The sequence below is a fragment of the Hetaerina americana genome, unplaced genomic scaffold (genome assembly GCF_022747635.1).
Source record: "Hetaerina americana unplaced genomic scaffold, ioHetAmer1.1.p SCAF_8, whole genome shotgun sequence".
NCBI lineage: Eukaryota > Metazoa > Arthropoda > Insecta > Odonata > Calopterygidae > Hetaerina > Hetaerina americana.
Window position 1 is genome coordinate 30,862,723 of NW_027287427.1, and position 72,089 is coordinate 30,934,811.

General features: G+C 38.3%; 1 long non-coding RNA gene across 1 annotated transcript; it reads left to right on the top strand.

The window, feature by feature from the left end:
- The first annotated feature begins 1,251 nt into the window (after nt 1-1,251).
- On the top strand, nt 1,252-31,375 carry LOC139697723 (uncharacterized). The gene is made up of 2 exons (XR_011702813.1): nt 1,252-1,606; nt 31,121-31,375. It is a non-coding gene; the product is annotated as an uncharacterized lncRNA (long non-coding RNA).
- Nucleotides 31,376-72,089: the final 40,714 nt, after the last annotated feature.

Consider the following 72,089-nt stretch of genomic DNA (forward strand, 5'->3'; position numbering starts at 1 on the left):
ATACTTAATTAAAATATCCATTTCATTTTATTCAATGAAATAATAACAAGACCTTATTGAATCACAACTTTCAGGATAGGCAAATTATTTGGCATACACAGGGTATCACATGAAACAATTGACCTGAAATTCCATTACATAAATTGTTACAAGGATGAGGAAAGAAAACTCATCTATGATCAGGTTTTTAAATAGAATGTACATATCATAATACTCCAATCATAATGACAAAATACATACTTGAAAAAAAGCACACCTCTGAGTAGAATAAACACGTCAATTGAACTAATTAAAATGCACAAAAACTTGTATGGAAAATGACATTACTAAGAATAACTTGGCAGGTCATTAAAGTTAATCAGTTTACAATATGGAAAACGTCAGTCTTTTGGGTATAATTAAACTTAAGAATTACAAAATCATTGCATTACGTGGAAGTATTAATGTGCCTTTAATTTGCACATAACGCAGAACTCTTACATTGACTACCTATTACAAATGTACAACTTACTGAACAGTCAGAAAGAAAATGTTCGCTTAGTTAATCCTATCGAATGCTTCCCTCGATTATTGTGCAAAAATGCAGTCCCTTTTATTAGAAATTATTCATATAGTTAAAAGAAATATATTTTTCCAAGCAAAAATAAAAAGGCAAACTTTAAGATGCTCGTTGGCGACATAATACACATTAACATATGCCTGGAAGATACCTACCCAGGATAATTTTGCCGTGCATAACATAATCATATATATTTACTTTCGAATCACACCTCATCTTTTGACCCAACATAAGATACAGTCTTCCCCGTCATTTTTATTTGATCTAGTATTGCACTATGTGGTAAGTCGGAGTGAACAAAAACCTGCTGGCTGGCAAGGTTTATTTCCACTTTGTCAACACCTTGACCTTAAAGTAAACAGTATCACATTAAATTATAGGTTACTAGACAATGAAAAAGTTCATTTGTAAAAATTTAAGTTAGCTTATAAACCTTTTAATTTTCCTAGAACTCTTTCAACTGCACCAGAACACCCCTCGCACGTCATTGCTACATTAAACTCGTGAACCTAAAAAACGAACAAAATGTAGACAACCAGAAATTTCTCAATAGAGAACCGAATACATCACAAAACTCATAAAATCATTTCATCTCAATCTTCAAGTACACTTTGATGATCATTACTCACTCCTGGCCCATCGTTGAACTTACGTACCTGACGTGGCATCTTGGATACTATATCTGTAACGATTAAAATCACTTAGAAATCTTCTAGCATATGTAAAATGGATCAAAGAAATTACTTTCCGAATGAAATATAGCAAAAGGTCACGTTAATCTGCAGTTCGCAATAACTCAACTAGCGGCTTTGGCGACCTAGCGAAGTTAGCTCTCAAATTGTGATATGATATATCGATTTAAACGATTCATGAGTTTTGGCGATTCGATGGCAAGAATTTGAAATCATAAAAGTGCTCAGCAGACAAGAAATTTCTTTTTAGTGAATGAAGAAATTCATATTCCCCCTATTTTAAGCGTCATATTCTACAGTTTGTTATCTTGAATGTTGAGTAGTTTTCTCCGAAATACTGGAAATACTTACTATGGTGAGTTAATAACAATGTTCACTTTATAAATTACATTTTAGGACTACTGAATGGACTTAACTGAACTTGGCCCACGACGAGCTAGCCCACGACTATCCACCGGCCGTTGGAGCTCTGGATTTTTCAGTCATACCAACGTAAATATTTATGCAAGACATAACTATGTAAATCCCCTAAACCATTGCAATAATCCGACTACAACGGACACACTAAAATCAGTGATACTCCCTGTAACCACTTGCAATTGTAAGACCGGGATGAATTATGTAGTAAACGATATAGGGCCCTAGAAAGAACTCTACACTGAAGTTAGCCCAAGCGGGAAGTCGTCTTTCATAGCAAAAACTATGAGGTCCTAACGAAAACGTTTTCGACAATATCTGCTGAACTAGAAAAGTAATTTTCCTGAAAATCACCAAAAACACTCGGCAATCCCTGCTCTATCACGGCAAAGGCATAAAACCCACATCCATAGGCTAATGTAGCATCCAGGGCCCAGTGCAGTCCAAAGGGTCGCCCTTTCATACCAAAAACAAGAAATTACTTAACAATATCTACTAAACTAGAACATTTATTTCTCTAAATTTCACAATACACATTAGGCTACACATGTACTTCAAGCAGTCTTTCGCTTACCCCATGCTCCTGGCCTAGTTTAGTAACCAGGGCCATATTACCTCACCTCGGTCGTCATCTCACACGAAAAAACACAAAGTACTTCACAATATCTCCTAAACTAGAACATTTTTTTCTCCAAATTTCACAATACACATTAGGCTACACATGTACTTCAAGCAGTCTTTCGCTTACCCCATGCTCCTGGCCTAGTTTAGTAACCAGGGCCATATAACCTCACCTCGGTCGTAATCTCACACGAAAAAACAAAAAGTACTTCACAATATCTCCTAAACTAGAACATTTTTTTCTCTAATTTTCACCATACACCCTAGGCAACACATGTACTTTAAGCAGTCTTTCGCTTACCCCATGCTCCTGGCCTAGTTTAGTAACCAGGGCCCAATAACCTCACATCGGTCGTCATCTCACACGAGAAAACACAAAGTACTTCACAATATCTCCTAAACTAGAACATTTTTTTCTCTAATTTTCACAATACACATTAGGCTACACATGTACTTTAAGCAGTCTTTCGCTTACCCCATGCTCCTGGCCTAGTTTAGTAACCAGGGCCATATAACCTCACCTCGGTCGTAATCTCACACTAAAAAACAAAAAGTACTTCACAATATCTCCTAAACTAGAACATTTTTTTCTCTAATATTCACAATACACCATAGGCTACACATGTTCTTTCAGCAGTCTTTCGCTTACCCCATGCTCCTGGGCTACTTTAGTAACCAGGGCCCAATTACCTCACCCCGGTCGTCATCTCACACGTGAAAACACAAAGTACTTCAGAATATCTCCTAAACTAGAACATTTTTTTCTCTAATTTTCACCATACACCCTAGGCTACACCAATGCTTCAAGCAGTCTTTCGCTTACCCCATGCTCCTGGCCTAGTTTAGTAGCCAGGGCCGATTAAAAGTGACTACGACACGACACTGAACTTGGCCCACGGCAAAGGGTTATCTCAGCTGATTTTCTAAGAATTTAAAAATATCTCCTTTACTAGAACATTTTTTTCTCTAATTTTCACCATACACCCTAAGCTAAACATGTACTTCAAGCAGTCTTTCGCTTACCCCAGGCTCCTCGCCTAGTTTAGTAACCAGGGCCCAATTACCTCACCTCAGTCGTCATCTCACACGAAAAAACAAAAAGTACTTCACAATATCTCCTAAACTAGAACATTTTTTTCTCTAATATTCACAATACACCATAGGCTACACATGTTCTTTCAGCAGTCTTTCGCTTACCCCATGCTCCTGGGCTACTTTAGTAACCAGGGCCCAATTACCTCACCCCGGTCGTCATCTCACACGTGAAAACACAAAGTACTTCAGAATATCTCCTAAACTAGAACATTTTTTTCTCTAATTTTCACCATACACCCTAGGCTACACCAATGCTTCAAGCAGTCTTTCGCTTACCCCATGCTCCTGGCCTAGTTTAGTAGCCAGGGCCGATTAAAAGTGACTACGACACGACACTGAACTTGGCCCACGGCAAAGGGTTATCTCAGCTGATTTTCTAAGAATTTAAAAATATCTCCTTAACTAGAACATTTTTTTCTCTAATTTTCACCATACACCCTAAGCTAAACATGTACTTCAAGCAGTCTTTCGCTTACCCCATGCTCCTGGCCTAGTTTAGTAACCAGGGCCCAATTACCTCACCTCAGTCGTCATCTCACACGAAAAAACACAAAGTACTTCACAATATCTCCTAAACTAGAACATTTTTTTCTCCAAATTTCACAATACACATTAGGCTACACATGTACTTCAAGCAGTCTTTCGCTTACCCCATGCTCCTGCCCTAGTTTAGTAACAAGGGCCCAATAACCTCACATCGGTCGTCATCTCACACGAGAAAACACAAAGTACTTCACAATATCTCCTAAACTAGAACATTTTTTTCTCTAATTTTCACAATACACATTAGGCTACACATGTACTTTCAGCAGTCTTTCGCTTACCCCATGCTCCTGGCCTAGTTTAGTAGCCAGGGCCGATTAAAAGTGACTACGACACGACACTGAACTTGGCCCACGGCAAAGGGTTATCTCGGCTGATTTTCTAAGAATTTCAAAATATCTCCTTAAGTGGAACATTTTTTTCTCTAATTTTCACCATACACCCTGAGCTACACAAGTACTTCAAGCAGTCTTTCGCTTACGCCATGCTCCTGGCCTAGTTTAGTAACCAGGGCCAATAACCTCACCTCGGTCGTCATCTCTTACGAAAAAACACGAAGTACTTCGGAATATCTCCTAAACTAGAACATTTTTTTCTATAACTTTCACAATACACCCTAGGCTATACATGTACTTTCAGCAGTCTTTCGCTTACCCCATGCTCCTGGCCTAGTTTAGTAGCCAGGGCCGATTAAAAGTGACTACGACACGACACTGAACTTGGCCCACGGCAAAGGGTTATCTCAGCTGATTTTCTAAGAATTTCAAAATATCTCCTTAACTAGAACATTTTTTTCTCTAATTTTCACCATACACCCTAAGCTACACATGTAATTCAAAGCAGTCTTTCGCTTACCCCATGCTCCTGGCCTAGTTTAGTAACCAGGGCCCAATAACCTCACATCGGTCGTCATCTCACACGAGAAAACACAAAGTACTTCACAATATCTCCTAAACTAGAACATTTTTTTCTCCAAATTTCACAATACACATTAGGCTACACATGTACTTCAAGCAGTCTTTCGCTTACCCCATGCTCCTGGCCTAGTTTAGTAACCAGGGCCATATAACCTCACCTCGGTCGTAATCTCACACGAAAAAACAAAAAGTACTTCACAATATCTCCTAAACTAGAACATTTTTTTCTCTAATTTTCACCATACACCCTAGGCAACACATGTACTTTAAGCAGTCTTTCGCTTACCCCATGCTCCTGGCCTAGTTTAGTAACCAGGGCCCAATAACCTCACATCGGTCGTCATCTCACACGAGAAAACACAAAGTACTTCACAATATCTCCTAAACTAGAACATTTTTTTCTCTAATTTTCACAATACACATTAGGCTACACATGTACTTTAAGCAGTCTTTCGCTTACCCCATGCTCCTGGCCTAGTTTAGTAACCAGGGCCATATAACCTCACCTCGGTCGTAATCTCACACTAAAAAACAAAAAGTACTTCACAATATCTCCTAAACTAGAACATTTTTTTCTCTAATATTCACAATACACCATAGGCTACACATGTTCTTTCAGCAGTCTTTCGCTTACCCCATGCTCCTGGGCTACTTTAGTAACCAAGGCCCAATTACCTCACCCCGGTCGTCATCTCACACGTGAAAACACAAAGTACTTCAGAATATCTCCTAAACTAGAACATTTTTTTCTCTAATTTTCACCATACACCCTAGGCTACACCAATGCTTCAAGCAGTCTTTCGCTTACCCCATGCTCCTGGCCTAGTTTAGTAGCCAGGGCCGATTAAAAGTGACTACGACACGACACTGAACTTGGCCCACGGCAAAGGGTTATCTCAGCTGATTTTCTAAGAATTTAAAAATATCTCCTTAACTAGAACATTTTTTTCTCTAATTTTCACCATACACCCTAAGCTACACATGTAATTCAAAGCAGTCTTTCGCTTACCCCATGCTCCTGGCTTAGTTTAGTAACCAGGGCCCAATTACCTCACCCCGGTCGTCATCTCACACGTGAAAACACAAAGTACTTCAGAATATCTCCTAAACTAGAACATTTTTTTCTCTAATTTTCACCATACACCCTAGGCTACACAAGTACTTCAAGCAGTCTTTCGCTTACCCCATGCTCCTGGCCTAGTTTAGTAGCCAGGGCCGATTAAAAGTGACTACGACACGACACTGAACTTGGCCCACGGCAAAGGGTTATCTCAGCTGATTTTCTAAGAATTTCAAAATATCTCCTTAACTAGAACATTTTTTTCTCTAATTTTCACCATACACCCTAAGCTACACATGTAAATCAAAGCAGTCTTTCGCTTACCACATGCTCCTGGCCTAGTTTAGTAACCAGGGCCCAATAACCTCACATCGGTCGTCATCTCACACGAGAAAACACAAAGTACTTCACAATATCTCCTAAACTAGAACATTTTTTTCTCTAATTTTCACAATACACATTAGGCTACACATGTACTTCAAGCAGTCTTTCGCTTACCCCATGCTCCTGGCCTAGTTTAGTAGCCAGGGCCGATTAAAAGTGACTACGACACGACACTGAACTTGGCCCACGGCAAAGGGTTATCTCAGCTGATTTTCTAAGAATTTCAAAATATCTCCTTAACTAGAACATTTTTTTCTCTAATTTTCACCATACACCCTAAGCTAAACATGTACTTCAAGCAGTCTTTCGCTTACCCCATGCTCCTGGCCTAGTTTAGTAACCAGGGCCCAATTACCTCACCCCGGTCGTCATCTCACACGTGAAAACACAAAGTACTTCAGAATATCTCCTAAACTAGAACATTTTTTTCTCTAATTTTCACCATACACCCTAGGCTACACCAATGCTTCAAGCAGTCTTTCGCTTACCCCATGCTCCTGGCCTAGTTTAGTAGCCAGGGCCGATTAAAAGTGACTACGACACGACACTGAACTTGGCCCACGGCAAAGGGTTATCTCAGCTGATTTTCTAAGAATTTAAAAATATCTCCTTTACTAGAACATTTTTTTCTCTAATTTTCACCATACACCCTAAGCTACACATGTAATTCAAAGCAGTCTTTCGCTTACCCCATGCTCCTGGCTTAGTTTAGTAACCAGGGCCCAATTACCTCACCTCAGTCGTCATCTCACACGAAAAAACACAAAGTACTTCACAATATCTCCTAAACTAGAACATTTTTTTCTCTAATATTCACAATACACCATAGGCTACACATGTTCTTTCAGCAGTCTTTCGCTTACCCCATGCTCCTGGGCTACTTTAGTAACCAGGGCCCAATTACCTCACCCCGGTCGTCATCTCACACGTGAAAACACAAAGTACTTCAGAATATCTCCTAAACTAGAACATTTTTTTCTCTAATTTTCACCATACACCCTAGGCTACACAAGTACTTCAAGCAGTCTTTCGCTTACCCCATGCTCCTGGCCTAGTTTAGTAGCCAGGGCCGATTAAAAGTGACTACGACACGACACTGAACTTGGCCCACGGCAAAGGGTTATCTCAGCTGATTTTCTAAGAATTTAAAAATATCTCCTTAACTAGAACATTTTTTTCTCTAATTTTCACCATACACCCTAAGCTAAACATGTACTTCAAGCAGTCTTTCGCTTACCCCATGCTCCTCGCCTAGTTTAGTAACCAGGGCCCAATAACCTCACATCGGTCGTCATCTCACACGAGAAAACACAAAGTACTTCCCAATATCTCCTAAACTAGAACATTGTTTTCTCTAATTTTCACCATACACCCTAGGCTATACATGTACTTTCAGCAGTCTTTCGCTTACCCCATGCTCCTGGCCTAGTTTAGTAGCCAGGGCCGATTAAAAGTGACTACGACACGACACTGAACTTGGCCCACGGCAAAGGGTTATCTCAGCTGATTTTCTAAGAATTTCAAAATATCTCCTTAACTAGAACATTTTTTTCTCTAATTTTCACCATACACCCTAAGCTACACATGTAAATCAAAGCAGTCTTTCGCTTACCCCATGCTCCTGGCCTAGTTTAGTAACCAGGGCCCAATAACCTCACATCGGTCGTCATCTCACACGAGAAAACACAAAGTACTTCACAATATCTCCTAAGCTAGAACATTTTTTTCTCCAAATTTCACAATACACATTAGGCTACACATGTACTTCAAGCAGTCTTTCGCTTACCCCATGCTCCTGGCCTAGTTTAGTAGCCAGGGCCGATTAAAAGTGACTACGACACGACACTGAACTTGGCCCACGGCAAAGGGTTATCTCAGCTGATTTTCTAAGAATTTCAAAATATCTCCTTAACTAGAACATTTTTTTCTCTAATTTTCACCATACACCCTAAGCTAAACATGTACTTCAAGCAGTCTTTCGCTTACCCCATGCTCCTCGCCTAGTTTAGTAACCAGGGCCCAATAACCTCACATCGGTCGTCATCTCACACGAGAAAACACAAAGTACTTCCCAATATCTCCTAAACTAGAACATTGTTTTCTCTAATTTTCACCATACACCCTAGGCTATACATGTACTTTCAGCAGTCTTTCGCTTACCCCATGCTCCTGGCCTAGTTTAGTAGCCAGGGCCGATTAAAAGTGACTACGACACGACACTGAACTTGGCCCACGGCAAAGGGTTATCTCAGCTGATTTTCTAAGAATTTCAAAATATCTCCTTAACTAGAACATTTTTTTCCTAATTTTCACCATACACCCTAAGCTACACATGTAAATCAAAGCAGTCTTTCGCTTACCCCATGCTCCTGGCCTAGTTTAGTAACCAGGGCCCAATAACCTCACATCGGTCGTCATCTCACACGAGAAAACACAAAGTACTTCACAATATCTCCTAAACTAGAACATTTTTTTCTCTAATTTTCACAATACACATTAGGCTACACATGTACTTCAAGCAGTCTTTCGCTTACCCCATGCTCCTGGCCTAGTTTAGTAGCCAGGGCCGATTAAAAGTGACTACGACACGACACTGAACTTGGCCCACGGCAAAGGGTTATCTCAGCTGATTTTCTAAGAATTTAAAAATATCTCCTTTACTAGAACATTTTTTTCTCTAATTTTCACCATACACCCTAAGCTAAACATGTACTTCAAGCAGTCTTTCGCTTACCCCATGCTCCTGGCCTAGTTTAGTAACCAGGGCCCAATTACCTCACCTCAGTCGTCATCTCACACGAAAAAACACAAAGTACTTCACAATATCTCCTAAACTAGAACATATTTTTCTCCAAATTTCACAATACATATTAGGCTACACATGTACTTCAAGCAGTCTTTCGCTTACCCCATGCTCCTGCCCTAGTTTAGTAACAAGGGCCCAATAACCTCACATCGGTCGTCATCTCACACGAGAAAACACAAAGTACTTCACAATATCTCCTAAACTAGAACATTTTTTTCTCTAATTTTCACAATACACATTAGGCTACACATGTACTTTCAGCAGTCTTTCGCTTACCCCATGCTCCTGGCCTAGTTTAGTAGCCAGGGCCGATTAAAAGTGACTACGACACGACACTGAACTTGGCCCACGGCAAAGGGTTATCTCGGCTGATTTTCTAAGAATTTCAAAATATCTCCTTAAGTGGAACATTTTTTTCTCTAATTTTCACCATACACCCTGAGCTACACAAGTACTTCAAGCAGTCTTTCGCTTACGCCATGCTCCTGGCCTAGTTTAGTAACCAGGGCCCAATAACCTCACCTCGGTCGTCATCTCTTACGAAAAAACACGAAGTACTTCGGAATATCTCCTAAACTAGAACATTTTTTTCTATAACTTTCACAATACACCCTAGGCTATACATGTACTTTCAGCAGTCTTTCGCTTACCCCATGCTCCTGGCCTAGTTTAGTAGCCAGGGCCGATTAAAAGTGACTACGACACGACACTGAACTTGGCCCACGGCAAAGGGTTATCTCAGCTGATTTTCTAAGAATTTCAAAATATCTCCTTAACTAGAACATTTTTTTCTCTAATTTTCACCATACACCCTAAGCTACACATGTAAATCAAAGCAGTCTTTCGCTTACCCCATGCTCCTGGCCTAGTTTAGTAGCCAGGGCCGATTAAAAGTGACTACGACACGACACTGAACTTGGCCCATGGAGATATTTTTTTTTATAGTTTGTTCTTTTATGCACTCAATATTATCTGAAATACGACCGTTTTTTTCTTCTTTTCAGTGTCACATAGTAGACCAATGTTTTAATGGAAACACACCAAGTCAGCAATCTGTTTCCTAATTCATTACTTACAGGTTCTTTTTCATTTTAGCACCATATTCCGGTCACAGATTCCTCACTTTCACACTTCCTCCTGATTCTTCACTTCTCTCCATTTTCTTTCTCTGATGTCTTGAGCTGCGAAGATGGGATTGAATGAAAAGGTCTTAGAAGGTATGTATGGATAACCTTTTTTTGTATTATTAGTAGTGTTCATTTATACATCACGGTTTTAGTTTATCTGCAAGTTATTCCACATCACCCGAAGAGGTTACTCGCTAGATGCGTTTCTCTTTGTGCTTGGAGAAGAAACGAGCGAAAAAGAGATCCCCGGGAGGCATATGAGAAACCGCTCGCTCTTTCCCTTAATTAAAAAGGGAGCATCTCCCGAAACCTACGGTAAAACAGAGGAATTTTATCAACATTTTTTTTCGTTTTTTAGCGTTACGAAATCCTTTAACATTTTAGTGGCATGAAATTGCCGTGTTTTAAATAAGCATATTTAATTTTCCCAAGTCATTCCGTCACCCGCTTCTTCAGATAGACGGAATTGACCGCAGATCCTATATCATCATTGCCGCCTCCCTTTTCCTATTTTTTAATTATTCCTACGCTATCTCTTGAGATGCTTTCCGTCCCCCGCTTCTTCAGATAGACGGAATGCACTTCAGTTACTATAAAATCATTGCTATTTCTCTTTTCCTATTTTTATTGGTTCCTACGCTATCTTTTCTGAGGCTTTCCGTCCCCCGCTTCTTCAGATAGACGGAAAGCACCTCAGTGCTTGTGATAGTAGGTTAACGTATAAACTATTGGTTAACCTTTGTATTGGAGGAAATTCAACCAAATATAATCGCCGGTCAACTTGTAAGATGCGTTCAAAGCTAAGACGATGTACAACCAAGGGATAGCCACAAGGCCAATTAATTAGCTGTTTGCCATATCTAGTGATTGAATATCTAATGTTATCCATTTAGTGCACAGTATACACGACCAAGCCATATTTTCGTAATCGGAAGCGGTGGCAGTTTTATCTACGCAATAAAGGTGATACCATCGGGAACACACATCGCACGCGACCCACGTTGTACTTCCTCGGATTTTACCCCGATCGCACAAAGGGCATATTTCGTTAACTTTACGGAGGGATTGTAATATATTTGTTTTTATTTGGTTCCGGTACTCGTCGGCATCAAACTTTTGTTCTGTTCCCATATTTTTCGCTATCTGATTAATGAAATAACACGTATGCACCCCACAGTTATAGCCATCTCTCTGTTTGCCGAATGGCACTCTTATTGCTCTCAGTTTACTTGGACATATTTTTTCCTTACTTAACGTATTCCGCTTCTTTAAGAAAGTCGTGAATAAATTGTAATGCCTGGCATAATCCATATCCGTGCTGCCCAATGGATCGAAATAACTGAATAAAAACTGCCGGAAGTTTACCACGAATAGGCACCAGTGATTTTGATCTTTATTGAACGGCATTAATATAATTTTCCCTTTGAATTTAAGCTTGGCGACTAAACTCTCGGACGTGAAGTTCCCTCGTAGGGCATAACTAGAATTTTCGCAAGGGATATAAATAATATCCCTTTCGTTTTTTTCAAGAACTACGGTGGCGAAGATATCTATAATGAAATTACAAAGCCATTGCTTTGGGGACAGCGATAGGAAGTCTTCCAAGTACACGCGGGTATCTTTGCCTACGTATCCTAAAACGTATGACCTTCCTAATTCCGAACAGTTATCGAAGTAACTATTGTCAGAAACTATGCCATTTTCATGGAAAGTAAGAGGCCGATGATTTATGGCTACCCTGTCACCCTTCTTAACCCAATAACTGGAATCACTTGCCTCCTCCATTGGTCCCCCATTATCTACAAAGATTTCGGGCTGCTTCACGGTCTCCACTTTGAAATCAGTAATCCCTTCTCCAGTAAAAGAAGTTACCCTTAATTTTCCTGTTCTTCGTTTCCGTTTTCCCCAAGGCTCCTCCGCCATAAAATTATCGATACTTTCAAATTTACTGGCCTTGCGGCGTTTACTTTGTGCGGGGGGGATTTGTAAAAAAACTTCCTTTGTTCGAGAGAAGACATGGGGTTGGATTGCCCTCAAAAATCTACCGCACGGCAAATGTAAATTATAATCCAGAATCGTGTTTTTCACGATTCCGAACCACCTTTCCACGCTTGCGTTACTATATCGTGGTCCAAATGAAGATAATTCATCTCTGCCCTTCAAAATATTCGACCAAAGAGGTACAAACGGTAGGAAATGCTTCAAAAAAGTAGATAAAAATTTAGGGCTGAAAAAGGGATTTGGATCCCCACAGCACTCAACGCTTGCATTTTCCGCAATGGCAGTGAAAAGGAGATAAAAAGGACTACTGTTATATAGGCTGCTTTTACGGACCCGAGGAATGGAAAAATCTTTCCTGATAACGGTTGAAGGAGTCACTGAGCTCTGCGTAACCATCTCTTGGATTTCACACACAGCTGCATCCACCGCCTCGCCACGCCTCTCGCATTTCAATATAATGGAGAAATTTTTAAAAATATTTTCCAAGACGCTCATGGAATTTGACGTAACCATTAAGCCAATTACAGCTGCCAAGAATTTCCTGATTTTTTTTTTGGAATAAGCCTTCGCAAGATGTCGCGCCACTAAATGCATGAAATGAGCGCAGCAGATGAATACGGGAACTTCAATTTTGGCATCCGTCTTACCAATCAACATAGCATAACAATCATACAAATACTGAGAGAGGGTGCAACGTGACCAAACCAAAATTACAGCATTAATAATGGCAAAACTGAAATCACACACGATGCCATTAAATAAAGGTGAATTTACTTTTGTGACGGAGCTAGCGAAATGACGGAACTGAAATAGAAAGTTGGCTATCGCATTGACATTGTGCCTATCGCTAATTAGCTCCAAAATGGGAACAATTACATTTCCTATATTAACAACTCCTGCGTAGTAAAGAACGCGTTTTTGAAAACCAGGAAGGCGTTTCACGACAGACCCCGTTGCATCTAGGTGGAGATATGGTCGGCTTCCTTTCGACAAGGAAGCCACGAGGCGAACTTGCTTCGTTGAAAAACAGTATACTGTTAAAGGGAGTCCTAAGAATTGAATGTATCTCTCCTCATCATTTTTTTCTGCCATAAACATTTGAATTAAATCATGTACGGGATTACTGCTGAAATCCTTTTCGGCTTTGCTCTCCATACGCGCGCGTTGTAGAACATTTAGAGAATACAAGCCTTGCAAATTCCCACTTTCCAAAGAACCCTCTTCTGAAGATAAAACCGCTCTACTTCGGAAAACAGATGGCTTCTCTTTCTTTAGAATTACTTTTGCAGCATCTCTATCTGATCCACGAAGAGGACGACAAAATTTTTCGGTGCCATGTTTCTCTTGGCCCTTGCTGAAAACTCTTAAGAACACCTCACTACTATCATTTATACTTGGATCGTCTACCATTATATTAAAGACCTTGCACTCATTATGCTTGCAATACGCCCGAATCACAATACTACCGTTGCCTCCTCGGACGCGATAGTCTCGGACAAGAAGAACACAGCGCGAATTAATCGCAAAGAACTTTCTACTTAGCACATTAGTCCATTTCCCTTTAACAAATTTTCCTTGCACAAATATTTCCTCCCACTCCTGACGGGAAAAATGAAACTGCCCTTCAAATACCCCTCCCGGTATCCAATTGCTCCCTATTCTCATGCTTTTCCCCGCTGTAACTGAACTTTCGTCTTCCATTTGCATGCGTGAATCTTGGGGAATCGCAAGCACTTCCTTATTATTATCCATAGTGGAACCTCGTTTGATAAACTTTTCCATATTCCACCCACTTCTTATGGCAAGCCCTTTCAATCTTTTATATCGCTTGATTATCTGTCTACGGCAAACTAATTGAGAGGATGGACGTCTTACTACCTGGCTACTGCGCAATGGACACCCTTGTTTGAATAAAATCCTCACTTGTTTATTCCTTCGCCAAAAGTAGTACACCGTACGCCTTCTCGTCTTGTCGTTACCCCCAAGGAATTCGGAGGCGGCATCCCCAAAAATTGTACTTTCCATGTAACCAGCAGTCTCCAAAGTAATGAAATCCAACCCCCGCGAAATAAAAAAATCACTCACAGCACTTGGACTAAGGGCACACTTCTTCGGAGACGTCATTTCCACCATGAAAAGTGAACTAATTAGGAGAAAGTGACAAGATTAATACGAAAAAACATGCACAGGAAAGGGAAAAGAAAAAATTGACAAGAAAAAGTGATTATGAGGATAAAAATCGGTGACTGCTGATGCATATAAGCAGAACTATTCGATTTCACAAATAATCAATTTCTCTAAGAAACACAAATGAAGGGATAGAATCAACTTATCAACAAGATATACAGCAGATGATGGCGCACTCTCTCTGTTAGACGAAGCAGCAGTTGGTAGAAACAGCTATGTTCCTCGTCCGTATGCGAAAGAGCAATGAAGCATGTCCGCACAGGGCCATGTGATTCGAGTCACCCTGAAAAATCTGTGAATCCCGTTTTCCAGGAATACCCAAACCACCTACTGCCAGAAGCAATTTGTTTTACTCCTCTAAGGCCCGTTATTCTGCGGCTAACCCTTCCCTCCTCCCTCGACCCTTTTCTCTCCTGCAAGGGTGAAAGCGATGCATTTTCTCAAGCATAGTTAACGCTCAGCAAAAGCTTTTGCGGTATATTCGAATCGATTTCTCAAGACGTTAGCAAGGGTGCCAGAATTCCAAAAGGAACGCATAATATTAAGTTAAGTTCCGTTCATAACATATGTTCATTCTTAGTTTTCTGTACCAATGTATTTCCACGTAATGGGGATAATATGCTTTTCCAATGTCACCGTTAGTGAAGATAAATAAAAATAAGTAACCTGAGGATAGCCATTTTCCATTGCAAGTTACTACGAATTTCATGTTAACGCGCAAACAGGTTATTGACATGATATTCAGTAGCTCTATTTCCCAATATTGATGACAGAGTTTTCGTTATGGTTATCACATTTTGCAGGCTCCTCTCTCAAGTATTTCCTCATAACCCTTTCTTGGTTAAGTTAGATATGTCTTCGTCATTTGCCAGGGTTTTTGTGCTAGCGCATAGTTGTTTACCTTTTGAGGATAAAGCCACCCATTAATAGGGTAACAATTCCTTTCGGAAACTAGTGGCAAAGTGAGATATATTGTCATTTTAGAAAGAAGAGCAGACGTTGGCAAACCTAATTGGGTCTTTAGATTGACAATGCTTTTACTCATTTATAATAATGATAGGTTACATTATACCCTGCAAGGCACCGCTAGGGTGTGGGACAGGGGGTGACTACTCACGTTATTCTGATCGTTTATCGTCCGTGAGAAAAATGACATTGAAAAATACGAAAAGCATTATAACCATGGAATGGTTATTTTTGTTAGATGTTTGTACGCTGCTAGCTTACTATAAATGGATTTTATACGAATGCAAACGCTTCCCTAGGCGTTAAGGCGCTATATCCTCAGGGTTACGGATATCTCTGTGAACCAAAACATCATCGGCCGATTAACTACGGAATTAATGTCCTTCGTTTCCTCGGTGAAACCTGAACGAGGGATATGTGGAAAGCTAACAAAAAAATTGGAATTTAATAGGAGAGTCCTCGGTTAATGCGATGAAAAGGTGAAAGAGAAATGTGATCTTTCGCTGGTTAGGTCTCATTCAAAAAATGCTGCAAGAGTATAGAATCCTCACGAGGTTGGATTTATTGTCGACTTGGATCGCGTGCAGCGTGGGTAGGGATTAGATTTGTAAGACATTGTAATGACAAACCGAGTAGAGCATGAAAATTATTACAGCTGCTAAGCTCGGAATCACTCACGGAATGGAGTTAAATTACAGATTAAATCGCTCGCAGGAATTGAAATGACGTCTCTTCAAGGAATATGTTGAAAATGTTTTATTACTGTCATCGTACTACGGCAGAAAAGATCAAGTGAATTGCATCAGAGAGGTTAAACGTAGAACAGATAGAACTAAGGTGCAAATTTCCCACGAAGAAAAGGGATCCCAATGATGTTGTCCGGCGGCGGTAGGGATAAAAATATTCGGGTCAAAAATAAATATACTAAATATTGCCAAGAAAAACCGAGGTCATCAGTCAAACATGCACAATCCCAATACACAGCTCGACACAAATGTCAGTTTGATTGTGCAGATTACCCAGAAAAAGAAGGCTCAGGGAACCGTTATAAATAGAAGGCCTTGTTTAAGCAGTGGAATCTGTCCACTGTAGGGCCATTCCGAGTCTTCATCAAACAATACTGTCGTTCTGCCCCCTAATAGTCGTGGTGATTATGTGTTCTATATCCTTGCCTGAAATTGATGTCACGTAGATTGTCCTGTAATTGCTGCGTACTTTCCTCTATCGACTAAATCCGGCGTTGTGTTACCTACTTCACAATCTTTGTGTAACTTGGCTCCAAATATTTGATAAAAATTAATGTTGACTAAGTTTTCCTAGAAATAGCCTTAACATTTTCTGCTGAAATCAGCGAGCGCTTTAGGAAAAGCTGCTTTTGCCATGGAATAACTTTCTACATTTACATAATACCCCGCAAGCCGCCGCATCATGCACAATCGCACAATCATGCAAAAATCCCTTCATCCAACACTCATGCAAACACATATACCACAAACCAAAAAAAACTGCGCCCCAGGATGCAGCACGAAAGCCACCCAGCAACACGCAAGCTTTGATTGTATTTTGGTAAGAACTTACCGTGGTGACTAATGAGGACACTTTACCGGTAATGAATAGTTTTGCGTTGGACACCATTTGTTGCCATTGTCATAACAGTATAAGTGGAATGCCCTGTGAACTAGAAGCCCCAGCCACACGCACTTGAAGGGTTATTGTGACCACGTATACGACGAACGACTGCTTGAGTCTTGAGTGCGACGGTGCATATACCTCTGTTATTTTATTGCAGTGGTTGAATCTAACAATACCATTTGATGCCGTCATCATTCACTTTGCTGCAAGGAAACTCATATGCCCCGTGAGCTTGAAGTACTTATGATGGAATCCGGATAAGATCCGTTTCTTTCTTATTTAAAGGAAGACAATTTCCGTGTCTTGGCGGCGTCTGACTGATTATCAAGAAAAACACGTCAAGTAATTGTTACATATGAATAAAAAAGTTACAATATTTTCTCAGTTTTTCTCAGTAATCAAGTGTATGCGTCACATAAAGGTATTCATAAGGCAACATAGTATCAATTTTTTCCCACTAAAGCTTAATGACTTCTCCAGTTAAAAATATAAGTGCGACAGCGTTGTTTTTCAGTTCCAGTTTAAAGGTTTTTATTTCCGTAAAGCACAGTTTTACAAGAATTGATAAAATATACATTGAAATATAATAAAAACAATACGGAAACCCCGTTTAAGGGGGTGCTTTCTTGCTCCTATCTACGGTGTTGAAGTACAAGTGGGGTTGGCAGTCGGCACCATGAAAGGAAATGCGCAAACAGACGACACCGGTTTTTCCCGGGAAAGCATATTTCGTCGGCCTTAAACGACGAGATTAGGAATCTTTCCCTTCGTTCTCGCCTTAGGAGTTTTATGGAGGGGGTGTGTGCCAAGGAGGACCTTTGGAGGCATTGGGAACCTTTGGGGATTCCTTTGTTTCCCTCTCCCGGCCCTACGTGCTTAAAAAGGATACAGAACATCATTTCATTTCAAGGAAAGCTTATGTTTACAATGAACACCATTAAATGTCCACAAAGGTGGGAAAAAGGGAGGGCCACCGTCATGCAGGGACAAGGGAAATGGGGAAAGCGAGGGGAAAGTGGAAATCCCAAGCTGGTCGGAAAAAACCCAAGTAAGAACGCAACGTAAAGAGCAAATACAGAATGAAAAGACTTCGATAAACCATAGGTTTTCACATATCAACTAACCTCATGTCCGATTACTCGTTGCCTGCTACCGTGCCGTCTTAATTGCTATACTTTCACCTAAAAGAGTATCTGCCCCCCCCCCCCCCGGCACGCGGCCTAGCGATGACGAGTATGGTACTAAAATATGTAAAAAAATATCTATCCAAAATTTTCACTAGCTCTTTCAAAGTGATGTAAAAATCTTATTTGGAACACTATATTCTCTCGATGGAACGATAAATATTGTGAACAAAGATTGCAACTTTGTGACGCCAGATTGACCCAGGAGGAGACCGAGCGGATTCTTCATGAATAACTCCTTACTATCGGGATGAGTTATTTCATACTAAGACATTTCCCATACCTTGACCTTGCATGACGGCGACATACGGAACATAAGTCTGCTGTTCTCTGTTTGAATGGAAGTGCGTTGGCATGGCTAAATCCAGTTTGAGCATGTGGAAAGTGGAGGATGGTTACATATAAAGTTAAAAAACAATATTAGTGCCCTGCAAGCCACCGCTAGGGTGTGCGGCTGGAGGTTAATACACAGCAGATCTATTTTGACCAGATTTTTTCTCCTACTCCCGCGGTCGGGCAAGGCAATTGTGATCCCTTATCGCACCTGGAAAAACTGACACACGAAATTTTTTCTTCCCAATACATAATCCGTCTTTTTTGGTGGACATGATTTCGCCTACCGTTGGAAGATGGGGTTATTATACATTTTGTAATAATATTATTTTAATAGCACATAATTAATGTCATTATTAATCATACATCATTGTTCTAATAATACATGATTGAAAATATTTCATCGGGTCCAGGGAATATATTGCGCTTAATGTGTTTCCAGATAAATTTGTATTCTCCTTATTTAGTTAGATTTGTAAAACGTTGTTTTGATACTGTATCCAAAATATTAGAGCAGCTAGGCTCGGAATCACTCGCGGAGCGAAGGTGAAATAAAAGATTAAACCTTTCGCAGGATTGAAACGACGTCTCTTCAAGGAATGATGTTGAAAATGTTTTATTCGCCAAATCGCACTACGGTAGGAGATATCATGCAAATAAAATTACAGAGATTAAGTGTAGAACAGATAGATTTAAGTTGACATTTTTTCCACGAACGATAGGGGATCATAATGACATTGTTCGACCGCGGTAAGGGTAAAAATATCCGGGTCAACATTATCCTGGTGTGTTTTCACCCCCTGCCAAGCACTCTGGCCGTGGCTTGCTGGGTATATATTAATAAATAAAAAATGTATTATCTGAAATGTACGCATTGAATGGAGGTTATCTTTTCTGATTCTCGGCGTACGAAGGGAGGTCACATATGCTGTTGCATCTGATGCAGTTGAATTCACTTCAGCTTATCCTCCGGGGAAATGTTACGGGACCTCTTTTATTCCTACTCAGTAAGATACGTTTATTTGCCGACGATGTAGTGGTTTACCGTGATATCCGCGATCCTGAGGACACAGCAGCATTTTCAGATTACCATAATGCTATACAATGCTGGTGCGACCCTTGGAAATTAAAATTAAACTTCAAAATATGCGTCATGATAAATTTTTAGAAAAATTCCAATTCCCACACGAACGACTACTGCATTGGAAACACCGACATGGGATGAGTAAATTGAATTAAATGCCTAGGCGTTACCCTGACTCACGACCTCTCGTGGCACATACGGGAAATTTGTGGATAAGCTAACAAAAAGTTAGGATTTATCCGAAGAGTACTGGGTATATGTGATGAAAAGGTGAAAGAGAAATGTTATCTTTCGCTGGTTAGGCCTCGTTTAGAATATGCTGCTAGTATATGGAATCTACATGTACTTAATACCCCGCAAGCCGCCGCAAGGGCGTGTGGCGGGGGTGTTAGGACACCACCCGTAATTTAGAAAAGAAAAAAAAACCGCATGCAAAAACCACAAAATCATACATCCACAAAAATGGCATACATTCATGCAAGAACACTTACACCCCACACACCTGCAAACACTCAAACTACAAACTAACATACGCATGCACCTGAAAGTATACCTAACATCTTTGCAATGTTTAATTTTGTTCCGACTTGTAAATTCAATGTTTTTAATATTTCTAAATTGTCTTCGGTTTCTTACTATTATGATTTCTGATTTTTCGGGGAAAGAATGAGTATTTGTACCTATCTGTCTTGGAATCTATCTCCCTTATTTTATCTTTGTGTTCTGATCTACCTAAGTAGTGTGGGGCCATTATGATTCCTTCAGTGTCATAGTTAAACTCGTTTGTTCTGAACCTTTATAAAAGTCTAAGCCTCGCTTGTTCTCTTCGTAACTCAAGTGGTTCCCAGCCTAATTCCCCTAAGAGACCTGTCACGCTTGTTCTTATCATAACAATTTTGAACGAATCTAGCGGATTTTCTCTGGACTTCATCTAATTCTTTTTGCCAAATTTTCTCCCAAGGATCCCAAACCCTTTCAGCATATTCCTAATGAGGGTCTAACCAGAGCCAAATAACACCTCCCTTTAACTTTTTTATTTTTTAATTACATTTCCCCACCACCCGTGTTATGAAGCCAATTTCTTTAAAGCCGATCCGCATATTGTCCCGATATGTGCTCCCCATGAAAGGCGTTAATGAATCATCAAAAAGGAATCCTGACGAAGTTGGATTGATTGCGAAAATAGATCGCGTTCATCGCTGAGGAGCTAGATTTGTACAATGATAAACTTCTACATCTACATCTACATAATACCCCGCAAGCCGCCGCAAGGGCGTGTGGCGGGGGGTGTTAGTTCACCAACCGTAAAAAGGAACAATACCACATGCAAAACAACAACGTGGAAAATTACACCCACAGCAGCGCACACAATCATGCAAAAATCCCTTCATCCAACACTCATGCAAACACATATACCGCAAAACAACAACTTAGTAGCGTATCCAAAATATTAGAGGAACCAGGCTGGGAATCACTCACATAGCGAAAATTAAATTACATATTCAATCTCTTGGATAAATTGGAAGGATGTCTCTGTATCAGTGAGGTTGAACATTTATTATCACCCCCATCATACTACGGTAGGAGGCATCTTGTCAATAAAGTTAGAATGAATAAGTGTAGAATAGATGGATTCAAGATGCTATTTTTTCACGACCGATAGGGGATCAGAATAACATTGCCGCGCCGCAGTAGGGGCCATATTCTTCTCAAAATTAGTCTGGTGTGTATTCACCCTCAGCCAAACACCCCAGCGGTGGCTTGTAGGGTCCTGAAATAACTGCGCGTCCTTTTCATCTCCCTTCATGCTTTCCAGCATGCTTAATGTCTTCCTTCCTCTACAACTCTCATCCAGGGGTTACATTTCTAAAACGTTTTTTTATTGATTACAATCCATCATGGATCACGAAGAGGTAGATCTTGTGAGACACAACTACCTCTTTTCGCCCAACTCGTTTTCATGTCTGGCAATAATAACACTCACGTTGCTGCGATGTTTACAAACGAAGTTTATTATAAACTTGAGATCCACATTTGCTGACGATGCAGTGATATACGAGTGCCAATAGCATAGGGAAATATCCAGTAATGAAGATAGGGAATAATTAAGAATCATTCAATCATTAGGAACTATGGGGAATCAAAGGGAACCTGGGAATCATTCCATTCAAAAGTGGTGCCAGGATAACAAATGAATAAATGTCTTTCGATAAATTCTTGGAGCGAAAGAATTTCTCCCGAAAACTCACTAAACAGGGAAACGACGTAGCAAGCTTAGAAACGGTAAAAACTTCGTTGTAACGATAACTAAGGATACGTCCTGGGTGAAAGACAATCGTTAAAGTTGCAAAATAAAAGTTAGGATTCATCTAAAGGATGCTTGGGCATTATAATGACAGGGTTAAAGAGCTTTCTCATTCCACATTATTTTGGCCCAACCTAAAAAATACCGCAGGTGTATGGCATCCTCACGACATTGCCTTAATTTTGGAACAAGCTCCAGTGCAACGTAGAGCAGCTAGGTTAGTGAAAACCCGCAACGAACAAGGTAGCAACGTCGACACACTATTAGAATAATTAGCATGAGAGCCACTACTTCACCGTTGGTTGAATTACAGGTGCAATGGTAGATCACGTAAAATCAGGGAAAAAGATTGTAGATGGAATGTAGATGGATGGATTTAAAGTGTCTTTTTTTCCTTGGACCAATGAAGATAAAAATAGATATGATCGCAAGCGCGTAGACAAATACCATTGGCTGTGCATATATTTCCCTGACTACCTGAATGTTTTTGTATTTAATAGACCCATCTTCATTAATATTCTCCCGCATGATTTTATTATACGTATCCTGTAATTGAATATTTATCCATGTAAGTCCCTTCTTTCGCGTGATGAACTTGTTCCAGTGCACGATAAAACAAATCTTTGTGTTCAGGTGTGACCATCGGGAATGTTCTTATGCGGCTGATGACGTCACACCCGCCACCGTACGTCCTCGCGGTGGCTAGCGGGGAATGCTTTGCATGCGTACACTTGTGTTTAGATGATAACGAAATTTTCAGGAAATCGGAAGATTGGTGTCATTAAAGGAACAACGTTGGCATGACGACTGCTGCAAAAGCTTTGTCTTTTCCAATTAATTGAAGAATGGCACTGGAATCACCTCCGGGAAAACCGATACGCGATGGAAGAATTCGTGCCCGAGTACGCACCAACCTTGAACCCAAAGGCATGCTCCCCGCTGAGACGGGGTTCGCCTCGAGAGCGATGGCTATTGTTGATGTCCTCGGCAGTATTTCCCCTTTCACTTGATTATTGACGCAGTGGGACCTCTCCTATTTGGGTTTAACCAGGATTTACCCTTAACCGATGGTCGACCAACACCCTTCGCCTCCCAATTCGTTTTCGTCCGTCGTTCAAGCCAATAGGGATTGTCCACCCATGAATCCTCTCCACGAATAAAGAAACACGTGACATTTTTTATCTAGGCGCGTCCGTCAACTTTCAAAGAGATGTGAACATTTTTCTTCAGTTACAACAATGATTCCCGTGGTTAGTGACCTGCACATTTCATCTTCTCACGTACTTTATGCAATCGTAAAAATGTGTCCCCGTTATACGAATTACATTTTTTTGTGTCATCAAATTTTCCACTTTCTACATTTAAGGTACTTTCTATGTTGTTTCCTTCGTTTCAGAATGAGAGACCAAAAGTGTTCGGGGCGGAGATGTTGGGTGACTCCTTCTTTGTTAGGGTCGCCTCAAACATTGGGTATAGGCTGCAAGATGGTCCGTTGGATTTTATGAGGATTACTCTTTCATACGGTAGTTTTGCTTATTTCTAATATCATTTACTTCGTGGTTTTATAGTTCATCCTGCCCGTATTGGAATGTGTGTCTCAGGACAGACAACCGAGGAGTTGAAGAGGAGGACCCAAATTGTTAACGCGATAAACGAAGAAGTCATTGTATTGATTGGTTGCAATGACTTCACTAAGGTATTATGTTCACCCATTTAAACTTGAGAGACGATAACATTAATTAATATGCCCACCATTGCTGACTGATTTAATTACAGGGGACTAAGTTTCACTCATTAAGGGGTAGCTACTGCTCCTTAGTGAGAACTTTATGGAACAGGGGATGCAGAATAACACTGTTAACCGTGATACCAGCACCAAGGTTTTGGCATTGTTCCAAATATAGGGCACTTCTGGAGGCATTAAACAAAGCAATTTTGAATTGGCGAAAAAGTAAGTTCACAAAATGTCCTTACATATTTCTTTTTCGACGGTCGCGGTAGTCCTAGGGGTTGAGCGTTTCACTACAGAGTAGAAGGCCCGGGTTCCATTCTCGGGCGAGTCTATGGACACCAGCAGCTCCACCCAAGCTAGAGTAATTTTTCGGGTAGCAGGTCTTCCTGGGAAAACATAACCGGCCAGCACAAGGAAAGGAACTGGCCCTCCTACCCCAATGTGGGGATTTCACACGCCGTCAAGCTTAGTAATGGGTGACTACCATCACCTACCAAACCGACCTTCGGGTTGATTACTGTGTTTATGTCTTTTTTATTCCTTTTTCACACAGATAAAAAATATATCTTCTGCTACTTTCATTATTAGGGGGGATAAGGGTGATTGACGCGGCAAGCTTATTCGTCAATGCCAACGGAACGATAAAAACACAATATTTTGAGAGGTAATCGATATTCTTAAATATTCTTCCGTAAAATTTGAATAAGAAGTTCAACACTCACAATATTTCTTTCAGGTGGATAGGGCACCCAAACAGGAAGCGGTTAGACGGAATTCATTTGAACATCAAAGGTATGAATATATTGTTGAAAAAAATTAAACAAAAGTTAATCCCTTAAATCAGAGCGGGAGATGCTCCCTTTTTAATTAAGGGAAAGAGCGAGCGGTTTCTCATATGCCTCCCGGGGATCTCTTTTTCGCTCGTTTCTTCTCCAAGCACAAAGAGAAACGCATCTAGCGAGTAACCTCTTCGGGTGATGTGGAATAACTTGCAGATAAACTAAAACCGTGATGTATAAATGAACACTACCAATAATATAAAAAAAAGGTTATCCATACATACCTTCTAAGACCTTTTCATTCAATCCCATCTTCGCAGCTCAAGACATCAGAGAAAGAAAATGGAGAGGAGTGAAGAATCAGGAGGAAGTGTGAAAGTGAGGAATCTGTGACCGGAATATGGTGCTAAATTGAAAAAGAACCTGTAAGTAATGAATTAGAAAACAGATTGCTGACTTGGTGTGTTTCCATTACAACATTGGTCTACTATGTGACACTGAAAAGAAGAAAAAAACGGTCGTATTTCAGATAATATTGAGTGCATAAAAGAACAAACTATAAAAAAACCTATCTCCATGGGCCAAGTTCAGTGTCGTGTCGTTGTCACTTATGTTGGGCCCTGGTTATTATACGAAGCCAGGAGCATGGGGTAAATGAAAGACTACCGAAAGTACATGTGTAGCCTAGGGGGTATTGTGAATATTAGAGAAAAAAATGTTCTTGTTTAAGAGATATTGTGAAGTACTTTGTGTTTTCTCGTGTGAGATGACGACCGATGTGAGGTAATTGGGCCCTGGTTACTAAACTAGGCCAGCAGCATGGGGTAAGCGAAAGAATGCTGAAATTACATGTGTAGCCTAATGTGTATGGTGAAAATTAGAGAAAAAAATGTTCTAGTTTAGGAGATATTCTGAAGTACTTTGTGTTTTTTCGTGTGAGATGACGACTGAGGTGAGATAATTGGGCCCTGGTTACTAAACTAGGCCAGGAGCATGGGGTAAGCGAAAGACTACTTAAAGTACATGTGTAGCTCAGGGTGTATGGTGAAAATTAGAGAAAAAAATGTTCTAGTTTAGGAGATATTATGAAGTACTTTGTGTTTTTTCGTGTGAGATGACGACTGAGGTGAGATAATTGGGCCCTGGTTACTAAACTAGGCCAGGAGCATGGGGTAGGCGAAATACTGCTGAAAGTACATGTGTAGCCTATGGTGTATTGTGAAAATTAGAGAAAAAAATGTTCTATTTTAGGAGATATTTTGAAATTCTTAGAAAATCAGCTGAGATAACCCTTTGCCGTGGGCCAAGTTCAGTGTCGTGTCGTAGTCACTTTTAATCGGCCCTGGCTACTAAACTAGGCCAGGAGCATGGGGTAAGCGAAAGACTGCTTGAAGTACATGTGTAGCTCAGGGTGTATGGTGAAAATTAGAGAAAAAAATGTTCTAGTTTAGGAGATATTGTGAAGTACTTTGTGTTTTTTCGTGTGAGATGACGACTGAGGTGAGGTTATATGGCCCTGGTTACTAAACTAGGCCAGGAGCATGGGGTAAGCGAAAGACTGCTTGAAGTACATGTGTAGCCTAATGTGTATTGTGAAATTTGGAGAAAAAAATGTTCTAGTTTAGGAGATATTGTGAAGTACTTTGTGTTTTCTCGTGTGAGATGACGACTGAGGTGAGGTAATTGGGCCCTGGTTACTAAACTAGGCCAGGAGCATGGGGTAGGCGAAATACTGCTGAAAGTACATGTGTAGCCTATGGTGTATTGTGAAAATTAGAGAAAAAAATGTTCTATTTTAGGAGATATTTTGAAATTCTTAGAAAATCAGCTGAGATAACCCTTTGCCGTGGGCCAAGTTCAGTGTCGTGTCGTAGTCACTTTTAATCGGCCCTGGCTACTAAACTAGGCCAGGAGCATGGGGTAAGCGAAAGACTGCTGAATGTACATGTATAGCTTAGGCTGTATTGTGAAAATTAGAGAAAAAAATGTTCTAGTTTAGGAGATATTGTGAAGTACTTTGTGTTTTCTCGTGTGAGATGACGACTGAGGTGAGGTAATTGGGCCCTGGTTACTAAACTAGGCCAGGAGCATGGGGTAGGCGAAATACTGCTGAAAGTACATGTGTAGCCTATGGTGTATTGTGAAAATTAGAGAAAAAAATGTTCTATTTTAGGAGATATTTTGAAATTCTTAGAAAATCAGCTGAGATAACCCTTTGCCGTGGGCCAAGTTCAGTGTCGTGCCGTAGTCACTTTTAATCGGCCCTGATTACTAAACTAGGCCAGGAGCATGGGGTAAGCGAAAGACTGCTGAAAGTACATGTATAGCCTAGGGTGTATTGTGAAAATTAGAGAAAAAAATGTTCTAATTTAGGAGATATTGTGAAGTACTTTGTGTTTTTTCGTGTGAGATGACGATCGAGGTGAGATAATTGGGCCCTGGTTACTAAACTAGGCCAGGAGCATGGGGTAAGCGAAAGACTGCTTGAAGTACATGTGTAGCTCAGGGTGTATGGTGAAAATTAGAGAAAAAAATGTTCTAGTTTAGGAGATATTGTGAAGTACTTTGTGTTTTTTCGTGTGAGATGACGACTGAGGTGAGATAATTGGGCCCTGGTTACTAAACTAGGCCAGGAGCATGGGGTAAGCGAAAGACTGCTTGAAGTACATGTGTAGCTCAGGGTGTATGGTGAAAATTAGAGAAAAAAATGTTCTAGTTTAGGAGATATTGTGAAGTACTTTGTGTTTTTTCGTGTGAGATGACGACTGAGGTGAGGTTATATGGCCCTGGTTACTAAACTAGGCCAGGAGCATGGGGTAAGCGAAAGACTGCTTGAAGTACATGTGTAGCCTAATGTGTATTGTGAAATTTGGAGAAAAAAATGTTCTAGTTTAGGAGATATTGTGAAGTACTTTGTGTTTTCTCGTGTGAGATGACGACTGAGGTGAGGTAATTGGGCCCTGGTTACTAAACTAGGCCAGGAGCATGGGGTAGGCGAAATACTGCTGAAAGTACATGTGTAGCCTATGGTGTATTGTGAAAATTAGAGAAAAAAATGTTCTATTTTAGGAGATATTTTGAAATTCTTAGAAAATCAGCTGAGATAACCCTTTGCCGTGGGCCAAGTTCAGTGTCGTGTCGTAGTCACTTTTAATCGGCCCTGGCTACTAAACTAGGCCAGGAGCATGGGGTAAGCGAAAGACTGATGAATGTACATGTATAGCTTAGGCTGTATTGTGAAAATTAGAGAAAAAAATGTTCTAGTTTAGGAGATATTGTGAAGTACTTTGTGTTTTCTCGTGTGAGATGACGACCGATGTGAGGTTATTGGGCCCTGGTTACTAAACTAGGCCAGGAGCATGGGGTAAGCGAAAGACTGCTTGAAGTACATGTGTAGCCTAATGTGTATTGTGAAATTTGGAGAAAAAAATGTTCTAGTTTAGGAGATATTGTGAAGTACTTTGTGTTTTCTCGTGTGAGATGACGACTGAGGTGAGGTAATTGGGCCCTGGTTACTAAACTAGGCCAGGAGCATGGGGTAGGCGAAATACTGCTGAAAGTACATGTGTAGCCTATGGTGTATTGTGAAAATTAGAGAAAAAAATGTTCTATTTTAGGAGATATTTTGAAATTCTTAGAAAATCAGCTGAGATAACCCTTTGCCGTGGGCCAAGTTCAGTGTCGTGTCGTAGTCACTTTTAATCGGCCCTGGCTACTAAACTAGGCCAGGAGCATGGGGTAAGCGAAAGACTGATGAATGTACATGTATAGCTTAGGCTGTATTGTGAAAATTAGAGAAAAAAATGTTCTAGTTTAGGAGATATTGTGAAGTACTTTGTGTTTTCTCGTGTGAGATGACGACCGATGTGAGGTTATTGGGCCCTGGTTACTAAACTAGGCCAGGAGCATGGGGTAAGCGAAAGACTGCTTGAAGTACATGTGTAGCTCAGGGTGTATGGTGAAAATTAGAGAAAAAAATGTTCTAGTTTAGGAGATATTGTGAAGTACTTTGTGTTTTTTCGTGTGAGATGACGACTGAGGTGAGGTAATTGGGCCCTGGTTACTAAACTAGGCCAGGAGCATGGGGTAAGCGAAAGACTGCTTGAAGTACATGTTTAGCTTAGGGTGTATGGTGAAAATTAGAGAAAAAAATGTTCTAGTAAAGGAGATATTTTTAAATTCTTAGAAAATCAGCTGAGATAACCCTTTGCCGTGGGCCAAGTTCAGTGTCGTGTCGTAGTCACTTTTAATCGGCCCTGGCTACTAAACTAGGCCAGGAGCATGGGGTAAGCGAAAGACTGCTTGAAGTACATGTGTAGCCTAATGTGTATTGTGAAAATTAGAGAAAAAAATGTTCTAGTTTAGGAGATATTGTGAAGTACTTTGTGTTTTTTCGTGTGAGATGACGATCGAGGTGAGATAATTGGGCCCTGGTTACTAAACTAGGCCAGGAGCATGGGGTAAGCGAAAGACTGCTTGAAGTACATGTGTAGCTCAGGGTGTATGGTGAAAATTAGAGAAAAAAATGTTCTAGTTTAGGAGATATTGTGAAGTACTTTGTGTTTTTTCGTGTGAGATGACGACTGAGGTGAGATAATTGGGCCCTGGTTACTAAACTAGGCCAGGAGCATGGGGTAAGCGAAAGACTGCTTGAAGTACATTTGTAGCTCAGGGTGTATGGTGAAAATTAGAGAAAAAAATGTTCTAGTTTAGGAGATATTGTGAAGTACTTTGTGTTTTTTCGTGTGAGATGACGACTGAGGTGAGGTAATTGGGCCCTGGTTACTAAACTAGGCCAGGAGCATGGGGTAAGCGAAATACTGCTGAAAGTACATGTGTAGCCTATGGTGTATTGTGAAAATTAGAGAAAAAAATGTTCCAGTTTAGGAGATATTTTGAAATTCTTAGAAAATCAGCTGAGATAACCCTTTGCCGTGGGCCAAGTTCAGTGTCGTGCCGTAGTCACTTTTAATCGGCCCTGGCTACTAAACTAGGCCAGGAGCATGGGGTAAGCGAAAGACTGCTGAAAGTACATGTATAGCCTAGGGTGTATTGTGAAAATTAGAGAAAAAAATGTTCTAGTTTAGGAGATATTGTGAAGTACTTTGTGTTTTTTCGTGTGAGATGACGATCGAGGTGAGATAATTGGGCCCTGGTTACTAAACTAGGCCAGGAGCATGGGGTAAGCGAAAGACTGCTTGAAGTACATGTGTAGCTCAGGGTGTATGGTGAAAATTAGAGAAAAAAATGTTCTAGTTTAGGAGATATTGTGAAGTACTTTGTGTTTTTTCGTGTGAGATGACGACTGAGGTGAGATAATTGGGCCCTGGTTACTAAACTAGGCCAGGAGCATGGGGTAAGCGAAAGACTGCTTGAAGTACATGTGTAGCTCAGGGTGTATGGTGAAAATTAGAGAAAAAAATGTTCTAGTTTAGGAGATATTGTGAAGTACTTTGTGTTTTTTCGTGTGAGATGACGACTGAGGTGAGGTTATATGGCCCTGGTTACTAAACTAGGCCAGGAGCATGGGGTAAGCGAAAGACTGCTTGAAGTACATGTGTAGCTCAGGGTGTATGGTAAAAATTAGAGAAAAAAATGTTCTAGTTTAGGAGATATTGTGATGTACTTTGTGTTTTTTCGTGTGAGATGACGACTGAGGTGAGGTAATTGGGCCCTGGTTACTAAACTAGGCCAGGAGCATGGGGTAAGCGAAAGACTGCCGAAAGTACATGTGTAGCCTATGGTGTATTGTGAAATTTAGAGAAAAAAATGTTCTAGTTTAGTAGATATTGTTAAGTAATTTCTTATTTTTGGTATGAAAGGGCGACCCTTTGGACTGCACTGGGCCCTGGATGCTACATTAGCCTATGGATGTGGTTTTTATGCCTATGCCGTGATAGAGCAGGGATTGCCGAGTGTTTCTGGTGATTTTCAAGAAAAGTACTTCTGTAGTTCAGCAGATATTGTCGAAAACGTTCTCGTTAGGACCTCATAGTTTTTGATATGAAAGACGACTTCCCGCTTGGGCTAACTTCAGTGTAGAGTTCATTCTAGGGCCCTATATCGTTTACTACATAATTCATCCTGGTCTTACAATTGCAAGTGGTTACAGGGAGTATCATTGGGTTTAGTGTGTCCGTTGTAGTCGGATTATTGCAATGGTTTAGGGGATTTACTTAGTTACGTCGTGCAAAAATATTTACGTTGGTATGGCTGAAAAATCCACATCTCCAACGGCCGGTGAATAGCCGTGGGCTAGCTCGTCGTGGGCCAAGTTCAGTTAAGTACTGAATGGCTAATAATTTAATCAAATTGCTGTGTTAAGCCATAAGAGAAGGTAAGGTGTTTTGTCTTCGACTGCATTTTAATCTATCGCAGCTCTGATAATTGCATTACACAATGTCACCTTACATATCAGTGCACCTTAAAATGCTTTAAAATCTTCTTCATGAAAAAACTGTTTCCATCCAAGAGTTTTTCGTAAGAAGTAAATAAGCCAATGTAGTTTAATTTATTCGCTCCCTTTCAGATTTTAAGTGATATATAATTGTTCATTCATCAAAAGGCTTTATTGGTGGCTTGTGTATGACACATTGTAATTGATAGTGTGAGATGAGGAAACTATATATAATGTACTACAAGGCAAGGCACAATCTCTTCAAAATAACCTGGATGACACTGTGGTTTACTTCACAGGCGAGTATATTCTATCTCAGACAACTGGTGAAACAAAAATTATTTGGATGGGAGAGACAACAATCAATGCATAGATGGGAGGAAAGGGAGCTTAGGAGAAGCTGGTTTCCATGTGAAGACAAGGAGGAGGTGATCCTACACCACAGTAGGCCAGTGTGATGCGCCTACTTATATACCTTCGAAGTAAATGTTAATTATTCAATCCTGATTTATAATGTAAACATGAAATTGTTAATAATGATCTTTTGATGGTTAATTTTTTCACTCATTCATCCTTATGAGTACAAAATCTAAAAATTGAATCTGAACAACATAATAGGTATTTAAGGTTCACATTATTTACTGCTTTAACAATTGAGGCAGAAAAATTCACAAAAATAGCGCTTAGTTGCACAAAATCGAGGAAATTACCTTAATTCTTCCCTCATAGTGAACACTTAATAATGACAGGGAAACTATCACAGAATGAGGTAAAGTGAGGTGGCAACTGCTATATAAAACTAAAGGGTGTTAAAAGAAGAACCTGCTGCACCAATAGACAGCATTTTAAACTTGGAATCACTCGAACAAAAACTGGTCACTGGGCGTGGTAGGCATTTTTACAGACCCCTCAATCACTCCACCACTCCTTCACTGAAGGAAATAATTATTTTCCCTACTTTGTATTGATTTGACCATGTCATTGTAAGCAGATAGTACCTCCACCTTTCTTTCTAAAAACCATCGTGTAACATCAACCATGGAAAGGATAGGCCTAATATTTCTCATAGTTCCATTATCCATCTTGTAACTGGCACCAAATGGCTTCAAAATACAGCATTTATGCCGATAAAAGTGTCATTAATTATCATATTGTGTTTTAAGATAAAAAAACAGTGATATTTTGATGTTCAGATGATTTAAAATTAGGGAATTTGTTATCCCTATTATATGGTTATGGTATTCCCTTTTGGGGCTCCTCTATCTTCCTTCCAAAATTATTTAAAATGCAAAAAAAGATTATTCGCATAATAACTAATTCTAATAATAGAGCTCCCAGTAAACCTATTTTTGAAAAACTAGAAATCTTACCTCTTCCTTGTATGTACATTCTTGAAACAGTGTCTCTTATTAACAAAAATCAAGACATGTTTATTAAAAATTGTGACCTTCATAGTCATAATACGAGAAGCCAAAATGCATTCCATGTAAGTCAGCACAGAGTAAATAAAACGATTAAAGGGATAGATCATCAGGGAATACTTATGTACAATAAATTGCCTGCTTATATTAAAAATATCAAAAGTTACTTTAAATTCAAGTGTGCCGTGAAAAAACTACTTTCATGTAAATTATTCTATAGTGTAGATGATTTTCTAATGTATACCATTTAAAATGTATAATTGGAATGTGTTAATCCCAAGAAAATTGTAAATTGTATGTATCTGTATTTTTCATATTGTTTTGATATTTTGCATAACGTCTTTTATTGATATGAAGTGTAAAACATGTATTGACAAAGCCATGCATAATTCTATGCTTATGGTGGAGGAATAAATTGAATTGAATTGAATATCCACTTAATTTTTGTTTGCCTTCACTTTCAGTAGATATTCTAGTGAAGGATTTTAAAATCAACAATTAGTAATAGGCCCATTCTCGAGTTGAGGAAAGAATGTAGAGGAAAATTTGTATAAAGATATGGACTGTGCTTTAATATAACTTCAAATTCGTTCCATGCAATTTTTCTGAATTATTTATCATGGGGTTAATAGTTGACAGTTAACAATTCTTAACTAGCATTCTTCATGGCAGAAGAGAATAAAAAAATGAATTTTTAAAACCATGAATGAACACAAATGCTCCCAGTTAAGTTTAAATATTGTTAAAAAATATCATTGTCATTACAATTAAGATTTGTATGAGCAGCAGACAATTGATGAAAACAATAATTACAGGGAGGTCAGAGAATATTTCTTCAGACATTGAGGGATTTTTTTCGTGATAACAGAATGCAGTAATACATCAAGAGTTATTTGGTCGAGAAAAAGTAATGGCATTAAAATTTGGAAAGACTCATTTGGTAGATTCAATGGCAGCTATTTGAAAATTGTAAATACCTAACTATTATTCTCCATTTGGGGTTCCGAACATGTTAACTCTGATGAGATGATTTCGTGCAAGATTCTGTATTTCCAGAAATGTGCTTCCATCAATAGAAAATCCTACCAAAAAAGGGTTAATAGGAAGAGTATAAGTTGAGCAATCGGCCAAGTTGCAGATTTCATGTGGAAATTAGGGTTATAAAATGGTAATTTATGAAATGGGTGTATATTATTTGCAGTTTTCAAAATGCATTCATAATAGGCCATTTAATCTAACCTCATGAAATAATTTGCATAATGAGTAGAGATCCAAAGAAAGACATTTCAGGACTTTTAACATAATGAATGAGCATAAAACTTTTTGAAGATAATTATCTATATGCACAGCCTCTTCATATGATACATATATAATTATTTCATGCAGACTCTTTTTTCATTGTAAAAATCTACATAGGGGCTTGGTATATCAATAGGCATAGTGATTGGCAGTCGGCCAGATGGTCAAGGTTCAATTTCTGTTGACTTTGAACACCCTCAGTTTCACCAAGGCTCTGATTTTTTCTCTGGAAGAAAATGGTTCCTCTACTTGATGTTTGTATTTCACATGCTTTTCACATTTCAAAGGGCTTACAATTAGTATGACGTGAGCTCCACCTTCACCTATGAAACCAGCATTCAGGATCATTACTTTAGTCATATACTGACAAATCTTCCTAAATTTTCCATATTCCTTCAGCCACTGTCCATGTAATTATTTTGAATGCATTGCATGTGTAAACTAAAGGTATTGAAAATTTAGGAAGAAAAGTGTGGCATTAGGTCATGGAAGGAAACTTACCATCTCTTGCTACTAACTTCCATAATGACCTATCCTTGACTGTCTCTTTCATTTGCATCACATTCACAGTGTTTCAAGCATACTCTTCTCTTCCTGATACTTTTAAGAATTTTTAACTTAAGAATCTCTTCAACTACATTCACAACTTCATATTTTATCAGTTCATTCCTTCGCCTCAAAACATTTAACCTTATTATGATCAGTAGTTATAGCTAAATGCTCTGTGCTTCTCTCTCATCCATTCACTTAACCCAAGGAAATCAGTGCAACACAACTATTTCATGCTTGCCAATAACTAGTGCACCCAATCCACTTTTTTCATAACCCACTCATTCCATATGGTAATCAAGAATATGTATTGGGCACATTGAATATAGACAAGTATGGAAGAAATGTGCTGTGGCATCTCCTATTGGTAGATTACTTGGGGGATGGTGTGCTCTCGATCAATGTAGATAACTTTAGAAGGAATACAAGCTTGTTTAATGCTATAGTTTAGCTTTTAACAGTGGAAGTGGGCTTGGGGTATTGTAGTGTTTGGTTTTACTTGAGTCTTCTTGGTGAAAATGTCATATATGAATCCATGATTTTGATGACATGGAAAATAAAAAAATGTAAAAATGTGATGAGGAGATTTACAGAGACTGTAAGAAGTAGGCCTAAGAGAGATGCTAGGCTATTGTATGAAAAAATCAAAAACTAAAGAAAATATTTTCTGAGCAATGAAAACCAAAAGATAAAAATATGATGTCAATGGAATTGAAAAACAGAAATAATAGGAAGCTGATGGTGGGGTATTAAGATGATAAACTTATATTTGGAATGGTATATGGAGTTTTGGAAAATATTAAACATTTAAGACTTATTTAATACACATAGGAGCAAAGAGAAATATGTGGAGGAGGGATGCACAATATGACTGATGATAAAAGACAAATCATAATTGTAATGAAACAAAATGTTTGACTATGCTATATTATCTGTTAGGAAGGGAATAGTGTGATATTTTGTTTTCATGTCCACAAGACCCAGGGATGAAGAGTAGTATGGACTGGACCGTATTTGAAGGTTTCAGGTTTGGTTTGCCATTATAGTGTGAATAAAAGATCTTAAATAACATTTTATAAATAATAATGTTGTAATTGCAATGAAGGAGACATCATGAGGTTGGCAATTCGATGTTGAAGGTTGTTGATTGATAAAAAGGATTATGTTGGAGAAGACAGGAAGAGAAAGGAATAGAACGGCCATTTTGAAAAATAGATGGAGGTTGGAAAAAACTAAAAAGGATTAAAGAAGGAAATATTATTGAGCAACGGGTGCTCCCATTGCATGGAGTTCCTAGAGAAGCCCATGATGCTTTGTAAAAATTTTAAAATTCATCCATAACCAATGCCTAGCTCGTAGAATAGGTACCTAATTAATACACTAATAACTACTATTTAAACCACCCAATCTCTGTTTCTACACCTGAAGAAGATAATGATGTTGGGAAAATAAGTGATTAGCTGGATAAAGTGGCCAGGAGTAATTTTATGAAGATGTATGCAAGAAAGGGTTAGAGACCATCCAAAACTTACATACCTAATCTATTTGCCCTAAATTGTTCATGAAACTTAAATGGGATTTTTTATATATGTCATGATGACAAACCAAATCTGAAACCTAATACCAACAAAATACATCTATGAGTATTTTCTTCAAAATTTGCCTAACAACTTTTTCTCTTCCCCTGCCATATGTAATACTTCATTGGCTGCCTTCCTTCCTATTCAACTTATTTTTTCCATTCCTCTCCACACCTTCAATTGAAAAGTCTCTATTTTACATGTATTAGTTTTTCTCAAAGGAAGACTTTAGAAACATATATACTGTCTTTGTGCTCCAGGTCTTAACTACTTCATTCTATATATATCTTTATACTCTGTCTGTATATATCAATACCCTTTGTAAATGTTTAATTTGACGAATAATGATTTCTATTCTAATATTCTCTAAGATATGTCCATTTTCTTTCAAAACTCTTATGCAATAATTTAACTGTTGTGCTTGATCTAATGAATTCCCTCCTACTTTGAAGTGACCTTCCTATTTTTTAAGATTAGATTAAATTTATCCTTTTTATTCCACATCTCACCCACTGATTCTGTGATACACTCAATTAAGACAAATCAAGTTAATTCCTTGGTAGCTCCAAACCAATTTTTATTTCGACACCTTTCCCTTCGATGAATTACCTACTTTTGTATAATAAAAAAGTTAAAAGCACATGAGATTATTTTTTAAAAAAATTTCTTTTCTTGGCTATCATAACCTTTATGGATTCTCCAGTTGATACCTTTTCTCGCACAATTGAATACTGTGAATGTTTCAAATAAGCCAGCTGTCAATTTTTCCTACTCCTATAATCTGCAATACTTTGATATATGTTATTCATTCCATTATTTTGAGCATTTATCAAAAGGCAATGAGGAAAAATAAGTAATACTGAAAATGTTTTATATTAATTTCTCCTAATGCTCTCATTATTGTCAAGGCATCAAATATTTTGTTCCACTGTCTGTAAAAATGTGCCTCATTAAAAAAAATTAGAATTTAATTTAGGTAGAATTGACACTAAGAAACTATGTATCATGGCCAAAATTCTTTAATATACTTTGTACAAAAATATTTCCTTCCATTTTTATACTAACCTTGGACCAATTCTCTTTTTATTCTACAGATCCCACATACATCTTCCTTCATTTTCTGTTGTGCTCTTTCATGAACTCCGTCTATTGTTCCTAATGAAAGCTTTTACACACGATTACCTAATCAATATGAGATACTAGACCCTTTTTGCAGCTGCTTTACTAAGATGAAATAGTTACTATGTGAAATATCTCATTTGTACCTACTTCAGGATTAGCAATAATTTCTCCAGCTATTACAGTCCTAGGGAACACAGAACTGAAAGTTCCTCCTTTATGTCAAGGTCATTGACCTCTTGAAAGGTGGACGGTTGCTTTGATTTTATGCATCAGTTCAGTTTTTGAAAATGTCGAGTTAATCTATTAAATGTATTTCATCTATCTGATTTATACTATTTTCTCGTTTCAAATGTGCATTCTTCTTTGGTATCTGAGGTTATCTGCGAATGGCATTACTTATTTAAATCACAACACAGTTTGTCTGTGACGAATAATTAAATAATCTTTAAATAATGAAGTGGCTGGTTAGTTTTTAGTTTGCCTCTCCTAGTTTTAAAATTTTAGTATTTAGTCTCAGTTATTGTTGAGTTTGGTTTTTAATGAAAATGAGCATGATGATTACGGTATGGTGCTTTAGTGGGTGGAGAATTTGGTAACTCATTGAAGGGTCTCGTGCCCAATTCCAGAGCATGGAATAGTAGACATTATTACGTTGATTTCAGTCATATCTTCAGTTTGTCTCTCCATCTCCACTAATGAGCAACACTCTCATATATAATTTAATCTCAACATCTTTCATGATCTGTTTCATATCGCTCCTTTTTCTGATTGCTATTTTTTTCCATTCTGCTTTTCTTGGTCTCATGCAATTTTTGACTTTAATTTCTCCTTCTACTATGGTCCTTCGGAGGCTCCCGTGCTGCATTCTATTAATTGACCCTTTTTCGTTGAAATGTTTCCAGAATGCTGGTTATTCTTCTAATTTTTGTAGGGCCTCCATACTTATGTACACATTTAACTCTCAGTAACATTTACCATCATCATGACTTGAAGATTTGCAGCATTCTACACTGTACAGAGGTGTTCTTAGAATTCACATTGATGGCCATACAACACAATACGCCACACAAAAGTCTTTAAGAGACTTTTTCATAGGTATAAATTAATACTATCATATGTTAAAAATTTATTTATGCTAAAAAGATGTTTTTGTTAGATTAATTCTGTCGGTAGAATTTCCATTGTCCTAATTGCATTGGGTGTTATTTTATTTCTTAGCAAGCCACTTTTTGCACATTAGCTAGTTTCTCCATTAAAAATTTGAATGCATGTAGAATTTTGTTTACAGCTGTGAGAACCTGTCTTTTTGTCATTTATTGGCATATTATACCTGTGACTTAAAGCGATTTTAATTTCTCTATCATGAAAAATGAATAATGGCTGAATACTATTTTGAAATATTTATCTTTCCAGTGAAATACGAATATTAAACAGTAAATGATAAAGGAGTTTGTCTGGTGTTGACCATTGATTTTTAACATACTTGGGAGAAAGTGTGATGACAGAATGACTTTGATATATACTGAGAAGAAGAGCACCATTGCAAAAGGATACACACTAGGTGGATTTTACTCTGAAAATGCTTTATGAATAATGTATGAAAATTATATATTTTCATTTTAATTTTGGTGGGTAATACAGGGACTTGCCTAAGATTTTGCAAAGGATGACCGACTTTGGAAAATGTTGATATATTTACTATTGCTATCGCTTTGACTAATAAATTTTTCTCAGAACATTATTGATACCCTGATATTCTGTGAGATTTTGTGGGAAAATGTGTTCTGATCACTTTACAAATATTTCTGATTGATGAATAACAATTGAAATTATTTTTTATTGCGGTCGACAAATACTATCGACGATAGTTACACAATCAATTGTTTTAAGTATACGATATATGGGGTTAAGGTTCGAAGTCAAATACGATCTATTGCTTCCATGAAACCAACTTTCTCGGTTGTGCGCATTGCCGACACGCTACCGAGGGAATAACGTCCTAGTGACACGTAGCGAGAACGGATTATTCCTCGTTCACATTCCTAATTTCGAAACAAAGGAGTCAAAATTAGTGAGGATAGGCAGACATTGATATGTGCCCACATGCCACCAAACCTAAGATAGAAAACTTTCTTTATCGTATAAATTATATTTTATGCACACTGAGAGGTGCTGTTTACGGTTACAAATTAACATTTAAAATGCGAATAGTGGTGATCATTACCTGAGGGTATATTTAATACTCCTAATATTATTTCAAAATTTCGTGCATGTCAGTGATGAATTTCACTCTTGTAGGACAGTATAACACTGTGTAAGTAATTCGTAACTGTATAAAGTGCATAGATTTCCTAGTTATTGTGAACCCATAACTACTGCAAATAAATTTGGCGAAGCCAGAAAACCCTAGTGGAATTTCGTATTCTTCTCTGTACAGACAATTTCGAATACTTTGAAGGTGCGTGAGCCCTTCAATGATTCCTTAGAAAATCAAAGAGATCGTAGTATCGGACAAGGTTTGCTTTAAGTAAGTCTAATAACTCAATAGACTGATAAAATTTCAGCTACAGCCATCTCATGGTTTCATTTTCATAGTGAGTTGAAGAACAAACTTCTGTTTATTTCGAGAAAGAGAAAAAAATAGTCTCGTGTGGTGATTAAACACTTCTATTTGAAAGGTTTAACGCTGTAAAAGATCTAAGGCTCCTTGGAGTAAGTTCATGGAACATCTGCCTATATGTTTGTGACTGTTCACAACAGGGTGAATGAGTTTAAATGTGTACCTACATCCACAAATGATAAACATCGTTCGGGACGGCCAATGAAAGTGGCTTCCTCCGAAAGTATTGATAAAATCCATGATATGGTTTGGAGCGATTTACGAATCATAGTTGCGAAATAGTTGAGACCACAAACATATCACTAGGTAAAATGTTTTCAATTTTGCGGGAATAATTGGGTGTGGAAAAACACCGGCAAAATGAGTACCGCGTTTGCTCTTAGTAGAGTATGGACGCGATCGTGTGGTCGATTCACAGTCTGGTTTGGCGCTTTTCCGCCGTAATCTTGAAGTGTTTCTGTGTCGATACGTGAATAACTGTGGATAAAATGGATACGCTACTAGAATGCATAGAGAAAAGAACAGTCGAAATGGGTTTTAAAGGCGATGTAGCTCCGAAGAAGGCGAATTCGGTGAAATGGCGCGGTTTTTTGGGATGCAAGCGGGAGCATCTACTTAATAGATTAATTGAAAAGAGGAAAAACGGCAAATGAATAGAATTATGCGTCGTTAACGCAGCGGTTGGGTCAAAAAAACAAGAAAAAATGTTTCCTCATTTGGCGAGGAAAAATTCTTTTCCTGCACGCCTGCGCAGTTCCGATGGCGAAAATTATGGAACTAAAGTTCATACGAGATCTGGCCCATGGTGACTTTTTTAATTCCAAACTTGTAAAAATAGCTCGATGATAAACGACTCACGGCAAACCAGTCGCAACAAAGACACCTATTTTGAGGACCTTCCAAAATCCTTCATTTTGGGCGGCTTAAAAAGTTGGAGAAACACTGGGAGTATATCGAGCTAAAAAGAGATTATTTTAAAAAATATAAAAAAATCCACTCACAATAATTTGTTTTCCTATTTTTTCCAAGGACTTATTGAAAGAACAACTTGCATATAAGAATAATGTGATAGGATACAATACACCTGTGTTCACGTTGCACACCTAGATGACTACAGAGGAATTTACAGCTGGTTTTGCGATATCGACAATAAAACATCTATTTTTAATGAGCTAATATAATTTATAATAATTAATTATGAAATATAAACGAACGCCACCCTTATTTTTGGCAATAATGAAGCAGGAACTGCAAACGTAGCAGAAGACTTAATTGGGACGTAGTTGTTAATTATAAGAAAAAATACAATCGATCGAAATATTATTTGCACATAATCATCGGTGAGTTCGACTGGAGCTCTTTTTTCGCTCGGGGGAAGTTGGGCAACGTTAAACGTGGCGGTATATTGCCGTTCCAAACTAATGCTAAAACATTATAGTGTTAGGACTGTAGGGACAGACTTTCGAAAATGATCCTTAGACACCTCATAAATTAAGTTGGTGGTATTAGAAGAGTGACTGGCGGCATCTTGAGACTTAATGGGGATTATTGTGAAACCATCGAGTAAAACTTTTGTATAAAAATCAAATTCTCTTACGATAGGTTTTCCTTGTAGGAGGAGAAGGATGTTTACACCCGGATAGCCGAATTTATCATCGAGAACGGGAGAATTCAGCTACATGGGACACATTTCGCTGTACATTTTTATTTTGGATTTTCATGCCATTTATAATTTCTCAGCATGCATATCTGACCAAATACTATATGATAAGGCACGGACGATACAGCACGTGTAATATTTTAGGGTAAATAGAATAGTGCATAATAAGTGAATCGTCCATCGAAGCGCTCGCCGCCTGTTAAAGAGAAAACCAGTGGGAAAAAATAATTGTGTATATTAGAATAAATAAAACATTGATTTCAAATTGAAGCCACCTGCCACTTTTATTTTTTGCCTATTCAAGAGGAAATGTTTAAGTGGGAAGATGAATGGATAATACTATTTTATAAAATGTAGATTTAAAATTGTATTAATGTAAAATATTCCATTTAAAAAAGGAGTCGGGAGTGGTAACTCGATCCAAAAAACTAAGATTTCCATTCCGTATTTGGGGCTAAAGGAAAAAAAAGAATATGGATCTGATATAATTTTGGGCTACACCATTCATGATTCCTACACATTATATTATTAATATTGGTATTCTACCGGTTAAAGTAGATTTTGGATGGAAACAGCGTATAAAATTGTACAACAATACATTTACTTGCCTCTCTTAACAAAAAACACAAACTGAAATCCGACACTCCAGTAAGTCTCTTTTCAATTTCGCATACTTTCTTCTTCCCTTCATTCCATCCATAATACCTATCCCATTGCTTCCTCTTTCTCGCTTACCTTAAGTTCTCCCCTCTTATTATTTTCTTAAACATGCCATCGCCAATCAAAGTGCTCTGAATCCATATTTCCTGCCTCCTTTTTACGGTATTGCTCCCAAGGATCCACTCTCCTCCTAACATGTCTAGCACTTCCTCGCTTGTTTTCCTCTCTGTTCATTTAACGTTTACCATCATTCTTCACACCGACATTTCCATAGCTTCCAACGTCTATCGTCTTGCTTCCATGACAATGCTTCCGCGCCCTTAGAAAACCAAGTCCCATATTAAAATTTTGAGTTTTCTTACCTAACATCGTTACTCAACGTCCCTGAAATCAATTCCATCCTCCCTGTGAAAGGCTCTTTATCTGACGAAATTCTTCTTCTAACGTCCTTACCACTTTAAACATATTAGTCCAGAACACTTCCAAGAGTGTTCAATTGTTCCACCTGCTCTAGTTTATGAGTTCCTATTTTAATATTTTACTCAGCCTTTATCTTTCTCGAAAATCTCATGACATTTGTTTTTAATACATTTATTCTCATCCCATACCTATCGCAATGCGCTCGGAAATGTTTGTAACTCCTTTGCTGACTGGAAAACTTAAACCTGACGCTTGGTTAGAAATATTGTTATTTTTGGAAATATTGTTAATTTAAGATGGAGATGAAATGAGCCATATTGCGCGATAAAGAATGAACTTTTTATTCGGTAAATGGGTTTTCGTATTTAATATATTTTAAATGGATAATAAAAAAAAATATTTGAACTTATGAGTGAAACAATGTACGTCGTATGTTTTTGAAATTAAATCCTTAAGGATCGATTTTGAGTGTACATTAAATGTTGTTATGGCAAACTGAAGAGCGTATCCAAATTATTAGAGGAGCTAGTTTGGAAATCACTCACGGAGCGAAGATTACATTACAGATTAAATCTTTTGTACCAATTGGAGGCTGTATATTTAGCGATGATGTTGAAAATATATTATTAACCCCATCGTAATATTGTAGGAGAGATAATGAAATAAAGATTATAGAGATTAAGTGGATAGGTTTAAGATGCATTTTCCCACGAACGATAAGACCGCAGTACGTGGGGAAAGTATTTTGTGTCAAAAGTAGTCTGGAGTATAATCACTTCATGCCGAGCACCCTAGCGGTGGCATGCAGGGCAATATGTAATTAAAAAAACGACTCTTGCGATGTAGTTACAGAGAAAAACACATGGTTATATATGGAGAAAAACGACAAAGGCTAAGTTGTGGAGAGAGGAAGAATAAGGACGAAGTTTCAACTGTATTTACAAAAAAACTGTTGAGTAAAATTGGAAGAAGGCAGAAAGATATTGTAAGGTAACGATATACTGGAGGCTGTGATGCAAGGGATAATGATGGTTTTAAGTTGGGAAGGGTAGGAAGAGAATAGCGATTTTGGATGACATGGAAAAGGCGTGGGAGATATGAAGAACTCGGGAGAGAAAAAAATGCAATACAAACAGCATTTTGTCCGGGAGAGAAAATTTTATTCATTAATGACGATATGGTGATAGTTGTTGATGTTTTAATTATTCATGACGTTATTCGTCCGTGACAAATAGCTTTTGGGTATCGTCGAAAACCTTAACTAGAATGTCCATGAAATCATAAATTGCCTCAATTGAAGTTGATATTATCGCAGAAAATGTAAGGACAGTAAAGCTTTCATTTATCGTGCAAAAAATAATGTCAATGACAATATGAAATAAACTCACCATAGTATTCCGAAATCAATTAAAACGAGTCAGAATTAAAGTACCGTGAAATTGTCGGATACTTTATAACAAGATTTTCATTCGTTCATGAAAGAGAAGCAGATATATAATAACTGAACGCAGTTGCTAGTTCACTCAGAAAAAAATAACACATTAACAAAAACATTCTCCCCGTTCCCTGTTTGCATCAATCTATAATGGAGAATTCTCCGAATAATTTTTTAAACTCAATTTATGAAAGCCTAGCATTTATTTGGTGGTACAGGTTGCGGCAGCATAATTTGGTGAGTTAAATTCTAATTAACAAGTTACGCTGCCGCACCCTGTTTATATAAAATACAATCGACATGGGTATTAGAGGTTCACACTACAACCTATAATTGCCCAGAGCTCATGAACTGGCAGTAATTTCAGCTTCAAAATTGTACGTTGCTTTGACAATAAAACTTCGACATGGAGAACGGATTCAATTTAGTGTCAGGACCAGCAGGCACTAATTTATTAGGGTAGGGCAGGATTTAGGCAGGATTAACCATGCCTCAACATGAATAAAAATATGAATTATGAAATCATTACATTTTTAAAGTTTTTAATTCAAATTCGATTGTAATGCATTTAAGAGAATAGGTATAATTCCTTTATTAAAAAAATATGACAACTGGGTTAGGAAAAGCATGCATCTTTGTTTACTCCGCAGTATTATTAGCAGTAAAGCTCAAAGATAGATTAACAAAGTTTTATTATTCTAAACGTATTTCGTTGGTATCATAAAAATATAATTAACTCTCACCTTTTTTCGATTAGAAATACACGAAAAGACAATGCATGCTATCATTAAATTCCAAATAGCAATTTTCAGGATTCTGATGGTAGAATTCTTGATAATTCGCAAAAAATCAGTATTGATACAGTTTTAGCGTAAACATATCCAAAATTTTGAGATATTTTATCAGTAATCTTAAGTACGAGTACGAGTATCCTCTTTCAAATAAAATTTTTTATGTTTGTTAATATTTACTTTTGTGTCTTTATTTCACGAACGGGTACTACTTTCCGGATGACCCTCGTATTAAGAGTAGTAACTGCAGGTAATGCAGATGGCGACCGACACCTGTCTGCTTGCTTTTATTCCATTATGTATAGGTGGGTAAGTCAGTCACTTTATATGGGTTAAAGTGGCCGTAGAGCGGCAGGAGAATATGATAGTAGTACGTACTGTTAACGAAATACTTCAAAGAGAATACTGCTTAACTTCGCGCTTGATGAACGGGTTGATGACCCTAGAAGTGTTGCCGGAATGCTCCTTAATAGGTGATCTTACTGCGCTGAAAAAGCACCCGGGACCTCGACGTGATAAGCCTCGGAGTTGAGTATCCACTCTGCTCATCCGATCTCCAAAGGATAACAGTTTCACATTTATCTCAAGCGGTAATTCTACTCTTAGGTAGACATCCCGCCATAGTGTGCTCATGGCCCGGATACATCACCCACGGTTAGCTTTCTAAGTTGGCAATCCCACTCCCAAACCTCCTCCCAGTACGGCAGGAGAATTATTCGCCTCGCTCCCCTCGGACTGCTATTATTTTTTCAAGATTGTGCTTACTTTCGATTAGTCCTCTCTCGAAACAAAATATCCGGACAGGGCTGGGAGCGGCGCTGACGCAAACTCGCCCACTCCTCTCCCCGCTCTTCCTCTGCCTTTCGGGGCTTTCGTTTGCATCGCACCATTGGTTTCAAGGGGCGGCCTCGCCCGGCACGTGGCGTATTTCCACGCATTGTCCTTCGCGTCGGATGGCGTCGTCTCGTGGTCGCTCCATAAACACGAATCTCAAGTGTGTTTCCATGGACGCTAAGCTGGCTGGTAAGTTCGTGAGAAAACATGATCGATCATATCGTGAGGGGAAATGTACATTCTTCATTCAACTTTTTATAACGCTAGCACTTCCAGTGGAGATTTGCGCAATTAGGAGTTCAAACCAATCTATTTCGCTGCCACTGTAATTTATTTTTTTCATGGCTTTTCTGAAAAATATCAAGGTATACCCTTACCTTATTATTATTATTAAAGCCATCATCAGTTGAATAGTATGCAGTATGACAGGTATCATGAAGTAGAAAATAACAAAAGAAGTATGACATAAATATAAATATAGAGATTAAACATTTATTTTAGCGGATTCAAGCTCACAATACTTTTCCATGGAGTATAGTGGTTCGGAGATAAGCCATTCACGGACTGTCTTGCGGAAGACATACTAGGATGCTGTTTTATAATCAGGCAACAAATTGAAGAATTTTACTAGTAAACTATCAGCTTCGTAAGCATATTACGGTAAATCCACAGTATTTAGATCTGGGTTATTGACTTTACACATTTGCCCTTGTAGAGTCCATACTCAGCTTCTCTTTCAGATGTGATTATCAAATAGAAGAAAAGCGAATTGTAAACATCATCGTTAATACAAAATAATACGAAGTTATAAGTAGTAATACTATGAGGAGGAAATCTGGCCGGAAGACTTTGTGTGGTCAGTGTTAGTCCCTATTCCGAAAAAGGTAAAGGCTACATTATGTGAGGACTACAGAACAATAAGTTTGATTTCCCAAGCAGCTAAAGTTGTTCTCAGGATCATCACCAAAAGGATAGAGAGTAGTGAAAATGATTTCATAGGGAATAATCGGTTTGGGTTTAGGAAGAGGAGAGGCACGCGTGATGCCATTGCAGTAATGAAATCACTAATCGAGAGGAATATAGGCTACAATCATGACGTATTTGCCTGTTCCATAGATTTCAAAAAGGCGTTTGATAGGGTAAATCGGGAAAAAATAATGAGTATATTGCAGAAAATAGGAATAGATTGGAGGGAAAGGAGGCTAATCCGCAACCTGTACATGTCTCAGACTGCTCAGGTGCGAGTGGGGAACGGGGAGTCCGGATAGGCAGTGTTAGGAAGAGGTGTAGGAACGGGTTGTCCATTTTGACCAGTCATGTTCAACGTATATGTGGAGGTAATGATAAAAGAGGCATGGGAAGAACTGGAGGTGGGAATGAAAGTCGGTGGAGAATTCGTAAAGTCAGTTAGGTTCGCTGATGACCAAGCTTTAGTTTGTCAGTCAGGGGGTGCAAACATTGCTGAATGTATTGGAAATTCAGCGCGACAGGTATGGGGTGAGAATCAATATAAATGAAACAAAAGTTATGCGATTTTCCAGAAAGAAAAAAAGCTAAGCTAAACGCTAAAATAGGAGGGCAAAAACTAGAGCAGGTAGAACAGTTTACGAATCTCGGAATGTTTTGGGTCAATACGGCCGAAGTAGTAGGGACGTAAGGAGAAGAATTGTGCTAGGAAAAGAGGCTTTCACAAGGAGGAGGGATTTGATGACAGAAACGTTGAGTAAGGATGTTAAGAAAAGATTTATCAAAACTTTGTTATGGAGCATATTAATGTTCGGCGCGGATACGTGGTCATTGAAGCATGATGATAAAAGTAGATTGGGGGCTTTTAAAATGTGGGTGTGGAGAAGAATGGAGAAGGTGACATGGGTCGAAAGGAAAACAAATGAGGAAGTACTAGGTTAGGTGCGCGAGGAGAGGGGAGTTTTTCGGAGAAATCCTATGGAGGTAGGAAAAATGGATGAAGGGAATATTAGTCGGTAGTGGGAAGTTGATATGTTGCTGGATTGTGTTCTGTTATGTCATGAAATAATTATTTGGTTGTTATGTCCATCAAAAACCTACCTTATGCGGTAGATTATTTAATAATTTTGTAGAAATACAAAAGTTTCATTTTCTAAGTTTTAATAATTTATCAAGTTCTTTAAAAATGTTTACTGCAATTTGGGTGGAAGGTTTTTAGAATTTGATTCTCCCGTGTGGTTTCTCGTATCACACGGTTTCTCGTAACACTTATTACATAACATGAAAGTTTGCCGCACCAATTCGTACAGTTCATCTCCAGTAAACTATGTTTTCCTATTCATTTATCATGGAAAACTATTACATATTCTCGATTGAACCCCATTTTAAAGTAGGAGAGAGAGTTTTGCCTACAACACTTAGTTAAAAATTGTTAGATCTGAAATTTACAGAAGCAAATAGATTTTTAATGCGAAACTTATAGCTCAAAGTTAAGTCAACAATATTTTCCAAAACTTGCGGAACAAAATTTACAGAATTTTTCCTTCAATAACACTAATAAATCTCGGTAAAAGTTACAATTCAATTGATATAATTCGGTAGAGATGTTAAACTTTTAAAAAGGGTAATACGGTGGCGTTATTCGGCGAGTCATATGTGCACATGTGTACATATGATTCGCCAAATATAGTAATTTTCAATAGTATCGCATTACAAATGACTTTGTAATGCGATACTATTGAAATACTTAATCATGTACCACTGGAATCTCTCTTTACCGAATGATTTGATTTGAAATTTTTTATTTCTATAGTTTTTATTATGTAACAAATTTTGATTTCATCTCCAATTTTCTGTAAATATTACGGTATTTAAATGGGAATGTATTGCTCTCGAATATTTGATACAATAAAATAAAATTAATACTCCGGAGAAGTTGGTTTTTAATGGACCTAGCCTTTTAAAAAATATTATTGTTATTTTGGGTAAGTATTGCCACACTCCTGTACCGCGACCACTCTTTTGAGCTTAAAAAATCATTAGCACTCCCGAAAATCAGGGCATGCTGGTTAGTATGGCGGTCATAACGAGTGATATTACTCTGGAAATCTCCTTTATTTGTGTTCGTAGGACTAAAGCTTCTATCGAAGAACTTAATAAAACTAATAAGTTTCACAAAATAAAATTTTTTCAGCATAAAAATACGCCAGGATGGAATTTTCCTGGGGTGTCGCATTTCAATATAGAAGAGCGATCAGCTCTTCAAATGGAAAAGCTTGACTTACGGTTGCCTATTCCATGATACCGGTAAAAAATTCTCTAACTCTAAATATCTGTTACATTACGTCAAAGAAACAAACGGTATACAGTAACTTACACCTTTTTTAGATGGTCGGCTGTTAAAAAGCGCGAGGCGTTAAAAAGCGTTAAACGCGAGGAATAAATATCAAATACTATAATGATTTTCCTTTCTGCTTCTGGCCTCAACTGATATTATACAACTAGTATCATAAAAAGGACCTGAGTCAATTTTCCTTGTTGACTACCGGAAGGAACCAATATGGTGTCTGACTGTGTTAGTAGTTAGTTTATTATTATTATTATTATTTGGGATACATTGCTGTTAGGCGATAAGCCGGGTGGCAATGACATGATATAACAAACAGTAGTCATTCTTAAAACATATCACAGTGTCATTAAATAGTCGTATAGTAGACTTACAAAATAAAAAAATGAGAAAAAACAATATATTTTGATACAGCCATACACCTTCTGCCGTATTGCATTTAACAATCCCATCATGTATACCTTTTGCATTCACGCCTAAATGATTTAATGCTTTTGGGTAAGGGCTTAAAGAGTTCATCAGGCAGCTGGTTCCACTCTTTGATTCCCATATTTAGGAACGAAAACTTGGCGGTGTTTGTCCTTTGGGGCATGTATTTGATTTTAAGCGGGTGATCATTCCTGCCGAGATAACATGGCTTATTTACACTCTCGTTCAGTTCTTTCCAGCCTCCGTCAGCTTTCAATATTTTAAAAATGGCACACAGTCTATTCAGCTTCCGTCTGTTCTTTAGTGACCCCCATCCTAGTGAGCCTAGCATGTCGCTTACACTGTCAGTCTGCCTATGTCGCCCTAAAACGTACCTGGCAGCCTTCCTTTGCACTGCTTCTAATTTTTTCACATGCCCTATTTCAAAGGGATCCCATACTGTGGTCGCATATTCGACAATAGGCCTTACAATTGTTTTGAAGGCCAATTCTTTAGTTGATTTAGTGCTTCCTTTGAGGCTCCGCATGACCCAGTGGAGCGATTTAGTGCTTAATTAGGCCAGGGGAAGGACCAGTAATTTTATGGACAACCAGAAGGGAGCAATATGTTGTCTGACTGTTTTTGTAGGCAGTTTATGCGCCTATTCAGGTCGGGAGGAAAAGCGATAATGCTGCTCATCATCAAGAGCTGTCCAATTTTTTAATTTCATTATCGCAATTTGGTGTGTATCGATTTTCATAAAAGACTCGATGCTTAAAATTGCCTTTCATATCGTACATTCTATTTTTACCTTACATTGAATATACTTTGGTTTTCGATTTGACAATGTTTAGACCAAATATATACCTTGAGGAGATACATACATTTTATTTCTTACCTGTTTCTATATTGTGCATATATTATCAGTGTATGATATTTCTTTGGATATAGTAATCTTTGCATTCCCTTTCGCAGTCGCACGTCATATATTTAAGTTAGGTTTGTGTCATTTCATGGCTTTTCCACAAATTTTATTAAAATACCACCTAGGTTTCGATGTAACACATCATCTTCAGGTGATTAATAAGGAACCCGAAATCTGGGTCGTGCTACAATAATATTGAGAAAAAAGCATTCATTTGTACATCAATTAGGAATATATTCCACGATAAATCGTACATTTGGACAAAATTTCGCACTTATCCAATATCCGATATACACTCTCCCTCTAGCCTTCATAAATTCGGTACATTCAAGGTATACAAAAGATTGGTTTTGGACGATCCCGGACGACTAGCTATTATTTTCTGTGTCGTATCTTGAGAACTTAATTTTATTTTCCCCACATTATTTCCTTCTTCAGGCCTTTGTAGCTTCTACCTGCCTTCTTGCTTCCGAAAAGACAATTATCTACCTTCCTTTATCCAGCTTACCCAACCTTCTCCCATAAACAGGGTGCGTTCCGAAAGTAATGCAATTAAATTTCCTGCGCCGCTCCTATTGGTCGGAGTGGGATCGAGCCACTTGGATTAGGTGGGGGGACGCTAAGCTTTGCCGCAAAACCAGTGTTTGTGCTCTCCAAGTTGTGAAAGCGGCAGTACGTCAGTTATTGTAAACCTCTGCGTGCCGACCGTGTCACGAAAAAAATGGAATCGACGATCGAGCAACGTTACGCGATCGCTAAGTTTGTGCTAAACTGAAAAACTCTCTTAATGAGACTAACAAAATGATTCGTGAGGCTTACGGAGACTGCTCTGTCTTACTCACAAGTTTCGAGGGGGTTAAAGGCCTCTAAGGAGGCCCGAGGAAAGGTTCACGACGAACAACGCTATGGGCGGCCGTCAACCAGCAAAACTGACAGCAATGTGGCTCTTGTTCGACAATTGTTGGACTCAGGCCGTCGATTGAGTATCAAGATGGTTGCTATTGAACTGAACTTGCCGTCTACTGATGTGCTTCGTATGTTACTGAAGATTAATCGATGAAGAAAATGTGTGCCAAGCTCCTGCCCAAGGTGTTGTAAGAAGACCATAAGACCAACCGAGCGGAAATTTCAAGGGAACTTTTGCAACGTGTTGAAAATGAAATAGAAAATTTCATGGATGGGATTTCAGCGCATCCACGAAATTCCATTTCGTGGATGCGCTGGAAAGACTCCGAAAAAGGGTCATCAGGACGAGAAAATACATCTCCGCTACCTGGCAACTCCATCACGACAACGCGCCTTCCCACAATGCGCCTTGCCACAACGCGCCTTGCCAAAATGCGCTGCGAGTTCCTGGCCAAACACCAGGTGCCATCGTTGCCCTACCCCCTATAGTCCTGACGTCACCCCAAAAAACTTCTTTTTGATCCCTCGGGTTTAGGCAGCCCTGAAAGGAACCCGTTTTTCGTCCATAGAAGAGATCCAATCAACCGTGACGAAGATCTTGCGAGAGATCCCCGAAGCCGTCTTCCAGGGCGCGTACCGGTCATGACAGAGTCCCCGGAAAAACTGTGTAGGAGCCCAAGGACAGTACTTTGAAGAATTTTAATTTTTTGGGAAAAATCTGTTCAGTTAGGTTCTTTAAAAAAATTGTATTACTTTCCAATCGCACTCTGTATCATGGAATTCAATATCCCATTTTCTTTCAATATTTTTCAATACATTTGTTCTGCCTTTTCGGTTTTCCGTAGCAAATTCCACTCTTCGTCCACCATATTTAAAACTTCGCCTTTTGTACTCCTCTCTGTCAAGAATTTTCTCTCCATTCCCTGCCACACCCAAATACCTCCAATCTACTCTCATTCTCATGTCTTAAAGACCAGGTTTTGGATTCATCAGCGTTAGAATCCATATTAGAGACTTTTCTGCTTCATTACTTGAGCTTACCTGTCATCTATTTTCTTCTGTGTATGAATGTTTCCATCGATAACGCTAATCCTCCCCTTATGTTCCTATAACTGTGCCTACTCTCCTTAAAACTTCGTCAAATACAGTAACTACTCCACCTGTTCTGATTTATAATCTTCTACTTCTTAGAATCTCATTACTTGCGTTCTATTGTAGTTAATATTTTTATCATACATCTCAAATCGAACAAAATCGATTTGGACAATATGATCTTGACGGACGATGTTTGAAATTGATGGATCTTATATTTAAAATTCAGATTCCAACCGTGCACTTGGTCGCACTGCTTGGTAGCTAGACATCTCATTGCGATATCGTATGAATATCGAACAAACCATTCAATATATCTCCAAACGGTTAAACCGTAACCGCATTTACCAGCACTTGCCTCATTCTCGTGCGAAGTTGAAACATTAGTCCGTTATCGCCCATCGGCATGCAATCTGTGGGTTGGATTATAGGGTCTCTCGTAGCACCTGTTTGCACCATAAGAACTTATCGTGGGCAAATGCAACGCGATTCGTTGTGGACTTGGGTTGTCACTCGCGCTCTTTATTTGAGGACAACGTGTTTCCGATGTCGAAGTGTTTGTTTCTAGAACGGCGCGCTAAAGTCATTCCAGTTCACGTGATAACAGCATCATCAGGAGGCTCCATTCAGTGTTCATTTCCTGTACTGGGCTCTTTATTCGAGTTAATACCGTCGTGAAAGTCATCCCTGCCCAGTTTTCCAGTTGAATCGTGCCGTATCCAAGCGCTTCACTGGTGAAACGTTCCACTACGTCGACCGTTAACATAGCCACAAACCGAAAAAAGGGCAGAGGAGAACAAGCGAATCTGTATTTTTAATCGTGAAATATTTTTAACGTTTTCTTTTTCAAAGACCACTTGCTACCTGATATCGGAAATCGTTTGCAATCGCACATTTTTCAAGGAAATATGGATGAAAAACACTTCTCGAAATAAATTGAATCATATAGTAGTACGGGCGTACCTAGGTGTTGGAGTGTTAATAATTTTAAGCACGAAAGGTGCGCAGAAAGTTGACCATGTTAAAAACAGTAGAGTAAAATGAGTTACACGGTCGCACGAAATGTTGACACTTTTGAAGATTTATTTAAAGTCGCAGTATAAATATTTCACTTCCCCTGGGTGCTGAATATTTTGCCGACACAAATATTAGTACAATAAAATCGGTAATAGGTTTTTTTGCTCTTTCTCGAAACATATTTACATATACGCTGTTTGAATTCGAATCCATTAATACATTTTCCAATAGCAATGACGTGCACTGCAAAGGGGACATTAAAAATGTGATAATTAATTTAGCTTGGTGTTTTAATTAAATAGGCCTCACACAGTAAATGTTGGGGCTTCCCAACGTTGCAGTACGCTTCTTTTTTATCTTTGCGACGTTTTAGATACGCTGAAACACCCACCGGTACTTGGTCTTATTCTGTGTCTCTCCGTAAGTTATAGATTTTTTCAGAATTATCTTTTAGTTTAAAATTCTCATTTGCCTTATCTGTAAAGTATAATACATCATAAACGGAAATAATATGTTGTGAATTCAATCGAAAATACAATAAATGGTTAACATACCTCCTTACAAATATTAGCATACATTTTTAACTGCCAACTCCACTTTTATTTGCTTGATATTAGCTGTCGGAATCCTTTAACATCCAATAAATTACGTCAAGTAGTTGAAAGTGAGCGATCTTTTGACGATTTGTTTTAATTTCACTCTCTTGTAAGAGAGTATCTAATTTTTGAAGGTATCCCCCGCTCCCTAGTTCTAAGATTAGACGTTTTGGTGCATTCTGTGGAGTACATTAATCTCTTAGAATGATTTCTGCCCAAGAAAAGAAACCCACGAGTATATATTATTAAACTCGTACATAGATTGCTTACCCCGAGTTGGTAAATAAGAATTTGGCTTTTGAGATAGGTAGTTGGGATCCAGGACTTGACCTGTCTTAAGCGTAGGAATATGGCGCAAAATAAAGCAAGAATTTTTTATAATCTTAAAAGAAAGACAGCCTATTCCGTAGGTATATTTTATATCACGCTGTCTTTTATTTATTCTAAAATATGTCAAAATTCAATTCATTGAGGGTTGCAATGAATTGGTTCTAATCTTTCAGGAGTTATTTTCAAAAGCAAAAAACTTTTAAAATCCTTTACCTGGCGTTATGAGATGGATCAAATATATAAATAGGGAGACCATTGTTCATTAAGAACATTAAGTTGGCCAGTCGGGGCGATGAAAGAGATGCTTGCTCCATTTTCATTTTGTATTGCTTATGATACTTGCTTATTACTCGTTTGCACTCCACAAATGGAGGAAGTGAATTTACCAAAATGTCATCAGTTTCAGTAATACTGGAACACTTTCTCCAACATTTTGATGGCACTCACTAATTCTAACGTAGAATATTCACCAGAAAGAGATTGAACTTAAAGAGAAATTGGTGATAGTTGGATTATTAACGAATAAAAGATTATAATATATGAGCCCATAATATCCGGGCACCATTGTTCTTAACCGAACCGAGTTCCGAACAAAGCGAAAACGGATGACCGAGCCAGGTTGCAAAAGAAAATCAGAATTTTTAGAACGTGGTTTTAAATTCTCGTAACTGTTCGCAATAGACCTCTCAAATGTTTGGCTCAGGACTGCAGGCATTCTAACCATTTGGACGTATGCTCTTTTCCATATGCGCATTACCATTCATCATCAGTATTTAAATCCAAAGATTGATTTAATACCTTCCTCCACTCTCCTTTTCAATGCAGATTCCCTTAATCTCTGATTAATCTTACGCCTAAAATCTTTCTTTACTTGGCCTACATACAGTGTATCTGCCTGTATCTGTCCATCGATCTTCTTTGTGACTCCTTCCCTTTCTTATGTTACGCACGTCCATTTTGCCTCAAGGTGTGCCCAATCCATTTTGACCTCTCCCTTATTGTGAGGTACAACCTCTTGTTTTCCTTTCATATCTAATATCCTTCTCCATTTCTTATATTATCTGTTCGTTTAATCCTTAACATCCGCCTGCGGCGCCAGGTTTCGAAGGCATTCTTTCTTCTCTCTAGAGCAACAGGGGTAATCTATGTGATGTAAAAATAATATATGCAGTATGTATACTATCTCTCACACATCTACGTAAAATTATCAATTATATATAAAGTTCTGAAAGCGTCAAGTTATAAATGAAAAACGTGATGTGGTATTCCAAATATACCTCGCCAGTTAGAGCAGTGATTACGGGAGATTTTTCACAGTGTCACGGTTATTTGAATGAGGACTTGGATTTAGGTAAAAGTAAAGGATTTTCAGGATGTATTTGAAATTTATTGAAATGAAGTTATTCGCCTATAGCAAAGCGTACAGCACATTTTTCATAATGAGATTAGCCCAATTAAATATTACAGCGACACGTAATCTCCACGAATAACGGAACGGAGCACAATTAAAAAAAAATATTTTTTGGGAGGCCTAATCGTAATTTAAGTACAAAGCACCTTAAAATCTAATCTCTATTCATTTAGTGTAATCCATTTAATGTTGGTTGCTACTCCAATGTCCAAAGGAGTGGTGAACCTCAATAAAATAATCCGATAAAAGCGATTAGAACAACATATGTTATTATATCCATTTATATTCATTGCTGGACGGTGTGTCATAAGGGTGCTGTAGGTATGTTTTGATGTGTGCATTTTGATCTGGATTGCGAGCCAAATTTTCCATTGGTGAATTTCTTCTTTTTTCCCTCAATTATCCACGCTTTCACATTTGTAGTTATTTGCGATATCGAAACTTGTCATCACAACTAATGGGAAATCGATTCAACAAAATTGGAAAGAGAAGGAATAGCACCAGGTGGGTTGAAACTAGATGAGAATGAAGCGTGGAATTAATGACGGCAATGAAACAACTTTACACCAATTGTCGGTGATAAAAATTTATTTTATCATCACTCGTTTCTGAATGCAATCTATTCACTAAATAATGAAGCAGTGACGCCAAAGCACTCAGCGGTCAAATAGTGTTTAATTGTGGAGAGTATAACATTATTCTTTTTACTTTCCACTCATAGCCTGTTTGGCTCTGGGATCTCATAAAACTTCGATTGCCCCAGGGGAAGGTACACCGGAGTTTACACAATATCCGAACTCCCCAAACGGGATTCGAACCCAAGACTTTGGACTATCGAGACCAATACAGCCAGCAACATTCTTTGTGCAGTCTATTTAATTTATTTTTTTGGTCATATCCTTGATTACCTCTTTGGCCTATGTCGCGATACATTTTGTTTGCATTACGTCGCACTTGGTCTCATTGTAGTCACTTCTCTGTAAAATTGTCGTAGAAAGGTTAAATATCAAACGATTCTGTAAAATTTGTGGTGAAAATTTTGAAATTCCCTGAATTGCTTATTCACTAAAATCATGAAATTATTACTTAAAAACCATTATATACTATGTGCTACAAAAGTATACTAAAAGAATAAAGTGATTCTTTTGAAAAAAAATGGTCACTTCAGTGCTCACAGCATTGGAATGAATGATGGATGTAAGTAAATTATTAGACCTTTTGAACGGGTTAATCTATATATTTTTCAAAGATCCAATTAGCATCAAAAGTGCTTACTTGAATCCAATAGTAAGTCGTCACCACTCCGGAGATATTGAATAAATAATACATCAGAAATTGATCAATACATTTCATTGACACGGTGTCTCCATTCATTTGAAAACATTCTGGTCAATATTACCAGAATTTCAAAATAAAGGGGATCGGAATGGTGCGGTGGATAACGTACTGGATTACTATCCATTAGGCCCGGGTTTGAATCTTGAAGTCGGCGGATATTTTTCAGTAGTATCCCGGTCCTTACTTGAGGTGCTTCATGGAGAGCACTTTGAGTGAGTCCGTCGGATAGGACGTTAAACTGCGGGCCCCTTGGCGCCTTTCGTAAAGAGTAGGCTAAAGCCGACGCTGGGTTTCTCTCCACCCTTACTACTTTCCCATCCATCCTCTATGGCATAAATGACCTTAGCTTCCAGTCGCCTCAAACTACTATTATCATAATAAATGGTACCATTCAAAGCGCACTCTGTATATTAACACCTAAGGCACTCTAGAGGTGCTGTAATTTTATTTAAAAAGAGTGGCACACCATATTTTTCTACATCATTCTCTTAGAAAATATGTTTTTAAATGAGCAAGATTCACAGTGAAAAAGTTATTCGCCCTATTCATGGCGGAAATTCGTAGTGATTGGGGGTCTACTTAAATGGCCAAAACACTGTCGGAAATCGGATGATTTCTTTTCATACCCAGGGAAAGTTATCAACCCATAAAAATAATTTCATTCCATGCGTTCTCTGAGTCTCAAATTTTTAAATTTATAATTTATCATGCCTCGTGTTTTTCAGAACGTGAAACAGAAATGTTAATGTTTTTCACAATTTGGTCAATTCTTAAAAAAACGAGTGAGGAATTGGGTCGGGGTGAAAATTCATGGGATGGAAACAGAGGTCAGTAGAGGAAAGGAGGCCTTCCTCCACCACTGGGGATAAGACGACCGAGAAATGTATTCACTTTTAATCACTTCGCCTTTTTATTTGATTTTTTTCGTTCCCGGAAGACGCTCCTGGCATCCCTCGATATTCCCTTACCCTCCCTCGTTGGATGATCATTTTTCCCCCTTCTTGCTGGAGATTAATGTCTGTCATTTGGAAAGGTACATTCGATACCTTGTTATAGAAGTAATTAACTATTGCCTCCAGCGGTGTGCTCTCTGTTCCTGGAAACAAGGATAAGAGGTGAATTTCTTCGAATGTCAAAGTTGGTTCCAAAATTGCGTTTTTAGTCTCTTCAAGTTTGATTCGCCCCGCGTATTGTCATATTCCTAGTGTTTAAGTCTAATGCGTGCCCCGGTCTTGCTGTAAATTGATATACTCTTCACCTACTGTCACTGGAATAGTTCCATTTATACGAGTCATCATGCCCCCATTTATATCATATCGGGGAGGTTCTAAACTTTATTGAACATGGGGACATTCGGTTTGAACCTCGGTGGAGCAAATCATTAATTTATAAATGAGTATAATTTAGCTTGAATTTAATAAAAGATTTCCTGTTGATTTACTGCCTGTTGAAAACAAGTATCCCAAGTATCGCAGAACTAGGTATGATCTTTCATTTCCTGTGTTTCTTGTAATGTTTCATTTAGTTCATCATTAGATGCCACAGAGGATAAAAAAGGACCTAAACGAAGCGGCTGCATAAAACTGTGCCCGAAAATTTCGTTGGAGAGGTGAGTGATCAAATATTTGGCGGACTATTGAATCCATGATCGCGGGTAAGAAGTAAATATCGTAGGTTTATTTGTCATTAAAAATATACCTCTCTAATTCGTATCCATGTAATCATTATCAACAGATTACACTGTAAACATTTGTCACGTACGCTACTTAAACAGTTGGCTTGTTTAGAAGGTGAATGACCATTATTAGGAGCTTTAGGAATTTCAAATTAATTGCTAACATAAATAATATTTTGCAAATTTGTCTTAATATGAAATGCCAAGTTATGAAGAAACGAAACATGGAATGAAACTTCGAATTGATAGTCGAAACCTGATACGATTCCTGGTTTGAAGAAAAAGAATGCCCAGAAATGAAACCAAATCCAGTTGTGAATTCTTTAAGTTTTATAAGGCAGATGATACAAGATAGGTCATACGTAATGCTTTTTGATAAGGTTTAGTATGACATTTTATCTTGATAGGTTATTCTTGACATTAAAAAGGAGATCGTGCCTTTGTTTAAACTTGGAGATACATTTTTTATCTACGCTACGAAAGCATTGATAAATTTAAATGTGAAGACTTTACGGGGTAGATCGAAACAATGTTGAAATACAATCATCTATGCTTCTGTTAATATTTTCTTCCTTCTCAGTTATGGTTAGGTCGTAGAAATTTAACTACCCGTAAGTGCAATGCTTCCTTTTGTCTCAAAGATTACTTTGATTCAGCCCAAAATTGAAACCTGTCATAATGGGTACATATAGTTACGTTTTGGAGCGAGAGTAACTTCTTGTTTCATTTGGGCTTCTTTGTTAGGCACAGCATTGAGGTTTACGGTTTGATTGCCAAGCAAGGCTCGCCGGGCGAAATAAGAGCTACGCCACATGTGCTCCAATGAGGGGTTATCAAATGGCCAATTTTGCAATATTCGACGGGCAAAATGGATATCAATGACAGAGTTGTTAAATTTCCTATTTATTTTGATGATTGAAGTCATAAATGTAATCATAACTTACCTTAATACGAGGGTTGCTATTTATATTTCTAGCCTAATAATGAAAATACAGTAATTTATTGTTGAAGATGGCTTTATTGTTTTTTCGAAGAATTCTCCATTATAATCAATACACTTTTACATGCGCTCGAACCAATTTTCGTAACACTTTTTCCACTCGGATTGAGGTACCTCCAAAACATGGTTTTTGAATGCATCAACGGCTTCTTCAGGCGCCGAAAAACGTTGGCCACGCCATTTTTTCTCGATAAACGGGAATAAAAAGAAGTCATTTGGTGTTAAATCAGGGCTGTACGGAGGATTACCCAGTAATTCGACGTTTAGGGCAGTCAAATAGGTAGCTGTTTCAGCCGATATGAGAGCCTCCGCCCGGCAAGTGGAAAGATCCGGAGTTCAAATCCCGGTCTAGGAAATATTTTTACATTCGTGATCTGCTGGATTCCACCTTCCCCACCTCTCCTGTGTTCTTACTTTATGTGTGTTCCTATCCCTTTTCCTTATACCTGTTTCTATATAAATGAGTATATATATATATATAAATGTGTATATATAATGTCAAAGTCTCACGGATGTAAACACTAATGTATACCAAGATAGCAATAGTGAACATAAACACATATATATGTATCTTGTTCATCACTTGCAGATTTACAATGGGGCATTAAATTAACATTGAGTTGAAAGTAGTTGTGAGGCATTCTGAGAGCGGAATCATGGAAACATCGACGAAAAAATGTTTTTTTTTAATTAACAGCCTCTATAGTTCGCGTCTTATCATGGTTTTTGAAATAAAAAATGTGATGGAATTGCAGCATCAGGATATAATGCAGTGCTGTTCCAGAATTATAACACCATATTAGATACATTTTCGGACAAAAGAATTACAGGTTTCATCTGACCAGATGGGCCGTCTGATAGTTTTTTTTTGCCTAGCTGTTGTTATTATAAAATGTTCGTGCAGTTTTTATCGACGCCGTTCTTTTTAATGTGACGCGAAACTGCGGCATGCGGCTGTTCCCATATTCATTTGCATATTCCAGCACTTCGGTGTACGGACGCGTTTGCTTTGGCTTCGATTTGTTCTGGATAGTTTTCTTCCTCTGCTTTTAGTTTGCAAATTTCCTCGTTCCCATTCTGGCAATTTGCGTCGTCTGGCTTTGTATTGTAGAACACCCCTCGGAATGATGTGAAAGAAGTACACGCGCGTATCCTCCCGCATGGATAAAACGCTCCAGAGATAGAACTGAGCATTGAAAATGATTAATTTGGAATTTATACCGATTAACGGTGACATTTTGCATTTTCCGTAGTTGTCCAAATGACACTATTTTCGTGATTAACCATTGTAAAATTCATGGATATGTAATATTATTACACATCAACTAAAGTATAGGAAGGGATTTTAGTACGTTTGTTAGAAAAAATGCTGAAGTGCGTACCAGACCTAATGGTCGCACCAGATCGTACGGCCGTTTTTAAAATAAGTGCTATCGCGCGTTTTCATGTAAAATTTTAGATTAAATAAATGCTACCTCATATACTTATTTCACCCGCCTCAACAAAGAAAATCTCATTGTTAATTTTGGGAAGTCAGATATTAGCAGGAAAAGCCGCTTATAAGATTAAGTAAAGCGTATGTTGCAACCGTTTCAAAATAATTTTCCTTTGGCCTGCATAGAAAAAAATTATAATTTTATGTTATTAAATTTAAAAAAGTAAAATAAAATGTTCAAACTGCCTTTCTTATTATGCTGCTATTAATAAGGGAATACGTTAACTTAGAATTAGGCAGCCGAATTCCACTCGAGTGTACATTTCACATGGATTTTATTCCTTTCTTAATTAGATGCGAGTGTTAGATAATGTTAATATTATTCGCCTTGAAGGAGATACTTACCCAGAGTCTGTTATTTCCGACCGAGTGCCATATCAAATTAAGCCATCAAGTTTATACCTATGGATGAATGTTACAAACGAATTATTTTTATGCCACGGAATTTTCGCATATGTGTACAAATAATAGGCAGATGCGGCTGTTCCCCTTAATTATTAGAATCTATGGTAACTGCCGCAATATTTCTTAAAATCAAATAAAACATGGAAATATGGTCGGATAAATTGAGAATCTTGGCCTGTTGGTGATATCGAACAATTTATAATTAACTAATGCTGATTTTTAACAATTTTTATTAAAATTAGCACGGATAGGAAGGGTAGGGATTTTCAATTGGCCTAAGCATTTTTCGCTTTTTCACTTCCAAGGCCTGGTTGACGCGTCACAAAATACTCTTACTCCCAGACTTCATGTATCAACAGCTCGTTCTTTAGCTCGGCATTCCATCGACTCTGTGCTATCATATAAAGCCGAAATTAAAAGAGTCCATCCCTTCGGGGGGAGTGATCTCGTCTCCCGACAAATATTTAGGAGGCAAATCGCCTTCTTTCCGAGAGCGAACTTTCCCTTGCACCCTAGGAAGTTGGCTAACTGTAAGCACCTACGACGTTCATTAATATAAATTACTGTGCGCTGGAATCAAATGCTTTCTTCATCACGAGGACTGTTCAATAAAGATAAATCATACATATTTACAATTTGCATAATTTATTGATCAGAAATTTTATTTCTCTTAGTGTTGTGTCAATATGTACTGTATATGTGGTGCAAATTTAATTGATTTGACTGTAGCATGCATTTCAAGCTGTTGCAAGTTGAAATTTGTTCAGTTTGCCTACTTCTGATAATGGAAAACACATCCCTCAAAGGTGTTTTTTTGACATCGGATAAGAAGAAAAAGTCACATGGGGCCATGCTTGGACTACAGAGAGGACGAAGAACAAACTTTACATCAATTTTTGCGAGATGATCGCGTTTTTTGTGGGGAATTTCGTTGAACCCATGGCACACAAACACGCCCCCCGAGCGATTTTTCTGTTACCAACGTGTGGATAAAATTGCCAATTTAGCTCACTATTTATTGAACAGCCATCGTATTTTTGAGTTGAAAAGTGTAATAAGAGCCTTTCTTTGAGCGCAATGCAAGTTTTGAATAAGGTTTTATGAAAGAACTAAATAAATGAACATTTGGTAATTTTCAAAATGTGTTTTCAACGGTTAATCGACGGCGGGAAAATTTCTGAGCTGTAAGAAAACTGGGATAATTGAAGTAGACCTGCGATATTGGCTCTTTTAGGAATATCAGTCTCGAAAGTGCAGCAAGTACCAAGGAGCCATGCGGTACTACGAATTGCCGGGGAACTGTTTATACAGTCTACAAATATACTTCTTTAACCGTAGTCTACTGGATTAGGGTAGTTTTGACTGACTCTAGCATTACAAACTACTACAATTCTAATCCGTAAACAACGTGGCATAAAATATTCTTAAACTCTATGCTACAAATTACAATTACTCGTTCTTAAGCTCTCGATTCTAGCTCCCTTTATTCCATCCAAAATTGCAATTACTTCCCTCTCTGTACGACGTTTTCCAACCTTCTCCCGTTGATTTCCGCTTCATCTTCCCATTATCTCTATGAACGAACTAATGAAAATCGCAAAATGCACCGAAAAACTTGAAAAAGACGTTGTAGATAACCCGCATGTCGAATAAAGTTCACAATCCGGTGGTGGGCTACTTACATCCCAGTAATTTGTTCCTATTCGTTTTAAAATGTTTTTTTTTAATTTTAGACGCATTATCAGAGTAGCGCATACTAAATGCAATAAAGTTAATTGATTTAGTCTCTGAAAAAAATATTTACAAAAATAAGGCGTTGTTTGCGCTTAGGTGATTCAGACCAAATATTCATCCATTGCTCTTTCTTAAGATCGGTTAATGGTATTTCTTTATTCTTGCGTTCCCAAGGCTGTGTCTCAGAGGGGGCTCAAGTTATGTACCGGTTTAAAACCTAATGGGGAGTAGAAAACATTTCAGCATTTTAGCTGTCATCTTTTGAATTTCTTTGTGACGAATCATTAAGATCAAAAGGTCCTCAAATCCAGCGACGGAATTGCTGCCGAGAAGCAGCAGGCGTCGATGGTGACGTCAACGAAGTATCTTTAGTTAATTGTGTGTTTGTGTTTATCTTGAGGCTAGATATCCTAATTAAAGTGCTCGTAAATTGATTTCAATTCATGGTATTCCTCTACACGCCACTGTATGAGTACTCAGATTTCACTCACCGTCCCAAAGTTCATACTGATGAAATAGAACATACGTACCGTATGGAGTTACCGCCAATTTCAAGGATTGCTAGTGCATAGTTAGCTAGGTTTAAGGTTAAATACTGTGTTGGTGATTCACTGAGATACGTATTGTAAGTTCGACGTCAGCCTGTAACGATCTGTTAGCATTTTGGCATATAGTTTTAAAATCTGATATTATAAGTACCCGTTCACCTCTCGGATAAAATAATATATGTATGCAAATAAATCATATCTGAGTCGCTTTGCTTGCACCGGAACGTGTTAAATTAAAAATTTAATTATATGAGAATAAAAAAAGAATTGTTACAACGAGTACATCCACGCGCAGGGCATGCGTTTTAAAGAAAATGCAGCATGATGGGTAGAGAAATCATTTACTTATTATTTCGTGCCGTTTGGTGAGTGGAGTAAACACATTGACTCCATATAATTATAGCAGGAGTTGAATAATGCCGGCATTTGGTAGTGCAATAAAACTTGATGATATCATTAAATATTAATTTTGCAAACAGATAAAACAAACTGGGTGGAGTCTACCCGTTTGTGAGAAGGTGGAGCTGGCGAAATTGAGGCTGACCACTATTTTGACACTCATTACCCAACAATGAATAAGACAGGTCGTTATGAAATACCTCAGCTGTGGACGAGAGTGACGGTTAAATAATCGGTACGAACACTTCAATGTAAAAGACAGAGAAATACAACCACATGAGTTTTCCTAAGAGTTGTAGTCTTGTGTTCACAGATATGACTTAACAGTATTGCTCTTGGTGAAATAATCTGGTAGAAAAATCAAACCTTGAGAGGATAACCGGGAGAGATATGTCAGTCAAGTAAATAATTTCAGGATATGACGTTAATTCCAAAGATGTGCTTTGAAAGGTGAAGAAATAAAGGGAAATATTATTACGCTGAGCTGGATATCCCAGGATTCAGCGAAAAGAAATAATTTGAGAAAAATGAATACTGAAAAATCGGATGTGTAATGTTGAACTTAGGACACCACTGGAAATTGGAGAGAGGGAAGCCGTGCTGATAAAAAACGACCGGATTCTTAACATAAAACAATGTCAAACACCCATCATAATTGTGATATTTTAGGTGTTCGTATGGGCCTTGGTCGAATCACTTAGGAGTTGAATTAGTGAAATAGATGAACAATGGAAAGATGCATTCAGCGTAGTAAAAGGAAATTAAGGGCAGGTTAGCTGAGTGGCTGAACACTAGCATTGCTAAAGATACTAATTTATTTTAAAATATTCTACAAGTCAAAGTATGTTTCACTGGACTCGAGACCTAAGTACTATTACACCTTTAAGCCCCAATGACACAGTACTAAACTCCTTAACACCATAGTTGCAATAATACATTTTTTAACTTCAAATTCTTCCTACCTGCCTTCAATCCAGCAAACCTATTCTTATCCTACCCCTACCTCGCATAACTATCATTCTCCCTCTATTCTTCAGTTTTCAACGTCTCATTTCCACTTAATGTGACTTGCATCCACTTTTCCTTCCTTCATTGAATTTTCCTCTACAACCTTCTCTTACACTTCACTATGCATTGAACTTAATCGTTTGCTTTTATATTTGCGTCTTTCAATTTTACCATCCTTCTTCACACCCACATCTCTCTAGCCTTTCTATGCATGTATTACAGCCCCAAAGGCCAATGTTTGGAGCCGTAAAAAATTAAGCTAAATATAATTATATTTTTACTAATCTTCCATTACAACTTATGGTCCGGGTGATCAAATCCTTCCAGTAAATAAAATCTCCTTTTCCAATGTCCTTACTACTTTGCTCTTTTTCATTGAAAAGACTTTCTAAGTAGGTGAACCTTTCTACCTGATCTAGTTTCCTCCAATTCTAATACCGATCCTAGCTGTTATTGAGGCTAAATAATTGATTTATACACAGATTTTATTACTATACAACCAGGATTTCGACATAAAACGTCGTCATTAGGCCATGATAACTTTTCAGATCGAAACCCGTATTGTGTTATAATGAAATCAATGGAAAAACCAAATAACAATAAACCACCTATATTAAAGCCAAAAACTTGTATTAGCCTTAAAATTTCTCGAGAATTTCATTTTTATTAGGTTATTTTTCTTTGTTTTTAATTCCATATCTATCACTTTCATTCTATGACGCACTCATCAATGATAGAAATCTTGATTCCTCTCTGGTCTTTCACAGGATCAAGATTTAAGTCTCTGCCAAGGTTCCGATGACCGACTCGCTCATCATCTTTTGGGGTTTTGGATGATAAATTTATTCTGAAACGCGAGTCGGCCATCGAAACGCTGGCGAAGATAGAAAACTTGACCCGGTGAAGCAACTGAAAGGAATTCACCCAGGAGATACGCTGGTAAAGCACCAAATCCTTTTAGAATTGAAATCACATGAATATCTGGATAGACAAAGCTTGATCATCTGTAAATATTATATCACTTAGTATATTCCAAACCTAGCGCACCTCTCCTTATGTTATACTTAAAATACTGGCCATATTTTACTAATATATGTTCCTATTTTTCATACCCCTAGACCTCTTCCACTTGTCTGCATTGAAATATAGTATCGGAATCGCCAGCAATGCACTGTGCGTGTCACAATATCATTAAGGCTCGGTTGACTGATTCAGCTTTAGAACTTGGGAACAGATACCTTCTGTAAATTAATTTTTTCCTTCATTGTGGGAATTAATTCGCACACAGATCTTAACATCCGGGGCGCCAAAATACGTTCAGCCGGCCCTGATGCAGAAGAAGCTTCGGGGAAGGAAGAATCCTCGGGGAGGTAGAATGTGACTGTGGGCGAATCTAAATATGCTGGGACCCTGGGACTAGCACTGAAGATTTAGCAGTGAATATGGACATTTTTCACGCGGAAGAAAGTTTTTAATCCCTTGGGGACAATGTACATTTACATAAACACGTCGAGAAGACTTCAATAAGACTAAAATTTTCTCCGAGGGGAAAATAAATTTTCCCCGCGAGGGGATGGAATTTCCCTCCGGCCCAATCCTTGAATTCATCACCGCGTTAAACTCCCAAAAGAAAAAGACCGGGAGGGACCTGTGGAAACCAGAAATAATTTGTTCAAATAATTAAAGGAAGTTAATGAAGCTAATGCATATAGACTGCAAAATAGCGTTAAAAAACAGGTACATTCGATCTCGACAGGTGACTTTGGAGAAAAATACTCATTTGAGCAGTATTTCTGCACCGAAATTGAATTGCAAAAAAGTTGATCAAGCAAATGTACCTCAAGAAGGTATAAACGCTGACGTGAAATTCTGAGCTTAAATATAAATTCCGCTATTTGTTCTGAAGATGGGTACGGGTGCGATAGTGAATTCCCCAATCTAATTGCTCAGGTGAAAGGTTATTTCTCATTGGAGATTGAATGAGTGAAGATGAGAATGTATCGTAATTAATAATCAAAATGCCATCAATGTATTCGATTCACTATTCGCATACGGGGTCGTGATCTCATTTTACCACTTTAGGCCGTGCGGAACACATTCGCTCAACACCAGAGGCAAGTGATCAACTGCGCCAGAAGCCGCAAAAGTTTAAATTTGCATAAACGTGGTATTCAAGATTACTCTATTTCACTCTATCCCGTTTGAAAAACGGTTCATTGGAATATTCTTCGAGCAAGTCACGCAAATAAATCGACAGCTCAGCGCACGGCGGAGTTACATGAGATTATTTTGAGAGGAAAAATATCGAGGAGTGCCCTCTTGTCCTGCTGGAAGCAAGAGCTAAGAAAATACGTAATTTCACCTCACGACGCTGTCTAACTTCTGCTATGTTAAAATAACATCGTTTTAAGGGGATCAAATGGTAAGTACAAGAATCAAATGCGATCCAACGATAACTACCTTTGTGATAGTTTTTTTATATCATATATTTTATCCGCTTTTTTATATAAAATATATATTTACTAATTTTTTGCGTGGATTGTGTGATGGCTATATGTGTGAATAATTAGCATTAGTACTAGGGAAAAATTGAAGAAAATTACTGAGATACATAAAATGGAATCATGTGTCATACCTTAGCACGAAAGTGAGGAGATAAATCATTTACACATTTTGATCCTTTTGGCTAAGTTGAAAGTGCAGATGAAAAAGAGATACTACTTGCGCTAATATTGGCATTTGGAAACTTCTTTGAAGAAATGAACCCCTTGGAAACTGTATTATGTTGATTTGATCAACACCTAAAGAAGCTTAAATATATGTATATATATATATATATATATGTATATATATATATATATAAAGAGAATAGAAGGCTTAAGAATATATTTAATTTATCTAGAAATTATCCAATTTATTGGCAAAGGAAATGCCCTCGATTGAAAAATTGGAATTACCGGGTAAAAAGGAGAAAAATACTTGTTGGGGATTGCGTTATCAACACAGAAGTGCTGAATAAGTTGCTTTTACTTCTGCCACAAGTCCTCGGGGTGGTTTTCAGGGTAAGATAAAGATATAAAGTCCTTGTTTTTTGTTTATTTGCCTAACAACCAAATTTTTTAGCACTTTTCAACCTCATTCACTTGACTATATCCTGTGAAAACATTTAAATATTCCGTTTGAAAATGGGTGAAAATATATTCAACGCTAGTTAATAAAACTGCTTAATTTTATGTTAAAAACGAAGACAATTCATGGTGACGTTTTCGTGTGGAATGCGATATGGTTAAAACTATTTATTTCGTAAATATTGGATTATTTTTCATGCCCTATACTCATGTCTCAGGGCACCTTTTTTTCCGCGGAGAATTTTAATTTCCTCACTCCCAAGTCTAATCCCTTTCCCATTCCCCAACCCAACCAATTGGCACTTGCATCCCTTGCCCCACACCGTCGGGCCGTTTGCAGAGGATGCACCTGAATGCAGGAGTAACAAGGGGGAACACACAGTCCCCGGACCTGCATAAAATAATTCCTAGAGTATCGATGTTTGGCAGTGCTGATCCCTCGAGTGGGTACATCCATCGGAGTGTGGGGTAAACCTCCGGACGCCGACGGCGGGAGATGGATAGGGGATCCAGGAGCGTGTTGGCTCCGTCAGAAAAACATAACGGGCGGGTTGCGGAGGACCCGCACGGCCCATCCGGGGCTTGCGCTGCTTCGGTCAATCGCGAGTGTCCGATTCGCGGCCATCAGTCAACGCCCCGACGCGACGTCCTCCTCCGGTCGTCCCCGGACCTTCCCCGGTTCTCTCAGTTCCCCATTCCACCCCCGCCCAATCCTTCTCCTTCCTAAACCCCCATGCATCCATCCATCCAGGGTCTCCCCCTCAGTCGCATTCCGTCGGAAAGGGAATGTCGGATGCCGCGTGGGGACGCGCGATGTATGCGGATCCTAAAATCCCCAGTCGACCGAGAGGAGGGCAGCGAGGAAAATATGTGCATTCGCGCGACCCAAGGGAAGCCGTGATGAATACGACCAGGGGCTTGTCACTTCTGGGGGCAAATGAAAATTCATGGATGGCGGGACTGGCGGGGAAGGCGCGGCGGGAGCAGCGGGCCCTGCGACTGGGGAGATGGATGCCCGGGTCTCATCCTGGTGCTGATTGCTGTGCTTTCAAATGTTAATGCCGGAAGTGGGGAAGGGGGGTTGGTCAAGTATGACCAGTTTCACGATGCTGCAGTGGTCCACATCTGATGTCCCCTCCCCTCTGTGCACATCAATTTCGTCGTTTCAGGTATTAAGTTTGAATTTTGTGCTGGAATCGATATTTTCCGAGAAATTCATCCAAAGAGGAATGCCCTAATCGTTCCTTCATTCTAGAAAACGTCTTTTACGTATTAGGACGAAATTTAATCCCCTAAATTATCCAAATGTAATTAAAGAATGCTTTTGAGGATGTTCTGTCGCCAACATGGGTAAATATCAATGCCATCAGTCACGGCAATTGACGCAAAATTGGTTTTAACAGAGCTAAACTCGAAGACAATGAGAATTCACATAGAATAGATAGGTAATTACTTTCCATGTGCCACTTGCTGTTTTCCACCAAGTTCCGATAGGTTAACAGAAAATCTCACAGTTTGGATTTTCGCTGGGGTTGTCCAAAGGAATCACCCAAGGTGTGAACACTGGATCCTTCCTCCGGTCATTAGACAAATGGTCTATCCGCTAGGCTACCACGCTTCTCATCATGGCAATGTTTAATCTGCTGGCACATGCTGTGCATTATTTCGTGTTCACTGAATTTCTGCCGTTACGCGCACCGTACTCGATAACAATATGCTCATACCCAGTAGGCATTGAGGTGTTAATCGGTGAAGATCTACTATGCGGTCGCTGAAACTGTTTTTGCATTATAAAGAGATTTATTTTCCAGAAATTCTCTCTAAATGAAAGCTTCCTTGCCTGTCCAATCGCCATTTGCATTTCGAATGAATGCAACCCAGGGTAGTGAGCAGCATTCAACATTGGAATCCAGGCGCAAAACTTAATAAAACTTATTAAATAATTGTTTCAACTGGCATGCTGAATGTTCCTCCGTGTTTCACCATATATGAACCTCCGTGTATTACTGAAAAAAAAAATCCTGATTGGCATTATCACTTGAGGGAACCCCGTTGCTTTACTCGTCCGGTTAAATAAAATATTATTAATATCATATATTGTATCCTTTGGTGAACTACAGGTATTGTAAACCCGAAAGGGACAATATCATCCTTCCATCTAGAAACTTTGGCTATTTGCTTCAGTATAAGCCATTTATATCCTATTCCCTTCGGTTTAAGAAAAGCAACGACACCGGCAAGTTTATATAGACTCAGTTATATTGTAAGTAAATTACAAAAAAAACTTTGATGGATTATTTTAAAATAAATGCACGCTTTCATAAATTGCGTTGATCAGTTTATATTGTTGATCGATAAATCCTCGAGTAGCAACGACATTCGTATTGGGCGATATTTTTTTTGCAAGTGGGATGGCGGTGAAAGATGCTCGTTGAATTAGAGAAATTGATGAGATCAAAATGAATAATTAAGAGTGAAGATAAATTTGCATAAGGAATTGAATTGAAATAATATTAATATCTCTGGAATATAGGCCAAAAAGAGGAGAAATATTCTCTTAAAAATAAAAGAACGGTCACTTAAAAAGTTGATTTTCTTCAAGAACCACGGAGAGCGTGCCCAAGAGCTTGGTTTTTTTCAATCAATGGATTGGGGCACCAGATTTAGCTCTGCGTAGAGATTTTTCACGCGGACCACCAACTGGGTCAATTGTTTTGCGGTTGATTTAAGTGCCCTAAAATACTGGTGGCGTGTGAGCTGCATTGGAATTCTGCGCATCATCATCGTCATCCTACTCCTCCCGCTTTTACTTTGCCCTTACATTTTACTTCTCTGGACTTTCACGCCAATAACGTATGCTCTCGTCATACCGGACATTCCAAAATGACAGGCTCATGATTATAGGTGTGTACTTGAAACGTCATTTATTGGATTTTGACCATTCATATGAAGATTTTGCCGTTAAAATAATTATTGCTATTTTGCAGAAGCTTGTTGATTTCGCTTCAAATATATGTATTCAAAATGAACTCGATTCACTTATGGTGGGGATTTGTGAAATTGAGTTTTTATGTAAACTTGGAATGGAATGAATATGTTTTTTCCGATACTATTGCGGTTAACTATTAGCAATAATCTCAGACAATTCAAATCCGGCTTCGTGTTATTAAAATGAATTTATAAAGTTTCATTTACTCGAAAAATCAGGCCAAAAACCTATTCCGCATCAAGATTAGGTTTTAAAGATTTATACTAGTATGCAAGTATTCATAATTTATATTTATTTCTTGTTCTAGTGCCACCGCAGGAAAATAATTGCAATGGAAATGTACGTTTTGATGACTTCGAAGAAGTATATGCTTTGAATTTGCTATCAATGTGATCAAACTCGGTTTTATATTAATTTTTAATAAATGATGAATTCGGTGCTTAAATTAATGAAATGATATATTTCCGTCCCAATGTAAAAAAGGAAGACTATTATTCACCAAAACAAAATAAAATCTTTCATATGCATACTTGTAGAAATCCAAGGCAGCAATTTTTTTTGCATTTTCACAACTATGGGCATTATACTATGAAGTGTTTACAACATTTAGAAAAATGGTATGTTGAACAATGTACGTCTGGTTTTTTGTAGGACACAGTGACTAACTACCTCCCTGAAGAAAAATAGATGCCAGTTATTGCACGGGGAAAAAAACAAATTTTCCAAAAACTCTCATCGAGATGTGTAAGACTATTGAGAACCAGGCAGTTATCATCCAAAGTTGCTATTAACCTTAGGCAAAATATTTATACCTTCCTGAAAATGGCTCTAAAGGAGCCGTAAACCTGGCGGGCCAGTTCATTAAAAACATTACCTATGTGTGTCTGAGAGTTGCTTTGTTTTTCATGACTTACTTGTCACCAGACAGCGGAAGAATGGTCAGTAAGTAAATTTAAAATACATATCGTTCACTCTGGCAATTTGAAATTTCATTTCTGTAATTGCCATGGTCAATGTCCTGTGATTTATATCTATGGTTTACTATTGACTTGAAAATGTGGCGATTGTTGCAAAATTGTACGATTCTCGAGATTTGAAAAGAAGAGCGAATTCGTGTCTGGGTGAAAAATTCAACATCTATGGACTCACCTTGTTCGATA